We start from the raw sequence: 72,089 nt of genomic DNA on the forward strand, positions 1-72,089 counted from the left end.
TACCCAGCACCCTGAGCACTTAGCACCCAGCACCCTGAGCACTGAGCACACATCACCCTGAGCACTGAGCACCCAGCACCCTGAGCACTGAGCACTGAGCACCCTGATCACTGAGTACTGAGCACCGAGCACCCCGAGAACTGAGCACCCAGCACCCGGAGTACTGAGCACCCAGCACCCCAAGCACTGAGCACCCTGAGTATTGAGCACCCAGCACCCTGAGTACTGAGCACCCAGCACCCTGAGTACTGAGCACCCAGCACCCTGAGTACTGAGCACCCAGGACCCCGAGCACTGAGCACCCAGCACCCTGAGTACTGAGCACCCAGCACCCTGAGCCTTGAGCACCGAGAACCCTGAGCACTGAGCACCCAGCACCCTGAGGACTGAGCACCCAGCACCCTGAGCACTGAGCACCCTGAGTACTGAGCACTGAGCACCCTGAGTACTGAGCACTGAGCACCCTGAGTACTGAGCAACCAGCACCCTGAGTACTGAGCACCCAGCACCCTGAGCACTGAGCACCGAGCACCCTGAGCACTGAGCACCCAGCACCCTGAGCACTGAGCACCCAGCACCCTGAGTTGTGAGCACCCAACGTACTGAGCACCGAGCACCCCGAGCACTGAGCACCCAGCACCCTGAGTACTGAGCACCCAGCACCCCGAGCACTGAGCACCCAGCACCCTGAGCACTGAGCACCCAGCACCCTGAGCACTGATCACCCAGCACCCTGAGCACTGAGCACCCAGCACCCTGAGTACTGAGCACCCAGCACCCTGAGTACTGAGCACTCAGCACCCTGAGTACTGAGCACCGAGCACCCCGAGCACTGAGCACCCAGCACCCTGAGCACTGAGCACCCTGAGGACTGAGCACCCAGCACCCTGAGCACTGAGCACCCAGCACCCTGAGTACTGAGCACCGATCATCCTGAGCACTGAGCACCCAGAATCCAAAGCACTGAGCAACCAGCACCCTCAGTACTGAGCACCCAGCACCCCGAGCACTGAGCACCCAGCACCCTGAGTACTGAGCACCCTGAGTACTGAGCACCGATCACCCTGAGCACTGAGCTCCCAGCACCCTGAGTACTGAGCACCCAGCACCCTGAGCACTGAGCACCCAGCACCCTGAGTACTGAGCACCCAGCACTCTGAGCACTGAGCACCCAGCACCCTGAGTACTGAGCACCCAGCACCCCGAACACTGAGCACCCAGCACCCCGAGAATGAGCACCCAGCACCCCGAGTACTGAGCACCGAGCACCCTGAGCACTGAGTACCCAGCACCCTGAGTACTGAGCACCCAGCACCCTGAGCACTGAGCACCGAGCACCCCGAGTACTGAGCAACCAGGACCCTGAGCACTGAGCACCCAGCACCCTGAGTACTGAGCACCCAGCACCCTGAGTACTGAACACCCAGCACCCTGAGCACTGAGCACTGAGCACCCTGATCACTGAGTACTGAGCACCGAGCACCCCGAGAACTGAGAACCCAGCACCCGGAGTGCTGAGCACCCAGCACCCTGAGTACTGAGCACACAGCACCCCGAGCACTGAGCACCCAGCACCCTGAGCACTGAGCACCCAGCACCCTGAGTACTGAGCACTGAGCACCCAGCACACCGAGCACTGAGCACCCAGCACCCTGAGTACTGAGCACTGAGCACCCAGCACCCTGAGCACTGAGCACCCAGCACCCTGAGCTCTGAGCACCCAGCACCCTGAGTACTGAGCACTGAGCAACCAGCACCCCGGGCACTGAGCACCCAGCACCCTGAGTACTGAGCACTGAGCACCCAGCACCCCGAGCACTGAGCACCCAGCACCCTGAGCACTGAGCACACAGCACCCGAGTACTGAGCACCCAGCACCCTGAGTACTGAGCACCCAGCACCCTGAGTACTGAGCACCCAGCACACTGAGTACTGAGCACCCAGCACCCCGAGCACTGAGCACCCAGCACCCCGAGTACTGAGCACCCAGCACCCTGAGTACTGAGCACCCAGCACCCTGAGCACTGAGCACCCAGCACCCCGAGCACTGAGCAACCAGCACCCTGAGTACTGAGCACCCAGCAACCTGAGCAATGAGCACCCAGCACCCTGAGTAGTGAGCACCCAACGTACTGAGCACCGAGCACCCCGAGCACTGAACACCCAGCACCCTGAGTACTGAGCAACCTGAGTACTGAGCACCCAGCACCTTGAGCACTGAGCACCGAGCACCCCGAGCACTGAGCACCCAGCACCCGGAGTACTGAGCACCCAGCACCCTGAGTACTAAGCACCGAGCACCCTGAGTACTGAGCACCCAGCACCCTGAGCACTGAACACACAGCACCCTGAGTACTGAGCACCTCGAGCACTGAGCACCCAGCACCCTGAGCACTGAGTACCCAGCACCCCGAGCACTGAGCACCCAGCACCCTGAGTACTGAGCACCGAGCACCCTGAGCACTGAGCACCCAGGACCCTGAGTACTGAGCTCCGAGCACCCCGAGCACTGAGCACCCAGCGCCCCGAGCACCGAGCACCCTGAGCACTGAGCACCCAGCACCCTGAGTACTGAGCACCCTGCACCCTGAGCAATGAGCACCCTGAGTACTGAGCACCCAGCACCTTGAGCACTGAGCACCCAGCACCCGGAGTACTGAGCACCCAGCAACCTGAATACTAAGCACTGAGCACCCTGAGTACTGAGCACCCAGCACCCTGAGCACTGAACACACAGCACCCTGAGTACTGAGCACCTCGAGCACTGAGCACCCAGCACCCTGAGTACTGAGCACCGAGCACCCCGAGCACTGAGCACCCAGCACAGCGAGCACTGAGCACATAGCACCCCGAGCACTGAACACCCAGCACCCTGAGTACTGAGCACCCAGCACCCTGAGTACTGAGTACCCAGCACCCTGAGCACTGAGTACCCAGCACCCTGAGCACTTAGCACCCAGCACCCTGAGCACTGAGCACACATCACCCTGAGCACTGAGCACCCAGCACCCTGAGCACTGAGCACTGAGCACCCTGATCACTGTGTACTGAGCACCGAGCACCCCGAGAACTGAGCACCCAGCACCCGGAGTACTGAGCACCCAGCACCCCAAGCACTGAGCACCCTGAGTATTGAGCACCCAGCACCCTGAGTACTGAGCACCCAGCACCCTGAGTACTGAGCACCCAGCACCCTGAGTACTGAGCACCCAGGACCCCGAGCACTGAGCACCCAGCACCCTGAGTACTGAGCACCCAGCACCCTGAGCCTTGACCACCGAGCACCCTGAGCACTGAGCACCCAGCACCCTGAGGACTGAGAACCCAGCACCCTGAGCGCTGAGCACCCTGAGTACTGAGCACTGAGCACCCTGAGTACTGAGCACTGAGCACCCTGAGTACTGAGCAACCAGCACCCTGAGAACTGAGCACCCAGCACCCTGAGCACTGAGCACCGAGCACCCTGAGCACTGAGCACCCAGCACCCTGAGCACTGAGCACCCAGCACCCTGAGTTGTGAGCACCCAGCACCCCGAGCACTGAGCACCCAGCACCCTGAGCACTGAGCAACCAGCACCCTGAGCACTGATCACCCAGCACCCTGAGCACTGAGCACCCAGCACCCTGAGTACTGAGCACCCAGCACCCTGAGTACTGAGCACTCAGCACCCTGAGTACTGAGCACCGAGCACCCCGAGCACTGAGCACCCAGCACCCTGAACACTGAGCACCCTGAGGACTGAGCACCCAGCACCCTGAGCACTGAGCACCCAGCACCCTGAGTACTGAGCACCGATCATCCTGAGCACTGAGCACCCAGAATCCAAAGCACTGAGCAACCAGCACCCTCAGTACTGAGCACCCAGCAACCCGAGCACTGAGCACAAAGCACCCTGAGTACTGAGCACCCTGAGTACTGAGCACCGATCACCCTGAGCACTGAGCTCCCAGCACCCTGAGTACTGAGCACCCAGCACCCTGAGCACTGAGCACCCAGCACCCTGAGTACTGAGCACCCAGCACCCCGAACACTGAGCACCCAGCACCCCGAGAATGAGCACCCAGCACCCCGAGTACTGAGCACCGAGCACCCTGAGCACTGAGTACCCAGCACCCTGAGTACTGAGCACCCAGCACCCTGAGCACTGAGCACCGAGCACCCCGAGTACTGAGCACCCAGCACCCTGAGCACTGAGCACCCAGCACCCTGAGTACTGAGCACCCAGCACCCTGAGTACTGAACACCCAGCACCCTGAGCACTGAGCACTGAGCACCCTGATCACTGAGTACTGAGCACCGAGCACCCCGAGAACTGAGAACCCAGCACCCGGAGTGCTGAGCACCCAGCACCCTGAGTACTGAGCACACAGCACCCCGAGCACTGAGCACCCAGCACCCTGAGCACTGAGCACCCAGCACCCTGAGTACTGATCACTGAGCACCCAGCACCCCGAGCATTGAGCACCCAGCACCCTGAGCACTGAGCACCCAGCACCCGAGTACTGAGCACCCAGCACATTGAGTACTGAGCACCCAGCACCCTGAGTACTGAGCACCCAGCACCCCGAGTACTGATCACCCAGCACCCTGAGTACTGAGCACCCAGCACCCTGAGCACTGAGCACCCAGCACCCCGAGCACTGAGCACCCAGCTCCCTGAGTACTGAGCACCCAGCACCCTGAGCACTGAGCACCCAGCACCCTGAGCACTGAGCACCCAGCACCCTGAGTAGTGAGCACCCAACGTACTGAGCACCGAGCACCGCGAGCACTGAGCACCCAGCACCCTGAGTACTGAGCACCGAGCACCCTGAGCACTGAGCACCCAGCACCCTGTGTACTGAGCTCCGAGCACCCCGAGCACTGAGCACCCAGCGCCCCGAGCACCGAGCACCCTGAGCACTGAGCACCCAGCACCCTGAGTACTGAGCACCCTGCACCCTGAGCAATGAGCACCCTGAGTACTGAGCACCCAGCACCTTGAGCACTGAGCACCCAGCACCCGGAGTACTGAGCACCCAGCAACCTGAGTACTAAGCACCGAGCACCCTGAGTACTGAGCACCCGCACCCTGAGCACTGAACACACAGCACCCTGAGTACTGAGCACCTCGAGCACTGAGCACCCAGCACCCTGAGTACTGAGCACCGAGCACCCCGAGCACTGAGCACCCAGCACCGCGAGCACTGAGCACATAGCACCCCGAGCACTGAGCACCCAGCAACCTGAGTACTGAGCACCCAGCACCCTGAGTACTGAGCACCCAGCACCCTGAGCACTGAGTACCCAGCACCCTGAGCACTTAGCACCCAGCACCCTGAGCACTGAGCACACATCACCCTGAGCACTGAGCACCCAGCACCCTGAGCACTGAGCACTGAGCACCCTGATCACTGAGTACTGAGCACCGAGCACCCCGAGAACTGAGCACCCAGCACCCGGAGTACTGAGCACCCAGCACCCCAAGCACTGAGCACCCTGAGTATTGAGCACCCAGCACCCTGAGTACTGAGCACCCAGCACCCTGAGTACTGAGCACCCAGCACCCTGAGTACTGAGCACCCAGGACCCCGAGCACTGAGCACCCAGCACCCTGAGTACTGAGCACCCAGCACCCTGAGCCTTGAGCACCGAGAACCCTGAGCACTGAGCACCCAGCACCCTGAGGACTGAGCACCCAGCACCCTGAGCACTGAGCACCCAGCACCCTGAGTTGTGAGCACCCAACGTACTGAGCACCGAGCACCCCGAGCACTGAGCACCCAGCACCCTGAGTACTGAGCACCCAGCACCCCGAGCACTGAGCACCCAGCACCCTGAGCACTGAGCACCCAGCACCCTGAGCACTGATCACCCAGCACCCTGAGCACTGAGCACCCAGCACCCTGAGTACTGAGCACCCAGCACCCTGAGTACTGAGCACTCAGCACCCTGAGTACTGAGCACCGAGCACCCCGAGCACTGAGCACCCAGCACCCTGAGCACTGAGCACCCTGAGGACTGAGCACCCAGCACCCTGAGCACTGAGCACCCAGCACCCTGAGTACTGAGCACCGATCATCCTGAGCACTGAGCACCCAGAATCCAAAGCACTGAGCAACCAGCACCCTCAGTACTGAGCACCCAGCACCCCGAGCACTGAGCACCCAGCACCCTGAGTACTGAGCACCCTGAGTACTGAGCACCGATCACCCTGAGCACTGAGCTCCCAGCACCCTGAGTACTGAGCACCCAGCACCCTGAGCACTGAGCACCCAGCACCCTGAGTACTGAGCACCCAGCACTCTGAGCACTGAGCACCCAGCACCCTGAGTACTGAGCACCCAGCACCCCGAACACTGAGCACCCAGCACCCCGAGAATGAGCACCCAGCACCCCGAGTACTGAGCACCGAGCACCCTGAGCACTGAGTACCCAGCACCCTGAGTACTGAGCACCCAGCACCCTGAGCACTGAGCACCGAGCACCCCGAGTACTGAGCAACCAGGACCCTGAGCACTGAGCACCCAGCACCCTGAGTACTGAGCACCCAGCACCCTGAGTACTGAACACCCAGCACCCTGAGCACTGAGCACTGAGCACCCTGATCACTGAGTACTGAGCACCGAGCACCCCGAGAACTGAGAACCCAGCACCCGGAGTGCTGAGCACCCAGCACCCTGAGTACTGAGCACACAGCACCCCGAGCACTGAGCACCCAGCACCCTGAGCACTGAGCACCCAGCACCCTGAGTACTGAGCACTGAGCACCCAGCACACCGAGCACTGAGCACCCAGCACCCTGAGTACTGAGCACTGAGCACCCAGCACCCTGAGCACTGAGCACCCAGCACCCTGAGCTCTGAGCACCCAGCACCCTGAGTACTGAGCACTGAGCAACCAGCACCCCGGGCACTGAGCACCCAGCACCCTGAGTACTGAGCACTGAGCACCCAGCACCCCGAGCACTGAGCACCCAGCACCCTGAGCACTGAGCACACAGCACCCGAGTACTGAGCACCCAGCACCCTGAGTACTGAGCACCCAGCACCCTGAGTACTGAGCACCCAGCACACTGAGTACTGAGCACCCAGCACGCCGAGCACTGAGCACCCAGCACCCCGAGTACTGAGCACCCAGCACCCTGAGTACTGAGCACCCAGCACCCTGAGCACTGAGCACCCAGCACCCCGAGCACTGAGCAACCAGCACCCTGAGTACTGAGCACCCAGCAACCTGAGCAATGAGCACCCAGCACCCTGAGTAGTGAGCACCCAACGTACTGAGCACCGAGCACCCCGAGCACTGAACACCCAGCACCCTGAGTACTGAGCAACCTGAGTACTGAGCACCCAGCACCTTGAGCACTGAGCACCGAGCACCCCGAGCACTGAGCACCCAGCACCCGGAGTACTGAGCACCCAGCACCCTGAGTACTAAGCACCGAGCACCCTGAGTACTGAGCACCCAGCACCCTGAGCACTGAACACACAGCACCCTGAGTACTGAGCACCTCGAGCACTGAGCACCCAGCACCCTGAGCACTGAGTACCCAGCACCCCGAGCACTGAGCACCCAGCACCCTGAGTACTGAGCACCGAGCACCCTGAGCACTGAGCACCCAGGACCCTGAGTACTGAGCTCCGAGCACCCCGAGCACTGAGCACCCAGCGCCCCGAGCACCGAGCACCCTGAGCACTGAGCACCCAGCACCCTGAGTACTGAGCACCCTGCACCCTGAGCAATGAGCACCCTGAGTACTGAGCACCCAGCACCTTGAGCACTGAGCACCCAGCACCCGGAGTACTGAGCACCCAGCAACCTGAATACTAAGCACTGAGCACCCTGAGTACTGAGCACCCAGCACCCTGAGCACTGAACACACAGCACCCTGAGTACTGAGCACCTCGAGCACTGAGCACCCAGCACCCTGAGTACTGAGCACCGAGCACCCCGAGCACTGAGCACCCAGCACAGCGAGCACTGAGCACATAGCACCCCGAGCACTGAACACCCAGCACCCTGAGTACTGAGCACCCAGCACCCTGAGTACTGAGTACCCAGCACCCTGAGCACTGAGTACCCAGCACCCTGAGCACTTAGCACCCAGCACCCTGAGCACTGAGCACACATCACCCTGAGCACTGAGCACCCAGCACCCTGAGCACTGAGCACTGAGCACCCTGATCACTGTGTACTGAGCACCGAGCACCCCGAGAACTGAGCACCCAGCACCCGGAGTACTGAGCACCCAGCACCCCAAGCACTGAGCACCCTGAGTATTGAGCACCCAGCACCCTGAGTACTGAGCACCCAGCACCCTGAGTACTGAGCACCCAGCACCCTGAGTACTGAGCACCCAGGACCCCGAGCACTGAGCACCCAGCACCCTGAGTACTGAGCACCCAGCACCCTGAGCCTTGAGCACCGAGCACCCTGAGCACTGAGCACCCAGCACCCTGAGGACTGAGAACCCAGCACCCTGAGCGCTGAGCACCCTGAGTACTGAGCACTGAGCACCCTGAGTACTGAGCACTGAGCACCCTGAGTACTGAGCAACCAGCACCCTGAGAACTGAGCACCCAGCACCCTGAGCACTGAGCACCGAGCACCCTGAGCACTGAGCACCCAGCACCCTGAGCACTGAGCACCCAGCACCCTGAGTTGTGAGCACCCAGCACCCCGAGCACTGAGCACCCAGCACCCTGAGCACTGAGCAACCAGCACCCTGAGCACTGATCACCCAGCACCCTGAGCACTGAGCACCCAGCACCCTGAGTACTGAGCACCCAGCACCCTGAGTACTGAGCACTCAGCACCCTGAGTACTGAGCACCGAGCACCCCGAGCACTGAGCACCCAGCACCCTGAACACTGAGCACCCTGAGGACTGAGCACCCAGCACCCTGAGCACTGAGCACCCAGCACCCTGAGTACTGAGCACCGATCATCCTGAGCACTGAGCACCCAGAATCCAAAGCACTGAGCAACCAGCACCCTCAGTACTGAGCACCCAGCAACCCGAGCACTGAGCACAAAGCACCCTGAGTACTGAGCACCCTGAGTACTGAGCACCGATCACCCTGAGCACTGAGCTCCCAGCACCCTGAGTACTGAGCACCCAGCACCCTGAGCACTGAGCACCCAGCACCCTGAGTACTGAGCACCCAGCACCCCGAACACTGAGCACCCAGCACCCCGAGAATGAGCACCCAGCACCCCGAGTACTGAGCACCGAGCACCCTGAGCACTGAGTACCCAGCACCCTGAGTACTGAGCACCCAGCACCCTGAGCACTGAGCACCGAGCACCCCGAGTACTGAGCACCCAGCACCCTGAGCACTGAGCACCCAGCACCCTGAGTACTGAGCACCCAGCACCCTGAGTACTGAACACCCAGCACCCTGAGCACTGAGCACTGAGCACCCTGATCACTGAGTACTGAGCACCGAGCACCCCGAGAACTGAGAACCCAGCACCCGGAGTGCTGAGCACCCAGCACCCTGAGTACTGAGCACACAGCACCCCGAGCACTGAGCACCCAGCACCCTGAGCACTGAGCACCCAGCCCCCTGAGCTCTGAGCACCCAGCACCCTGAGTACTGAGCACTGAGCACCCAGCACCCCGGGCACTGAGCACCCAGCACCCTGAGTACTGAGCACTGAGCACCCAGCACCCCGAGCACTGAGCACCCAGCACCCTGAGCACTGAGCACACAGCACCCGAGTACTGAGCACCCAGCACCCTGAGTACTGAGCACCCAGCACCCTGAGTACTGAGCACCCAGCACCCTGAGTACAGAGCACCCAGCACCCCGAGCACTGAGCACCCAGCACCCCGAGTACTGAGCACCCAGCACCCTGAGTACTGAGCACCCAGCACCCTGAGTACTGAGCACCCAGCACCCCGAGCACTGAGCAACCAGCACCCTGAGTACTGAGCACCCAGCAACATGAGCAATGAGCACCCAGCACCCTGAGTAGTGAGCACCCAACGTACTGTGGACCGAGCACCCTGAGCACTGAGCACCCAGCACCCTGAGTACTGAGCACCGAGCACCCCGAGCACTGAACACCTAGCACCCTGAGTACTGAGCTCCGAGCACCCCGAGCACTGAGCACCCAGCGCCCCGAGCACTGAGCAACCTGAGCACTGAGCACCCAGCACCCTGACTACTGAGCAACCAGCACCCTGAGCAATGAGCAACCTGAGTACTGAGCACCCAGCACCTTGAGGACTGAGCACCGAGCACCCCGAGCACTGAGCACCCAGCACCCGGAGTACTGAGCACCCAGCACCCTGAGTACTAAGCACCGAGCACCCTGAGTACTGAGCACCCAGCACCCTGAGCACTGAACACACAGCACCCTGAGTACTGAGCACCTCGAGCACTGAGCACCCAGCACCCTGAGTACTGAGCACTGAGCACCCAGCACCCCGAGTACTGAGCACCCAGCACCCTGAGAACTGAGCACTGAGCACCCAGCACCCCGAGCACTGAGCACACAGCACCCTGAGCACTGAGCACCCAGCACCCGAGTACTGAGCACCCAGCACCCTGAGTACTGAGCACCCAGCACCCTGAGTACTGAGCACACAGCACCCCGAGTACTGAGCACCCAGCACCCTGAGTACTGAGCACCCAGCACCCTGAGCACTGAGCATCCAGCACCCCGAGCACTGAGCACCCAGCACCCTGAGTACTGAGCACCCAGCGCCCCGAGCACTGAGCACCCAGCACCCTGAGCACTGAGCACCCAGCACCCTGAGTACTGAGCACCCAGCACCCTGAGTACTGAACACCCAGCACCCTGAGCACTGAGCACTGAGCACCCTGAGCACTGAGTACTGAGCACTGAGCACCCTGAGCACTGAGCACCCAGCACCCCGAGTACTGAGCACCCAGCACCCCGAGCACTGAGCACCCAGCGCCCCGAGCACTGAGCACCCAGCACCCCGAGCACTGAGCACTGAGCACCCAGCACCCTGATTACTGAGCACTGAGCACCCAGCACCCTGAGCACTGAGCACTGAGCACCCTGATCACTGTGTACTGAGCACCGAGCACCCCGAGAACTGAGCACCCAGCACCCGGAGTACTGAGCACCCAGCACCCTGAGTACTGATCACCCAGCACCCTGAGTACTGAGCACCCAGCACCCTGAGCACTGAGCACCCAGCACCCCGAGCACTGAGCACCCAGCTCCCTGAGTACTGAGCACCCAGCACCCTGAGCACTGAGCACCCAGCACCCTGAGCACTGAGCACCCAGCACCCTGAGTAGTGAGCACCCAACGTACTGAGCACCGAGCACCGCGAGCACTGAGCACCCAGCACCCTGAGTACTGAGCACCGAGCACCCTGAGCACTGAGCACCCAGCACCCTGTGTACTGAGCTCCGAGCACCCCGAGCACTGAGCACCCAGCGCCCCGAGCACCGAGCACCCTGAGCACTGAGCACCCAGCACCCTGAGTACTGAGCACCCTGCACCCTGAGCAATGAGCACCCTGAGTACTGAGCACCCAGCACCTTGAGCACTGAGCACCCAGCACCCGGAGTACTGAGCACCCAGCAACCTGAGTACTAAGCACCGAGCACCCTGAGTACTGAGCACCCGCACCCTGAGCACTGAACACACAGCACCCTGAGTACTGAGCACCTCGAGCACTGAGCACCCAGCACCCTGAGTACTGAGCACCGAGCACCCCGAGCACTGAGCACCCAGCACCGCGAGCACTGAGCACATAGCACCCCGAGCACTGAGCACCCAGCAACCTGAGTACTGAGCACCCAGCACCCTGAGTACTGAGCACCCAGCACCCTGAGCACTGAGTACCCAGCACCCTGAGCACTTAGCACCCAGCACCCTGAGCACTGAGCACACATCACCCTGAGCACTGAGCACCCAGCACCCTGAGCACTGAGCACTGAGCACCCTGATCACTGAGTACTGAGCACCGAGCACCCCGAGAACTGAGCACCCAGCACCCGGAGTACTGAGCACCCAGCACCCCAAGCACTGAGCACCCTGAGTATTGAGCACCCAGCACCCTGAGTACTGAGCACCCAGCACCCTGAGTACTGAGCACCCAGCACCCTGAGTACTGAGCACCCAGGACCCCGAGCACTGAGCACCCAGCACCCTGAGTACTGAGCACCCAGCACCCTGAGCCTTGAGCACCGAGAACCCTGAGCACTGAGCACCCAGCACCCTGAGGACTGAGCACCCAGCACCCTGAGCACTGAGCACCCAGCACCCTGAGTTGTGAGCACCCAACGTACTGAGCACCGAGCACCCCGAGCACTGAGCACCCAGCACCCTGAGTACTGAGCACCCAGCACCCCGAGCACTGAGCACCCAGCACCCTGAGCACTGAGCACCCAGCACCCTGAGCACTGATCACCCAGCACCCTGAGCACTGAGCACCCAGCACCCTGAGTACTGAGCACCCAGCACCCTGAGTACTGAGCACTCAGCACCCTGAGTACTGAGCACCGAGCACCCCGAGCACTGAGCACCCAGCACCCTGAGCACTGAGCACCCTGAGGACTGAGCACCCAGCACCCTGAGCACTGAGCACCCAGCACCCTGAGTACTGAGCACCGATCATCCTGAGCACTGAGCACCCAGAATCCAAAGCACTGAGCAACCAGCACCCTCAGTACTGAGCACCCAGCACCCCGAGCACTGAGCACCCAGCACCCTGAGTACTGAGCACCCTGAGTACTGAGCACCGATCACCCTGAGCACTGAGCTCCCAGCACCCTGAGTACTGAGCACCCAGCACCCTGAGCACTGAGCACCCAGCACCCTGAGTACTGAGCACCCAGCACTCTGAGCACTGAGCACCCAGCACCCTGAGTACTGAGCACCCAGCACCCCGAACACTGAGCACCCAGCACCCCGAGAATGAGCACCCAGCACCCCGAGTACTGAGCACCGAGCACCCTGAGCACTGAGTACCCAGCACCCTGAGTACTGAGCACCCAGCACCCTGAGCACTGAGCACTGAGCACCCCGAGTACTGAGCAACCAGGACCCTGAGCACTGAGCACCCAGCACCCTGAGTACTGAGCACCCAGCACCCTGAGTACTGAACACCCAGCACCCTGAGCACTGAGCACTGAGCACCCTGATCACTGAGTACTGAGCACCGAGCACCCCGAGAACTGAGAACCCAGCACCCGGAGTGCTGAGCACCCAGCACCCTGAGTACTGAGCACACAGCACTCTGAGCACTGAGCACCCAGCACCCTGAGTACTGAGCACCCAGCACCCCGAACACTGAGCACCCAGCACCCCGAGAATGAGCACCCAGCACCCCGAGTACTGAGCACCGAGCACCCTGAGCACTGAGTACCCAGCACCCTGAGTACTGAGCACCCAGCACCCTGAGCACTGAGCACTGAGCACCCCGAGTACTGAGCAACCAGGACCCTGAGCACTGAGCACCCAGCACCCTGAGTACTGAGCACCCAGCACCCTGAGTACTGAACACCCAGCACCCTGAGCACTGAGCACTGAGCACCCTGATCACTGAGTACTGAGCACCGAGCACCCCGAGAACTGAGAACCCAGCACCCGGAGTGCTGAGCACCCAGCACCCTGAGTACTGAGCACACAGCACCCCGAGCACTGAGCACCCAGCACCCTGAGCACTGAGCACCCAGCACCCTGAGTACTGAGCACTGAGCACCCAGCACACCGAGCACTGAGCACCCAGCACCCTGAGTACTGAGCACTGAGCACCCAGCACCCTGAGCACTGAGCACCCAGCACCCTGAGCTCTGAGCACCCAGCACCCTGAGTACTGAGCACTGAGCAACCAGCACCCCGGGCACTGAGCACCCAGCACCCTGAGTACTGAGCACTGAGCACCCAGCACCCCGAGCACTGAGCACCCAGCACCCTGAGCACTGAGCACACAGCACCCGAGTACTGAGCACCCAGCACCCTGAGTACTGAGCACCCAGCACCCTGAGTACTGAGCACCCAGCACACTGAGTACTGAGCACCCAGCACCCCGAGCACTGAGCACCCAGCACCCCGAGTACTGAGCACCCAGCACCCTGAGTACTGAGCACCCAGCACCCTGAGCACTGAGCACCCAGCACCCCGAGCACTGAGCAACCAGCACCCTGAGTACTGAGCACCCAGCAACCTGAGCAATGAGCACCCAGCACCCTGAGTAGTGAGCACCCAACGTACTGAGCACCGAGCACCCCGAGCACTGAACACCCAGCACCCTGAGTACTGAGCAACCTGAGTACTGAGCACCCAGCACCTTGAGCACTGAGCACCGAGCACCCCGAGCACTGAGCACCCAGCACCCGGAGTACTGAGCACCCAGCACCCTGAGTACTAAGCACCGAGCACCCTGAGTACTGAGCACCCAGCACCCTGAGCACTGAACACACAGCACCCTGAGTACTGAGCACCTCGAGCACTGAGCACCCAGCACCCTGAGCACTGAGTACCCAGCACCCCGAGCACTGAGCACCCAGCACCCTGAGTACTGAGCACCGAGCACCCTGAGCACTGAGCACCCAGGACCCTGAGTACTGAGCTCCGAGCACCCCGAGCACTGAGCACCCAGCGCCCCGAGCACCGAGCACCCTGAGCACTGAGCACCCAGCACCCTGAGTACTGAGCACCCTGCACCCTGAGCAATGAGCACCCTGAGTACTGAGCACCCAGCACCTTGAGCACTGAGCACCCAGCACCCGGAGTACTGAGCACCCAGCAACCTGAATACTAAGCACTGAGCACCCTGAGTACTGAGCACCCAGCACCCTGAGCACTGAACACACAGCACCCTGAGTACTGAGCACCTCGAGCACTGAGCACCCAGCACCCTGAGTACTGAGCACCGAGCACCCCGAGCACTGAGCACCCAGCACAGCGAGCACTGAGCACATAGCACCCCGAGCACTGAACACCCAGCACCCTGAGTACTGAGCACCCAGCACCCTGAGTACTGAGTACCCAGCACCCTGAGCACTGAGTACCCAGCACCCTGAGCACTTAGCACCCAGCACCCTGAGCACTGAGCACACATCACCCTGAGCACTGAGCACCCAGCACCCTGAGCACTGAGCACTGAGCACCCTGATCACTGTGTACTGAGCACCGAGCACCCCGAGAACTGAGCACCCAGCACCCGGAGTACTGAGCACCCAGCACCCCAAGCACTGAGCACCCTGAGTATTGAGCACCCAGCACCCTGAGTACTGAGCACCCAGCACCCTGAGTACTGAGCACCCAGCACCCTGAGTACTGAGCACCCAGGACCCCGAGCACTGAGCACCCAGCACCCTGAGTACTGAGCACCCAGCACCCTGAGCCTTGAGCACCGAGCACCCTGAGCACTGAGCACCCAGCACCCTGAGGACTGAGAACCCAGCACCCTGAGCGCTGAGCACCCTGAGTACTGAGCACTGAGCACCCTGAGTACTGAGCACTGAGCACCCTGAGTACTGAGCAACCAGCACCCTGAGAACTGAGCACCCAGCACCCTGAGCACTGAGCACCGAGCACCCTGAGCACTGAGCACCCAGCACCCTGAGCACTGAGCACCCAGCACCCTGAGTTGTGAGCACCCAGCACCCCGAGCACTGAGCACCCAGCACCCTGAGCACTGAGCAACCAGCACCCTGAGCACTGATCACCCAGCACCCTGAGCACTGAGCACCCAGCACCCTGAGTACTGAGCACCCAGCACCCTGAGTACTGAGCACTCAGCACCCTGAGTACTGAGCACCGAGCACCCCGAGCACTGAGCACCCAGCACCCTGAACACTGAGCACCCTGAGGACTGAGCACCCAGCACCCTGAGCACTGAGCACCCAGCACCCTGAGTACTGAGCACCGATCATCCTGAGCACTGAGCACCCAGAATCCAAAGCACTGAGCAACCAGCACCCTCAGTACTGAGCACCCAGCAACCCGAGCACTGAGCACAAAGCACCCTGAGTACTGAGCACCCTGAGTACTGAGCACCGATCACCCTGAGCACTGAGCTCCCAGCACCCTGAGTACTGAGCACCCAGCACCCTGAGCACTGAGCACCCAGCACCCTGAGTACTGAGCACCCAGCACCCCGAACACTGAGCACCCAGCACCCCGAGAATGAGCACCCAGCACCCCGAGTACTGAGCACCGAGCACCCTGAGCACTGAGTACCCAGCACCCTGAGTACTGAGCACCCAGCACCCTGAGCACTGAGCACCGAGCACCCCGAGTACTGAGCACCCAGCACCCTGAGCACTGAGCACCCAGCACCCTGAGTACTGAGCACCCAGCACCCTGAGTACTGAACACCCAGCACCCTGAGCACTGAGCACTGAGCACCCTGATCACTGAGTACTGAGCACCGAGCACCCCGAGAACTGAGAACCCAGCACCCGGAGTGCTGAGCACCCAGCACCCTGAGTACTGAGCACACAGCACCCCGAGCACTGAGCACCCAGCACCCTGAGCACTGAGCACCCAGCCCCCTGAGCTCTGAGCACCCAGCACCCTGAGTACTGAGCACTGAGCACCCAGCACCCCGGGCACTGAGCACCCAGCACCCTGAGTACTGAGCACTGAGCACCCAGCACCCCGAGCACTGAGCACCCAGCACCCTGAGCACTGAGCACACAGCACCCGAGTACTGAGCACCCAGCACCCTGAGTACTGAGCACCCAGCACCCTGAGTACTGAGCACCCAGCACCCTGAGTACAGAGCACCCAGCACCCCGAGCACTGAGCACCCAGCACCCCGAGTACTGAGCACCCAGCACCCTGAGTACTGAGCACCCAGCACCCTGAGTACTGAGCACCCAGCACCCCGAGCACTGAGCAACCAGCACCCTGAGTACTGAGCACCCAGCAACATGAGCAATGAGCACCCAGCACCCTGAGTAGTGAGCACCCAACGTACTGTGGACCGAGCACCCTGAGCACTGAGCACCCAGCACCCTGAGTACTGAGCACCGAGCACCCCGAGCACTGAACACCTAGCACCCTGAGTACTGAGCTCCGAGCACCCCGAGCACTGAGCACCCAGCGCCCCGAGTACTGAGCAACCTGAGCACTGAGCACCCAGCACCCTGACTACTGAGCAACCAGCACCCTGAGCAATGAGCAACCTGAGTACTGAGCACCCAGCACCTTGAGGACTGAGCACCGAGCACCCCGAGCACTGAGCACCCAGCACCCGGAGTACTGAGCACCCAGCACCCTGAGTACTAAGCACCGAGCACCCTGAGTACTGAGCACCCAGCACCCTGAGCACTGAACACACAGCACCCTGAGTACTGAGCACCTCGAGCACTGAGCACCCAGCACCCTGAGTACTGAGCACTGAGCACCCAGCACCCCGAGTACTGAGCACCCAGCACCCTGAGAACTGAGCACTGAGCACCCAGCACCCCGAGCACTGAGCACACAGCACCCTGAGCACTGAGCACCCAGCACCCGAGTACTGAGCACCCAGCACCCTGAGTACTGAGCACCCAGCACCCTGAGTACTGAGCACACAGCACCCCGAGTACTGAGCACCCAGCACCCTGAGTACTGAGCACCCAGCACCCTGAGCACTGAGCATCCAGCACCCCGAGCACTGAGCACCCAGCACCCTGAGTACTGAGCACCCAGCGCCCCGAGCACTGAGCACCCAGCACCCTGAGCACTGAGCACCCAGCACCCTGAGTACTGAGCACCCAGCACCCTGAGTACTGAACACCCAGCACCCTGAGCACTGAGCACTGAGCACCCTGAGCACTGAGTACTGAGCACTGAGCACCCTGAGCACTGAGCACCCAGCACCCCGAGTACTGAGCACCCAGCACCCCGAGCACTGAGCACCCAGCGCCCCGAGCACTGAGCACCCAGCACCCCGAGCACTGAGCACTGAGCACCCAGCACCCCGAGTACTGAGCAGTGAGCACCCTGAGCACTGAGCACCCAGCACCCCGAGTACTGAGCACTGAGCACCCTGAGTACTGAGCACCCAGCACCCTGAGCACTGAGTACCCAGCACCCTGAGCACTGAGCACCCAGCACCCTGAGCACTGAGCACCCAGCACCCTGAGCACTGAGCACCCAGCACCCTGAGTACTGATCACTGAGCACCCAGCACCCCGAGCACTGTGCACCCAGCACCCTGAGTACTGAGCACTGAGCACCCAGCACCCCGAGCACTGAGCACCCAGCACCCTGAGCACTGAGCACCCAGCACCCGAGTACTGAGCACCCAGCACATTGAGTCCTGAGCACCTCGAGCACTGAGCACCCAGCACCCTGAGTACTGAGCACCGAGCACCCCGAGCACTGAGCACCCAGCACCGCGAGCACTGAGCACATAGCACCCCGAGCACTGAGCACCCAGCACCCTGAGTACTGAGCACCCAGCACCCTGAGTACTGAGCACCCAGCACCCTGAGCACTGAGTACCCAGCACCCTGAGCACTTAGCACCCAGCACCCTGAGCACTGAGCACACATCACCCTGAGCACTGAGTACCCAGCACCCTGAGCACTTAGCACCCAGCACCCTGAGCACTGAGCACACATCACCCTGAGTACTGAGCACCCAGGACCCCGAGCACTGAGCACCCAGCACCCTGAGTACTGAGCACCCAGCACCCTGAGCCTTGAGCACCGAGCACCCTGAGCACTGAGCACCCAGCACCCTGAGGACTGAGCACCCAGCACCCTGAGCGCTGAGCACCCTGAGTACTGAGCACTGAGCACCCTGAGTACTGAGCACTGAGCACCCTGAGTACTGAGCAACCAGCACCCTGAGTACTGAGCACCCAGCACCCTGAGCACTGAGCACCGAGCACCCTGAGCACTGAGCACCCAGCACCCTGAGCACTGAGCACCCAGCACCCTGAGTTGTGAGCACCCAGCACCCCGAGCACTGAGCCCCCAGCACCCTGAGCACTGAGCAACCAGCACCCTGAGCACTGATCACCCAGCACCCTGAGCACTGAGCACCCAGCACCCTGAGTACTGAGCACCCAGCACCCTGAGTACTGAGCACTCAGCACCCTGAGTACTGAGCACCGAGCACCCCGAGCACTGAGCACCCAGCACCCTGAGCACTGAGCACCCTGAGGACTGAGCACCCAGCACCCTGAGCACTGAGCACCCAGCACCCTGAGTACTGAGCACCGATCATCCTGAGCACTGAGCACCCAGAATCCAAAGCACTGAGCAACTAGCACCCTCAGTACTGAGCACCCAGCAACCCGAGCACTGAGCACAAAGCACCCTGAGTACTGAGCACCCTGAGTACTGAGCACCGATCACCCTGAGCACTGAGCTCCCAGCACCCTGAGTACTGAGCACCCAGCACCCTGAGAACTGAGCACCCAGCACCCTGAGTACTGAGCACCCAGCACCCCGAACACTGAGCACCCAGCACCCCGAGAATGAGCACCCAGCACCCCGAGTACTGAGCACCGAGCACCCTGAGCACTGAGTACCCAGCACCCTGAGTACTGAGCACCCAGCACCCTGAGCACTGAGCACCCAGCACCCTGAGTTGTGAGCACCCAGCACCCCGAGCACTGAGCACCCAGCACCCTGAGCACTGAGCAACCAGCACCCTGAGCACTGATCACCCAGCACCCTGAGCACTGAGCACCCAGCACCCTGAGTACTGAGCACCCAGCACCCTGAGTACTGAGCACTCAGCACCCTGAGTACTGAGCACCGAGCACCCCGAGCACTGAGCACCCAGCACCCTGAACACTGAGCACCCTGAGGACTGAGCACCCAGCACCCTGAGCACTGAGCACCCAGCACCCTGAGTACTGAGCACCGATCATCCTGAGCACTGAGCACCCAGAATCCAAAGCACTGAGCAACCAGCACCCTCAGTACTGAGCACCCAGCAACCCGAGCACTGAGCACAAAGCACCCTGAGTACTGAGCACCCTGAGTACTGAGCACCGATCACCCTGAGCACTGAGCTCCCAGCACCCTGAGTACTGAGCACCCAGCACCCTGAGCACTGAGCACCCAGCACCCTGAGTACTGAGCACCCAGCACCCCGAACACTGAGCACCCAGCACCCCGAGAATGAGCACCCAGCACCCCGAGTACTGAGCACCGAGCACCCTGAGCACTGAGTACCCAGCACCCTGAGTACTGAGCACCCAGCACCCTGAGCACTGAGCACCGAGCACCCTGAGTACTGAGCACCCAGCACCCTGAGCACTGAGCACCCAGCACCCTGAGTACTGAGCACCCAGCACCCTGAGTACTGAACACCCAGCACCCTGAGCACTGAGCACTGAGCACCCTGATCACTGAGTACTGAGCACCGAGCACCCCGAGAACTGAGAACCCAGCACCCGGAGTGCTGAGCACCCAGCACCCTGAGTACTGAGCACACAGCACCCCGAGCACTGAGCACCCAGCACCCTGAGCACTGAGCACCCAGCACCCTGAGTACTGAGCACTGAGCACCCAGCACACCGAGCACTGAGCACCCAGCACCCTGAGTACTGAGCACTGAGCACCCAGCACCCTGAGCACTGAGCACCCAGCCCCCTGAGCTCTGAGCACCCAGCACCCTGAGTACTGAGCACTGAGCACCCAGCACCCCGGGCACTGAGCACCCAGCACCCTGAGTACTGAGCACTGAGCACCCAGCACCCCGAGCACTGAGCACCCAGCACCCTGAGCACTGAGCACACAGCACCCGAGTACTGAGCACCCAGCACCCTGAGTACTGAGCACCCAGCACCCTGAGTACTGAGCACCCAGCACCCTGAGTACAGAGCACCCAGCACCCCGAGCACTGAGCACCCAGCACCCCGAGTACTGAGCACCCAGCACCCTGAGTACTGAGCACCCAGCACCCTGAGTACTGAGCACCCAGCACCCCGAGCACTGAGCAACCAGCACCCTGAGTACTGAGCACCCAGCAACATGAGCAATGAGCACCCAGCACCCTGAGTAGTGAGCACCCAACGTACTGTGGACCGAGCACCCTGAGCACTGAGCACCCAGCACCCTGAGTACTGAGCACCGAGCACCCCGAGCACTGAACACCTAGCACCCTGAGTACTGAGCTCCGAGCACCCCGAGCACTGAGCACCCAGCGCCCCGAGCACTGAGCACCCTGAGCACTGAGCACCCAGCACCCTGACTACTGAGCAACCAGCACCCTGAGCAATGAGCAACCTGAGTACTGAGCACCCAGCACCTTGAGGACTGAGCACCAAGCACCCCGAGCACTGAGCACCCAGCACCCGGAGTACTGAGCACCCAGCACCCTGAGTACTAAGCACCGAGCACCCTGAGTACTGAGCACCCAGCACCCTGAGCACTGAACACACAGCACCCTGAGTACTGAGCACCTCGAGCACTGAGCACCCAGCACCCTGAGTACTGAGCACTGAGCACCCAGCACCCCGAGTACTGAGCACCCAGCACCCTGAGAACTGAGCACTGAGCACCCAGCACCCCGAGCACTGAGCACACAGCACCCTGAGCACTGAGCACCCAGCACCCGAGTACTGAGCACCCAGCACCCTGAGTACTGAGCACCCAGCACCCTGAGTACTGAGCACACAGCACCCCGAGTACTGAGCACCCAGCACCCTGAGTACTGAGCACCCAGCACCCTGAGCACTGAGCATCCAGCACCCCGAGCACTGAGCACCCAGCACCCTGAGTACTGAGCACCCAGCGCCCCGAGCACTGAGCACCCAGCACCCTGAGCACTGAGCACCCAGCACCCTGAGTACTGAGCACCAAGCACCCTGAGTACTGAACACCCAGCACCCTGAGCACTGAGCACTGAGCACCCTGAGCACTGAGTACTGAGCACTGAGCACCCTGAGCACTGAGCACCCAGCACCCCGAGTACTGAGCACCCAGCACCCCGAGCACTGAGCACCCAGCGCCCCGAGCACTGAGCACCCAGCACCCCGAGCACTGAGCACTGAGCACCCAGCACCCCGAGTACTGAGCAGTGAGCACCCTGAGCACTGAGCACCCAGCACCCCGAGTACTGAGCACTGAGCACCCTGAGTACTGAGCACCCAGCACCCTGAGCACTGAGTACCCAGCACCCTGAGCACTGAGCACCCAGCACCCTGAGCACTGAGCACCCAGCACCCTGAGCACTGAGCACCCAGCACCCTGAGTACTGATCACTGAGCACCCAGCACCCCGAGCACTGAGCACCCAGCACCCTGAGTACTGAGCACTGAGCACCCAGCACCCCGAGCACTGAGCACCCAGCACCCTGAGCACTGAGCACCCAGCACCCGAGTACTGAGCACCCAGCACATTGAGTCCTGAGCACCTCGAGCACTGAGCACCCAGCACCCTGAGTACTGAGCACCGAGCACCCCGAGCACTGAGCAACCAGCACCCTGAGTACTGAGCACCCAGCACCCTGAGCACTGAGCACCGAGCACCCTGAGCACTGAGCACCCAGCACCCTGAGCACTGAGCACCCAGCACCCTGAGTTGTGAGCACCCAGCACCCCGAGCACTGAGCACCCAGCACCCTGAGCACTGAGCAACCAGCACCCTGAGCACTGATCACCCAGCACCCTGAGCACTGAGCACCCAGCACCCTGAGTACTGAGCACCCAGCACCCTGAGTACTGAGCACTCAGCACCCTGAGTACTGAGCACCGAGCACCCCGAGCACTGAGCACCCAGCACCCTGAGCACTGAGCACCCTGAGGACTGAGCACCCAGCACCCTGAGCACTGAGCACCCAGCACCCTGAGTACTGAGCACCGATCATCCTGAGCACTGAGCACCCAGAATCCAAAGCACTGAGCAACCAGCACCCTCAGTACTGAGCACCCAGCAACCCGAGCACTGAGCACAAAGCACCCTGAGTACTGAGCACCCTGAGTACTGAGCACCGATCACCCTGAGCACTGAGCTCCCAGCACCCTGAGTACTGAGCACCCAGCACCCTGAGAACTGAGCACCCAGCACCCTGAGTACTGAGCACCCAGCACCCCGAACACTGAGCACCCAGCACCCCGAGAATGAGCACCCAGCACCCCGAGTACTGAGCACCGAGCACCCTGAGCACTGAGTACCCAGCACCCTGAGTACTGAGCACCCAGCACCCTGAGCACTGAGCACCGAGCACCCCGAGTACTGAGCACCCAGCACCCTGAGCACTGAGCACCCAGCACCCTGAGTACTGAGCACCCAGCACCCTGAGTACTGAACACCCAGCACCCTGAGCACTGAGCACTGAGCACCCTGATCACTGAGTACTGAGCACCGAGCACCCCGAGAACTGAGAACCCAGCACCCGGAGTGCTGAGCACCCAGCACCCTGAGTACTGAGCACACAGCACCCCGAGCACTGAGCACCCAGCACCCTGAGCACTGAGCACCCAGCACCCTGAGTACTGAGCACTGAGCACCCAGCACACCGAGCACTGAGCACCCAGCACCCTGAGTACTGAGCACTGAGCACCCAGCACCCTGAGCACTGAGCACCCAGCACCCTGAGCTCTGAGCACCCAGCACCCTGAGTACTGAGCACTGAGCACCCAGAACCCCGGGCACTGAGCACCCAGCACCCTGAGTACTGAGCACTGAGCACCCAGCACCCCGAGCACTGAGCACCCAGCACCCTGAGCACTGAGCACACAGCACCCGAGTACTGAGCACCCAGCACCCCGAGTACTGAGCACCCAGCACCCTGAGTACTGAGCACCCAGCACCCTGAGTACAGAGCACCCAGCACCCCGAGCACTGAGCACCCAGCACCCCGAGTACTGAGCACCCAGCACCCTGAGTACTGAGCACCCAGCACCCTGAGCACTGAGCACCCAGCACCCCGAGCACTGAGCAACCAGCACCCTGAGTACTGAGCACCCAGCAACATGAGCAATGAGCACCCAGCACCCTGAGTAGTGAGCACCCAACGTACTGTGGACCGAGCACCCTGAGCACTGAGCACCCAGCACCCTGAGTACTGAGCACCGAGCACCCCGAGCACTGAACACCTAGCACCCTGAGTACTGAGCTCCGAGCACCCCGAGCACTGAGCACCCAGCGCCCCGAGCACTGAGCACCCTGAGAACTGAGCACCCAGCACCCTGACTACTGAGCAACCAGCACCCTGAGCAATGAGCAACCTGAGTACTGAGCACCCAGCACCTTGAGCACTGAGCACCGAGCACCCCGAGCACTGAGCACCCAGCACCCGGAGTACTGAGCACCCAGCACCCTGAGTACTAAGCACCGAGCACCCTGAGTACTGAGCACCCAGCACCCTGAGCACTGAACACACAGCACCCTGAGTACTGAGCACCTCGAGCACTGAGCACCCAGCACCCTGAGTACTGAGCACTGAGCACCCAGCACCCTGAGAACTGAGCACTGAGCACCCAGCACCCCGAGCACTGAGCACACAGCACCCTGAGCACTGAGCACCCAGCACCCGAGTACTGAGCACCCAGCACCCTGAGTACTGAGCACCCAGCACCCTGAGTACTGAGCACACAGCACCCCGAGTACTGAGCACCCAGCACCCTGAGTACTGAGCACCCAGCACCCTGAGCACTGAGCATCCAGCACCCCGAGCACTGAGCACCCAGCACCCTGAGTACTGAGCACCCAGCGCCCCGAGCACTGAGCACCCAGCACCCTGAGCACTGAGCACCCAGCACCCTGAGTACTGAGCACCCAGCACCCTGAGTACTGAACACCCAGCACCCTGAGCACTGAGCACTGAGCACCCTGAGCACTGAGTACTGAGCACTGAGCACCCTGAGCACTGAGCACCCAGCACCCCGAGTACTGAGCACCCAGCACCCTGAGCACTGAGCACCCAGCACCCCGAGCACTGAGCACCCAGCACCCCGAGCACTGAGCACTGAGCACCCAGCACCCTGAGTACTGAGCAGTGAGCACCCTGAGCACTGAGCACCCAGCACCCCGAGTACTGAGCACTGAGCACCCTGAGTACTGAGCACCCAGCACCCTGAGCACTGAGTACCCAGCACCCTGAGCACTGAGCACCTAGCACCCTGAGCACTGAGCACCCAGCACCCTGAGCACTGAGCACCCAGCACCCTGAGTACTGATCACTGAGCACCCAGCACCCCGAGCACTGAGCACCCAGCACCCTGAGTACTGAGCACTGAGCACCCAGCACCCCGAGCACTGAGCACCCAGCACCCTGAGCACTGAGCACCCAGCACCCGAGTACTGAGCACCCAGCACATTGAGTCCTGAGCACCTCGAGCACTGAGCACCCAGCACCCTGAGTACTGAGCACCGAGCACCCCGAGCACTGAGCACCCAGCACCGCGAGCACTGAGCACATAGCACCCCGAGCACTGAGCACCCAGCACCCTGAGTACTGAGCACCCAGCACCCTGAGTACTGAGCACCCAGCACCCTGAGCACTGTGTACCCAGCACCCTGAGCACTTAGCACCCAGCACCCTGAGCACTGAGCACACATCACCCTGAGCACTGAGCACCCAGCACCCTGAGCACTGAGCACTGAGCACCCTGATCACTGAGTACTGAGCACCGAGCACCCCGAGAACTGAGCACCCAGCACCCGGAGTACTGCGCACCCAGCACCCCAAGCACTGAGCACCCTGAGTATTGAGCACCCAGCAACCTGAGTACTGAGCACCCAGCACCCTGAGTACTGAGCACCCAGCACCCTGAGTACAGAGCACCCAGCACCCCGAGCACTGAGCACCCAGCACCCTGAGTACTGAGCACCCAGCACCCTGAGCCTTGAGCACCGAGCACCCTGAGCACTGAGCACCCAGCACCCTGAGGACTGAGCACCCAGCACCCTGAGCACTGAGCACCCTGAGTACTGAGCACTGAGCACCCTGAGTACTGAGCACTGAGCACCCTGAGTACTGAGCAACCAGCACCCTGAGTACTGAGCACCCTGCACCCTGAGCACTGAGCACCGAGCACCCTGAGCACTGAGCACCCAGCACCCTGAGCACTGAGCACCCAGCACCCTGAGTTGTGAGCACCCAAAGTACTGAGCACCGAGCACCCCGAGCACTGAGCACCCAGCACCCTGAGTACTGAGCACCCAGCACCCCGAGCACTGAGCACCCAGCACCCTGAGCACTGAGCACCCAGCACCCTGAGCACTGATCACCCAGCACCCTGAGCACTGAGCACCCAGCACCCTGAGTACTGAGCACCCAGCACCCTGAGTACTGAGCACTCAGCACCCTGAGTACTGAGCATCGAGCACCCCGAGCACTGAGCACCCAGCACCCAGAGCACTGAGCACCCTGAGGACTGAGCCCCCAGCACCCTGGGCACAGAGCACCCAGCACCCTGAGTACTGAGCACCGATCACCCTGAGCACTGAGCACCCAGCACCCCGAGCACTGAGCACCCAGCACCCTGAGCACTGAGCACCCAGCACCCTGAGCACTGAGCACCCAGCACCCTGAGTAGTGAGCACCCAACGTACTGAGCACCGAGCACCCCGAGCACTGAGCACCCAGCATCCTGAGCACTGAGTACCCAGCACCCTGAGCACTGAGCACCCAGCACCCTGAGCACTGAGCACCCAGCACCCTGAGCACTGAGCACCCAGCACCCTGAGTACTGATCACTGAGCACCCAGCACCCCGAGCACTGAGCACCCAGCACCCTGAGTACTGAGCACTGTGCACCCAGCACCCCGAGCACTGAGCACCCAGCACCCTGAGCACTGAGCACCCAGCACCCGAGTACTGAGCACCCAGCACATTGAGTCCTGAGCACCCAGCACCCTGAGTACTGAGCACCCAGCACCCCGAGTACTGAGCACCCAGCACCCTGAGTACTGAGCACCCAGCACCCTGAGCACTGAGCACCCAGCACCCCGAGCACTGAGCACCCAGCTCCCTGAGTACTGAGCACCCAGCACCCTGAGCACTGAGCACCCAGCACCCTGAGCACTGAGCACCCAGCACCCTGAGCACTGAGCACCCAGCACCCTGAGTAGTGAGCACCCAACGTACTGAGCAGCGAGCACCCCGAGCACTGAGCACCCAGCACCCTGAGTACTGAGCACCGAGCACCCTGAGCACTGACCACACAGCACCCTGAGTACTGAGCTCCGAGCACCCTGAGCACTGAGCACCCAGCACCCCGAGCACTGAGCACCCAGCACCCTGAGCACTGAGCACCCAGCACCCTGAGCACTGAGCACCCAGCACCCTGAGTAGTGAGCACCCAACGTACTGAGCACCGAGCACCCCGAGCACTGAGTACCCAGCACCCTGAGTACTGAGCACCGAGCACCCCGAGCACTGAGCACCCAGCACCCTAAGTACTGAGCTCCGAGCACCCCGAGCACTGAGCACCCAGTGCCCCGAGCACCGAGCACCCTGAGCACTGAGCACCCAGCACCCTGACTACTGAGCACCCAGCACCCTGAGCAATGAGCACCCTGAGTACTGAGCACCCAGCACCCGGAGTACTGAGCACCCAGCACCCTGAGTACTAAGCACCAAGCACCCTGAGTACTGAGCACCTAGCACCCTGAGCACTGAACACACAGCACCCTGAGTACTGAGCACCCAGCACACCGAGCACTGAGCACCCAGCACCGTGAGCACTGAGCACCCAGCACGCCGAGCACTGAGCACCCAGCACCCTCAGTACTGAGCACCCAGCACCCTGAGTACTGTGCACCCAGCACCCTGAGCACTGTGTACCCAGCACCCTGAGCACTGAGCACCCAGCACCCTGAGCACTGAGCACAGAGCACCCTGAGCACTGAGCACCCAGCACCCTGAGTACTGAGCACCGATCACCCTGAGCACTGAGAACCCAGCACCCCGAGCACTGAGCACCCAGCACCCTGAGTACTGAGCACCCTGAGTACTGAGCACCGATCACCCTGAGCACTGAGCTCCCAGCACCATGAGTACTGAGCACCCAGCACCCTGAGTACTGAGCACCCAGCACCCTGAGCACTGAGCACCCAGCACCCTGAGTACTGAGCACCCAGCACCCCGAGCACTGAGCACCCAGCACCCCGAGAATGAGCACCCAGCACCCCGAGTACTGAGCACCGAGCACCCTGAGCACTGAGTACCCAGCACCCTGAGTACTGAGCACCCAGCACCCCGAGCACTGAGAACCGAGCACCCCGAGTACTGAGCACCCAGCACCCTGAGCACTGAGCACCCAGCACCCTGAGTACTGAGCACCCAGCACCCTGAGCACTGAGCACCCAGCACGCCGAGCACTGAGCACCCAGCACCCTGAGTACTGAGCACCCAGCACCCTGAACACTGTGCACCCAGCACCCTGAGCACTGAGTACCCAGCACCCTGAGCACTGAGCACCCAGCACCCTGAGCACTGAGCACACAGCACCCTGAGCACTGAGCACCCAGCACCCTGAGTACTGAGCACTGAGCACCCAGCACCCCGAGCACTGAGCACCCAGCACCCTGAGTACTGAGCACTGAGCACCCAGCACACCGAGCACTGAGCACCCAGCACCCTGAGTACTGAGCACCCAGCACCCTGAGCACTGAGCACCCAGCACCCTGAGCACTGAGCACCCAACACCCTGAGTACTGAGCACCCAGCACCCTGAGTACTGAACACCCAGCACCCTGAGCACTGAGCACTGAGCACCCTGAGCACTGAGTACTGAGCACTGAGCACCCTGAGCACTGAGCACCCAGCACCCCGAGTACTGAGCACCCAGCACCCCGAGCACTGTGCACACAGCGCCCCGAGCACTGAGCACCCAGCAAACCGAGCACTGAGCACTGAGCACCCAGCACCCCGAGTACTGAGCAGTGAGCACCCTGAGCACTGAGCACCCAGCACCCCGAGTACTGAGCACTGAGCACCCTGAGTACTGAGCACCCAGCACCCTGAGCACTGAGTACCCAGCACCCTGAGCACTGAGCACCCAGCACCCTGAGCACTGAGCACCCAGCACCCTGAGCACTGAGCACCCAGCACCCTGAGTACTGATCACTGAGCACCCAGCACCCCGAGCACTGAGCACCCAGCACCCTGAGTACTGAGCACTGAGCACCCAGCACCCCGAGCACTGAGCACCCAGCACCCTGAGTACTGAGCTCCGAGCACCGCGAGCACTGAGCACCCAGCGCCCCGAGCACCGAGCACCCTGAGCACTGAGCACCCAGCACCCTGAGTACTGAGCACCCTGCACCCTGAGCAATGAGCACCCTGAGTATTGAGCACCCAGCACCTTGAGCACTGAGCACCCAGCACCCGGAGTACTGAGCACCCAGCACCCTGAGTACTAAGCACCGAGCACCCTGAGTACTGAGCACACAGCACCCTGAGCACTGAACACCTCGAGCACTGAGCACCCAGCACCCTGAGTACTGAGCACCGAGCACCCCGAGCACTGAGCCCCCAGCACCGCGAGCACTGAGCACATAGCTCCCCGAGCACTGAGCACCCAGCACCCTGAGTACTGAGCACCCAGCACCCTGAGTACTGAGCACCCAGCACCCTGAGCACTGAGTACCCAGCACCCTGAGCACTGAGCACCCAGCACCCTGAGCACTGAGCACACAGCACCCTGAGCACTGAGCACACAGCACCCTGAATACTGAGCACTGAGCACCCAGCACCCCGAGCACTGAGCACCCAGCACCCTGAGTACTGAGCACCGAGCACCCCGAGCACTGGGCACCCAGCACCCTGAGTACTGAGCTCCGAGCACCCCGAGTACTGAGCACCCTGAGCACTGAGCACCGTGCACCCTGAGCACTGAGTACCCAGCACCCTTAGCACTGAGCACCCAGCACCCTGATCACTGAGCACCCAGCACCCTGAGCACTGAGCACCCAGCACCCTGAGTACTGAGCACTGAGCACCCAGCACCCCGAGCACTGAGCACCCAGCACCCCGAGTACTGAGCACTGAGCACCCTGAGTACTGAGCACCCAGCACACTGAGCACTGAGTACACAGCACCCTGAGCACTGAGCACCCAGCACCCTGAGCACTGAGCACCCAGCACCCTGAGCACTGAGCACCCAGCACCATGAATACTGAGCACTGAGCACCCAGCACCCCGATCACTGAGCACCCAGCACCCTGAGTACTGAGCACTGAGCAACCAGCACCCCGAGCACTGAGCACCCAGCACCCTGAGCACTGAGCACCCAGCACCTGAGTACTGAGCACACAGCACCCTGAGTACTGAGCACCCAGCACCCTGAGTACTGAGCACCGAGCACCCCGAGAAGTGAGCACCCAGCACCCTGAGTACTGAGCACCCAGCACCCTGAGCACTGAGCACCCAGCACCCCGAGCACTGAGCACCCAGCACCCTGAGAACTGAGCACCCAGCACCCTGAGCACTGAGCACCCAGCACCCTGAGCACTGAGCACCCAGCACCCAGCACCCGGAGTACTGAGCACCCAGCACCCTGAGGACTGAGCACCCAGCACCCTGAGCACTGAGCACCCTGAGTACTGAGCACTGAGCACCCAACGTACTGAGCACCGAGCACCCCGAGCACTGAGCACCCAGCTCCCTGAGTACTGAGCACCCAGCACCCCGAGCACTTAGCACCCAGCACCCTGAGCACTGAGCACCCAGCACCCTGAGCACTGATCACCCAGCACCCTGAGCACTGAGCACCCAGCACCCTGAGTACTGAGCACCCAGCACCCTGAGTACTGAGCACTCAGCACCCTGAGTACTGAGCAGCGAGCACCACGAGCACTGAGCACCCAGCACCCTGAGCACTGAGCACCCTGAGGACTGAGCACCCAGCACCCTGAGCACTGAGCACCCAGCACCCTGAGTACTGAGCACCGATCACCCTGAGCACTGAGCACCCAGCACCCCAAGCACTGAGCACCCAGCACCCTGAGTACTGAGCACCCTGAGTACTGCGCACCGATCACCCTGAGCACTGAGCTCCCAGCACCCTGAGTACTGAGCACCCAGCACCCTGAGCACTGAGCACCCAGCACCCTGAGTACAGAGCACCCAGCACCCTGAGCACTGAGCACCCAGCACACTGAGTACTGAGCACCCAGCACCCCGAGCACTGAGCACCCAGCACCCCGAGAATGAGCACCCAGCACCCCGAGTACTGAGCACCGAGCACCCTGAGCACTGAGTACCCAGCACCCTGAGTACTGAGCACCCAGCACCCTGAGCACTGAGCACCGAGCAACCCGAGTACTGAGCACCCAGCACCCTGAGCACTGAGCACCCAGCACCCTGAGTACTGAGCACCCAGCACCCTGAGTACTGAACACACAGCACCCTGAGCACTGAGCACTGAGCACCCTGATCACTGAGTACTGAGCACCGAGCACCCCGAGAACTGAGCACCCAGCACCCGGAGTACTGAGCACCCAGCACCCTGAGTACTGAGCACCCAGCACCCCGAGCACTGAGCACCCAGCACCCTGAGCACTGAGCACCCAGCACCCTGAGTACTGAGCACTGAGCACCCAGCACCCTGAGCACTGAGGACCCAGCACCCTGAGTACTGAGCACTGAGCACCCAGCACCCCGAGCACTGAGCACCCAGCACCCTGAGCACTGAGCCCCCAGCACCCTGAGCACTGAGCACCCAGCACCCCGAGCACTGAGCACCCAGCACCCTGAGTACTGAGCACCCAGCACCCTGAGCACTGAACACCCAGCACCCTGAGCACTGAACACCCAGCACCCCGAGCACTGAGCACCCAGCACCCTGAGTACTGAGCACCCAGCACCATGAGCACTGAGCACCCAGCACCCTGAGCACTGAGTACCCAGCACCCTGAGCACTGAGCACCCAGCACCCTGAGTAGTGAGCACCCAACGTACTGAGCACCGAGCACCCCGAGCACTGAGCACCCAGCACCCTGAGTACTGAGCACCGAGCACCCTGAGCACTGAGCACCCAGCACCCTGAGTACTGAGCTCTGAGCACCGCGAGCACTGAGCACCCAGCGCCCCGAGCACCGAGCACCCTGAGCACTGAGCACCCAGCACCCTGAGTACTGAGCACCCTGCACCCTGAGCAATGAGCACCCTGAGTACTGAGCACCCAGCACCTTGAGCACTGAGCACCCAGCACCCGGAGTACTGAGCACCCAGCACACTGAGTACTAAGCACCGAGCACCCTGAGTACTGAGCACCCAGCACCCTGAGCACTGAACACCTCGAGCACTGAGCACCCAGCACCCTGAGTACTGAGCACCGAGCACCCCGAGCACTGAGCACCCAGCACCGCGAGCACTGGGCACCAAGCACCCCGAGCACTGAGCACCCAGCACCCTGAGTACTGAGCACCCAGCACCCTGAGTACTGAGCACCCAGCACCCTGAGCACTGAGTACCCAGCACCCTGAGCACTGAGCACCCAGCACCCTGAGCACTGAGCACACAGCACCCTGAGCACTGAGCACACAGCACCCTGAATACTGAGCACTGAGCACCCAGCACCCCGAGCACTGAGCACCCAGCACCCTGAGTACTGAGCACCGAGCACCCCGAGCACTGAGCACCCAGCACCCTGAGTACTGTGCTCCGAGCACCCCGAGTACTGAGCACCCTGAGCACTGAGCACCGTGCACCCTGAGCACTGAGTACCCAGCACCCTGAGCACTGAGCACCCAGCACCCTGAGCACTGAGCACCCAGCACCCTGAGCACTGAGCACCCAGCACCCTGAGCACTGAGCACCCAGCACCCTGAGTACTGAGCACTGAGCACCCAGCACCCCGAGCAATGAGCACCCAGCACCCCGAGTACTGAGCACTGAGCACCCTGAGTACTGAGCACCCAGCACCCTGAGCAGTGAGTACACAGCACCCTGAGCACTGAGCACCCAGCACCCTGAGCACTGAGCACCCAGCACCCTGAGCACTGAGCACCCAGCACCATGAATACTGAGCACTGAGCACCCAGCACCCCGAGCACTGAGCAACCAGCACCCTGAGTACTGAGCACTGAGCACCCAGCACCCCGAGCACTGAGCAACCAGCACCCTGAGCACTGAGCACCCAGCACCTGAGTACTGAGCACACAGCACCCTGAGTACTGAGCACCCAGGACCCTGAGTACTGAGCACCGAGCACCCCGAGAACTGAGCACCCAGCACCCTGAGTACTGAGCACCCAGCACCCTGAGCACTGAGCACCCAGCACCCTGAGCACTGAGCACCCAGCACCCAGCACCCGGAGTACTGAGCACCCAGCACCCTGAGGATTGAGCACCCAGCACCCTGAGCACTGTGCATCCTGAGTACTGAGCACCCAGCACCCTGAGCATTGAGCACACAGCACCCCGAGCACTGAGCACCCAGCACCCTGAGTACTGAGCACCCAGCACCCTGAGCACTGAGCACCCAGCACCCTGAGCACTGAGCACCCAGCACCCAGCACCCGGAGTACTGAGCACCCAGCACCCTGAGGATTGAGCACCCAGCACCCTGAGCACTGTGCACCCTGAGTACTGAGCACTGAGCACCCTGAGTACTGAGCACTGAGCACCCTGAGTACTGAGCAACCAGCACCCTGAGTACTGAGCACCCAGCACCCTGAGCACTGAGCTCTGAGCACCCTGAGCACTGAGCACCCAGCACCCTGAGCACTGATCACCCAGCACCCTGAGTTGTGAGCACCCAACGTACTGAGCACCGAGCACCCCGAGCACTGAGCACCCAGCACCCTGAGTACTGAGCACCCAGCACCCCGAGCACTGAGCACCCAGCACCCTGAACACTGAGCACCCAGCACCCTGAGCACTCATGCCCCAGCACCCTGAGCACTGAGCACCCAGCACCCTGAGTACTGAGCACCCAGCACCCTGAGTACTGAGCACTCAGCACCCTGAGTACTGAGCACCGAGCACCCCGAGCACTGAGCACCCAGCACCCTGAGCACTGAGCACCCTGAGGACTGAGCACCCAGCACCCTGAGCACTGAGCACCCAGCACCCTGAGTACTGAGCACCGATCACCCTGAGCACTGAGCACCCAGCACCCCGAGCACTGAGCACCCAGCACCCTGAGTACTGAGCACCCTGAGTACTGAGCACCCAGCACCCTGAGTACAGAGCACCCAGCACCCTGAGCACTGAGCACCCAGCACACTGAGTAGTGAGCACCCACCACCCTGAGCACTGAGCTCCCAGCACCCTGAGTACTGAGCACCCAGCACCCTGAGCACTGAGCACCCAGCACCCTGAGTACAGAGCACCCAGCACCCTGAGCACTGAGCACCCAGCACACTGAGTAGTGAGCACCCACCACCCTGAGCACTGAGCACCCAGCACCCCGAGAATGAGCACACAGCACCCCGAGTACTGAGCACCGAGCACCCTGAGCACTGAGTACCCAGCACCCTGAGTACTGAGCACCCAGCACCCTGAGCACTGAGCACCGAGCACCCCGAGAACTGAGCACCCAGCACCCCGAGCAATGAGCACCCAGCACCCCGAGTACTGAGCACTGAGCACCCTGAGTACTGAGCACCCAGCACCCTGAGCACTGAGTACACAGCACCCTGAGCACTGAGCACCCAGCACCCTGAGCACTGAGCACCCAGCACCCTGAGCACTGAGCACCCAGCACCATGAATACTGAGCACTGAGCACCCAGCACCCCGAGCACTGAGCAACCAGCACCCTGAGTACTGAGCACTGAGTACCCAGCACCCCGAGCACTGAGCAACCAGCACCCTGAGCACTGAGCACCCAGCACCTGAGTACTGAGCACACAGCACCCTGAGTACTGAGCACCCAGGACCCTGAGTACTGAGCACCGAGCACCCCGAGAACTGAGCACCCAGCACCCTGAGTACTGAGCACCCAGCACCCTGAGCACTGAGCACCCAGCACCCTGAGCACTGAGCACCCAGCACCCAGCACCCGGAGTACTGAGCACCCAGCACCCTGAGGATTGAGCACCCAGCACCCTGAGCACTGTGCACCCTGAGTACTGAGCACCCAGCACCCTGAGCATTGAGCACACAGCACCCCGAGCACTGAGCACCCAGCACCCTGAGTACTGAGCACCCAGCACCCTGAGCACTGAGCACCCAGCACCCTGAGCACTGAGCACCCAGCACCCAGCACCCGGAGTACTGAGCACCCAGCACCCTGAGGATTGAGCACCCAGCACCCTGAGCACTGTGCACCCTGAGTACTGAGCACTGAGCACCCTGAGTACTGAGCACTGAGCACCCTGAGTACTGAGCAACCAGCACCCTGAGTACTGAGCACCCAGCACCCTGAGCACTGAGCTCTGAGCACCCTGAGCACTGAGCACCCAGCACCCTGAGCACTGATCACCCAGCACCCTGAGTTGTGAGCACCCAACGTACTGAGCACCGAGCAACCCGAGCACTGAGCACCCAGCACCCTGAGTACTGAGCACCCAGCACCCCGAGCACTGAGCACCCAGCACCCTGAACACTGAGCACCCAGCACCCTGAGCACTGATGCCCCAGCACCCTGAGCACTGAGCACCCAGCACCCTGAGTACTGAGCACCCAGCACCCTGAGTACTGAGCACTCAGCACCCTGAGTACTGAGCACCGAGCACCCCGAGCACTGAGCACCCAGCACCCTGAGCACTGAGCACCCTGAGGACTGAGCACCCAGCACCCTGAGCACTGAGCACCCAGCACCCTGAGTACTGAGCACCGATCACCCTGAGCACTGAGCACCCAGCACCCCGAGCACTGAGCACCCAGCACCCTGAGTACTGAGCACCCTGAGTACTGAGCACCGATCACCCTGAGCACTGAGCTCCCAGCACCCTGAGTACTGAGCACCCAGCACCCTGAGCACTGAGCACCCAGCACCCTGAGTACAGAGCACCCAGCACCCTGAGCACTGAGCACCCAGCACACTGAGTAGTGAGCACCCACCACCCTGAGCACTGAGCACCCAGCACCCCGAGAATGAGCACCCAGCACCCCGAGTACTGAGCACCGAGCACCCTGAGCACTGAGTACCCAGCACCCTGAGTACTGAGCACCCAGCACCCTGAGCACTGAGCACCGAGCACCCCGAGAAATGAGCACCCAGCACCCGGAGTACTGAGCACCCAGCACCCTGAGTACTGAGCACCCAGCACCCGGAGCACTGAGCACCCAGCACCCTGAGCACTGAGCACCCAGCACCCTGAGTACTGAGCACTGAGCACCCAGCACCCTGAGCACTGAGCACCCAGCACCCTGAGTACTGAGCACTGAGCACCCAGCACCCCGAGCACTGAGCACCCAGCACCCTGAGCACTGAGCACCCAGCACCCTGAGCACTGAGCACCCAGCACCCTGAGTACTGAGCACTGAGCACCCAGCACCCCGGGCACTGAGCACCCAGCACCCTGAGTACTGAGCACTGAGCAACCAGCACCCCGAGAACTGAGCACCCAGCACCCTGAGCACTGAGCACCCAGCACCCGAGTACTGAGCGCCCAGCAACCTGAGTACTGAGCACCCAGCACCCTGAGTACTGAGCACCCAGCACCCTGAGTACTGAGCACCCAGCACCCCGAGCATTGAGCACCCAGCACCCCAAGTACTGAGCACCCAGCACCCTGAGTACTGAGCACCCAGCACCCTGAGCACTGAGCACCCAGCACCCCGAGCACTGAGCACCCAGCACCCTGAGTACTGAGCACCCAGCACCCTGAGCACTGAGCACACAGCACCCTGAGCACTGAGCACCCAGCACCCTGAGCACTGAGCACCCAGCACCCTGAGTAGTGAGCACCTAACGTACTGAGCACCGAGCACCCCGAGCACTGAGTACCCAGCACCCAGAGTACTGAGCACCCAGCACCCCGAGCACTGAGCACCCAGCACCCTGAGTACTGAGCTCCGAGCACCCCGAGCACTGAGCACCCAGCGCCATGAGCACCGAGCACCCTGAGCACTGAGCAACCTGAGTACTGAGCACCCAGCACCTTGAGCACTGAGCACCGAGCACCCCGAGCACTGAGCACCCAGCACCCGGAGTACTGAGCACCCAGCACCCTGAGTACTAAGCACCGAGCACCCTGAGTACGAGCACCCAGCACCCTGAGCACTGAACACACAGCACCCTGAGTACTGAGCACCTCGATCACTGAGCACCCAGCACCCTGAGTACTGAGCACCGAGCACACCGAGCACTGAGCACCCAGCACCGTGAGCACTGAGCCCCCAGCACCCCGAGCACTGAGCACCCAGCACCCTGAGTACTGAGCACCCAGCACCCTGAGTACTGAGCACCCAGCACTCTGAGCGCTGAGTACCCAGCACCCTGAGCAATGAGCACCCAGCACCCTGAGCACTGAGCACACAGCACCCTGAGCACTGAGCACCCAGCACCCTGAGTACTGAGCACTGAGCACCCAGCACCCCGAGCACTGAGCACCCAGCACCCTGAGTACTGAGCACTTAGCTCCCAGCACCCTGAGCACTGAGCACCCAGCACCCGAGTACTGAGCACCCAGCACCCTGAGTACTGAGCACCCAGCACCCTGAGTACTGAGCACACAGCACCCCGAGTACTGAGCACCCAGCACCCCGAGTACTGAGCACCCAGCACACTGAGCACTGAGCACCCAGCATCCCGAGCACTGAGCACCCAGCACCCTGAGTACTGAGCACCCAGCGCCCCGAGCACTGAGCACCCAGCACCCTGAGCACTGAGCACCCAGCACCCTGAGTACTGAGCACCCAGCACCCTGAGTACTGAACACCCAGCACCCTGAGCACTGAGCACCCTGAGCACTGAGTACTGAGCACTGAGCACCCTGAGCACTGAGCACCCAGCACCCCGAGTACTGAGCACCCAGCACCCCGAGCACTGAGCACCCAGCGCCCCGAGCACTGAGCACCCAGCACCCCGAGCACTGAGCACTGAGCACCCAGCACCCCGAGTACTGAGCAGTGAGCAACCTGAGCACTGAGCACCCAGCACCCCGAGTACTGAGCACTGAGTACCCTGAATACTGAGCACCCAGCACCCTGAGCACTGAGCCCCCAGCACCCTGAGCACTGAGCACCCAACACCCCGAGCACTGAGCACCCAGCACCCTGAGTACTGAGCACTGAGCACCCAGCACCCCGAGCACTGAGCACCCAGCACCCTGAGCACTGAGCACCCTGCACCCGAGTACTGAGCACCCAGCACCCTGAGTACTGAGCACCCAGCACCCTGAGTACTGAGCACCCAGCACCCCGAGTACTGAGCACGAAGCACCCTGAGTACTGAGCACCCAGCACCCTGAGCACTGAGCACCCAGCACCCTGAGCACTGAGCACCCAGCACCCCGAGCACTGAGAACCGAGCACCCCGAGTACTGAGCACCCAGCACCCTGAGCACTGAGCACCCAGCACCCTGAGTACTGAGCACCCAGCACCCTGAGCACTGAGCACCCAGCACGCCGAGCACTGAGCACCCAGCACCCTGAGTACTGAGCACCCAGCACCCTGAACACTGTGCACCCAGCACCCTGAGCACTGAGTACCCAGCACCCTGAGCACTGAGCACCCAGCACCCTGAGCACTGAGCACACAGCACCCTGAGCACTGAGCACCCAGCACCCTGAGTACTGAGCACTGAGCACCCAGCACCCCGAGCACTGAGCACCCAGCACCCTGAGTACTGAGCACTGAGCACCCAGCACACCGAGCACTGAGCACCCAGCACCCTGAGTACTGAGCACCCAGCACCCTGAGCACTGAGCACCCAGCACCCTGAGCACTGAGCACCCAACACCCTGAGTACTGAGCACCCAGCACCCTGAGTACTGAACACCCAGCACCCTGAGCACTGAGCACTGAGCACCCTGAGCACTGAGTACTGAGCACTGAGCACCCTGAGCACTGAGCACCCAGCACCCCGAGTACTGAGCACCCAGCACCCCGAGCACTGTGCACCCAGCGCCCCGAGCACTGAGCACCCAGCAAACCGAGCACTGAGCACTGAGCACCCAGCACCCCGAGTACTGAGCAGTGAGCACCCTGAGCACTGAGCACCCAGCACCCCGAGTACTGAGCACTGAGCACCCTGAGTACTGAGCACCCAGCACCCTGAGCACTGAGTACCCAGCACCCTGAGCACTGAGCACCCAGCACCCTGAGCACTGAGCACCCAGCACCCTGAGCACTGAGCACCCAGCACCCTGAGTACTGATCACTGAGCACCCAGCACCCCGAGCACTGAGCACCCAGCACCCTGAGTACTGAGCACTGAGCACCCAGCACCCCGAGCACTGAGCACCCAGCACCCTGAGTACTGAGCTCCGAGCACCGCGAGCACTGAGCACCCAGCGCCCCGAGCACCGAGCACCCTGAGCACTGAGCACCCAGCACCCTGAGTACTGAGCACCCTGCACCCTGAGCAATGAGCACCCTGAGTATTGAGCACCCAGCACCTTGAGCACTGAGCACCCAGCACCCGGAGTACTGAGCACCCAGCACCCTGAGTACTAAGCACCGAGCACCCTGAGTACTGAGCACACAGCACCCTGAGCACTGAACACCTCGAGCACTGAGCACCCAGCACCCTGAGTACTGAGCACCGAGCACCCCGAGCACTGAGCCCCCAGCACCGCGAGCACTGAGCACATAGCTCCCCGAGCACTGAGCACCCAGCACCCTGAGTACTGAGCACCCAGCACCCTGAGTACTGAGCACCCAGCACCCTGAGCACTGAGTACCCAGCACCCTGAGCACTGAGCACCCAGCACCCTGAGCACTGAGCACACAGCACCCTGAGCACTGAGCACACAGCACCCTGAATACTGAGCACTGAGCACCCAGCACCCCGAGCACTGAGCACCCAGCACCCTGAGTACTGAGCACCGAGCACCCCGAGCACTGGGCACCCAGCACCCTGAGTACTGAGCTCCGAGCACCCCGAGTACTGAGCACCCTGAGCACTGAGCACCGTGCACCCTGAGCACTGAGTACCCAGCACCCTTAGCACTGAGCACCCAGCACCCTGAGCACTGAGCACCCAGCACCCTGAGCACTGAGCACCCAGCACCCTGAGTACTGAGCACTGAGCACCCAGCACCCCGAGCACTGAGCACCCAGCACCCCGAGTACTGAGCACTGAGCACCCTGAGTACTGAGCACCCAGCACACTGAGCACTGAGTACACAGCACCCTGAGCACTGAGCACCCAGCACCCTGAGCACTGAGCACCCAGCACCCTGAGCACTGAGCACCCAGCACCATGAATACTGAGCACTGAGCACCCAGCACCCCGATCACTGAGCACCCAGCACCCTGAGTACTGAGCACTGAGCAACCAGCACCCCGAGCACTGAGCACCCAGCACCCTGAGCACTGAGCACCCAGCACCTGAGTACTGAGCACACAGCACCCTGAGTACTGAGCACCCAGCACCCTGAGTACTGAGCACCGAGCACCCCGAGAAGTGAGCACCCAGCACCCTGAGTACTGAGCACCCAGCACCCTGAGCACTGAGCACCCAGCACCCCGAGCACTGAGCACCCAGCACCCTGAGAACTGAGCACCCAGCACCCTGAGCACTGAGCACCCAGCACCCTGAGCACTGAGCACCCAGCACCCAGCACCCGGAGTACTGAGCACCCAGCACCCTGAGGACTGAGCACCCAGCACCCTGAGCACTGAGCACCCTGAGTACTGAGCACTGAGCACCCAACGTACTGAGCACCGAGCACCCCGAGCACTGAGCACCCAGCTCCCTGAGTACTGAGCACCCAGCACCCCGAGCACTTAGCACCCAGCACCCTGAGCACTGAGCACCCAGCACCCTGAGCACTGATCACCCAGCACCCTGAGCACTGAGCACCCAGCACCCTGAGTACTGAGCACCCAGCACCCTGAGTACTGAGCACTCAGCACCCTGAGTACTGAGCAGCGAGCACCACGAGCACTGAGCACCCAGCACCCTGAGCACTGAGCACCCTGAGGACTGAGCACCCAGCACCCTGAGCACTGAGCACCCAGCACCCTGAGTACTGAGCACCGATCACCCTGAGCACTGAGCACCCAGCACCCCAAGCACTGAGCACCCAGCACCCTGAGTACTGAGCACCCTGAGTACTGCGCACCGATCACCCTGAGCACTGAGCTCCCAGCACCCTGAGTACTGAGCACCCAGCACCCTGAGCACTGAGCACCCAGCACCCTGAGTACAGAGCACCCAGCACCCTGAGCACTGAGCACCCAGCACACTGAGTACTGAGCACCCAGCACCCCGAGCACTGAGCACCCAGCACCCCGAGAATGAGCACCCAGCACCCCGAGTACTGAGCACCGAGCACCCTGAGCACTGAGTACCCAGCACCCTGAGTACTGAGCACCCAGCACCCTGAGCACTGAGCACCGAGCAACCCGAGTACTGAGCACCCAGCACCCTGAGCACTGAGCACCCAGCACCCTGAGTACTGAGCATCCAGCACCCTGAGTACTGAACACACAGCACCCTGAGCACTGAGCACTGAGCACCCTGATCACTGAGTACTGAGCACCGAGCACCCCGAGAACTGAGCACCCAGCACCCGGAGTACTGAGCACCCAGCACCCTGAGTACTGAGCACCCAGCACCCCGAGCACTGAGCACCCAGCACCCTGAGCACTGAGCACCCAGCACCCTGAGTACTGAGCACTGAGCACCCAGCACCCTGAGCACTGAGGACCCAGCACCCTGAGTACTGAGCACTGAGCACCCAGCACCCCGAGCACTGAGCACCCAGCACCCTGAGCACTGAGCCCCCAGCACCCTGAGCACTGAGCACCCAGCACCCCGAGCACTGAGCACCCAGCACCCTGAGTACTGAGCACCCAGCACCCTGAGCACTGAGCACCCAGCACCCTGAGCACTGAACACCCAGCACCCCGAGCACTGAGCACCCAGCACCCTGAGTACTGAGCTCCCAGCACCATGAGCACTGAGCACCCAGCACCCTGAGCACTGAGTACCCAGCACCCTGAGCACTGAGCACCCAGCACCCTGAGTAGTGAGCACCCAACGTACTGAGCACCGAGCACCCCGAGCACTGAGCACCCAGCACCCTGAGTACTGAGCACCGAGCACCCTGAGCACTGAGCACCCAGCACCCTGAGTACTGAGCTCCGAGCACCGCGAGCACTGAGCACCCAGCGCCCCGAGCACCGAGCACCCTGAGCACTGAGCACCCAGCACCCTGAGTACTGAGCACCCTGCACCCTGAGCAATGAGTACCCTGAGTACTGAGCACCCAGCACCTTGAGCACTGAGCACCCAGCACCCGGAGTACTGAGCACCCAGCACACTGAGTACTAAGCACCGAGCACCCTGAGTACTGAGCACCCAGCACCCTGAGCACTGAACACCTCGAGCACTGAGCACCCAGCACCCTGAGTACTGAGCACCGAGCACCCCGAGCACTGAGCACCCAGCACCGCGAGCACTGAGCACATAGCACCCCGAGCACTGAGCACCCAGCACCCTGAGTACTGAGCACCCAGCACCCTGAGTACTGAGCACCCAGCACCCTGAGCACTGAGTACCCAGCACCCTGAGCACTGAGCACCCAGCACCCTGAGCACTGAGCACACAGCACCCTGAGCACTGAGCACACAGCACCCTGAATACTGAGCACTGAGCACCCAGCACCCCGAGCACTGAGCACCCAGCACCCTGAGTACTGAGCACCGAGCACCCCGAGCACTGAGCACCCAGCACCCTGAGTACTGTGCTCCGAGCACCCCGAGTACTGAGCACCCTGAGCACTGAGCACCGTGCACCCTGAGCACTGAGTACCCAGCACCCTGAGCACTGAGCACCCAGCACCCTGAGCACTGAGCACCCAGCACCCTGAGCACTGAGCACCCAGCACCCTGAGCACTGAGCACCCAGCACCCTGAGTACTGAGCACTGAGCACCCAGCACCCCGAGCAATGAGCACCCAGCACCCCGAGTACTGAGCACTGAGCACCCTGAGTACTGAGCACCCAGCACCCTGAGCACTGAGTACACAGCACCCTGAGCACTGAGCACCCAGCACCCTGAGCACTGAGCACCCAGCACCCTGAGCACTGAGCACCCAGCACCATGAATACTGAGCACTGAGCACCCAGCACCCCGAGCACTGAGCAACCAGCACCCTGAGTATTGAGCACTGAGCACCCAGCACCCCGAGCACTGAGCAACCAGCACCCTGAGCACTGAGCACCCAGCACCTGAGTACTGAGCACACAGCACCCTGAGTACTGAGCACCCAGGACCCTGAGTACTGAGCACCGAGCACCCCGAGAACTGAGCACCCAGCACCCTGAGTACTGAGCACCCAGCACCCTGAGCACTGAGCACCCAGCACCCTGAGCACTGAGCACCCAGCACCCAGCACCCGGAGTACTGAGCACCCAGCACCCTGAGGATTGAGCACCCAGCACCCTGAGCACTGTGCACCCTGAGTACTGAGCACCCAGCACCCTGAGCATTGAGCACACAGCACCCCGAGCACTGAGCACCCAGCACCCTGAGTACTGAGCACCCAGCACCCTGAGCACTGAGCACCCAGCACCCTGAGCACTGAGCACCCAGCACCCAGCACCCGGAGTACTGAGCACCCAGCACCCTGAGGATTGAGCACCCAGCACCCTGAGCACTGTGCACCCTGAGTACTGAGCACTGAGCACCCTGAGTACTGAGCACTGAGCACCCTGAGTACTGAGCAACCAGCACCCTGAGTACTGAGCACCCAGCACCCTGAGCACTGAGCTCTGAGCACCCTGAGCACTGAGCACCCAGCACCCTGAGCACTGATCACCCAGCACCCTGAGTTGTGAGCACCCAACGTACTGAGCACCGAGCACCCCGAGCACTGAGCACCCAGCACCCTGAGTACTGAGCACCCAGCACCCCGAGCACTGAGCACCCAGCACCCTGAACACTGAGCACCCAGCACCCTGAGCACTCATGCCCCAGCACCCTGAGCACTGAGCACCCAGCACCCTGAGTACTGAGCACCCAGCACCCTGAGTACTGAGCACTCAGCACCCTGAGTACTGAGCACCGAGCACCCCGAGCACTGAGCACCCAGCACCCTGAGCACTGAGCACCCTGAGGACTGAGCACCCAGCACCCTGAGCACTGAGCACCCAGCACCCTGAGTACTGAGCACCGATCACCCTGAGCACTGAGCACCCAGCACCCCGAGCACTGAGCACCCAGCACCCTGAGTACTGAGCACCCTGAGTACTGAGCACCGATCACCCTGAGCACTGAGCTCCCAGCACCCTGAGTACTGAGCACCCAGCACCCTGAGCACTGAGCACCCAGCACCCTGAGTACAGAGCACCCAGCACCCTGAGCACTGAGCACCCAGCACACTGAGTAGTGAGCACCCACCACCCTGAGCACTGAGCACCCAGCACCCCGAGAATGAGCACACAGCACCCCGAGTACTGAGCACCGAGCACCCTGAGCACTGAGTACCCAGCACCCTGAGTACTGAGCACCCAGCACCCTGAGCACTGAGCACCGAGCACCCCGAGAACTGAGCACCCAGCACCCCGAGCAATGAGCACCCAGCACCCCGAGTACTGAGCACTGAGCACCCTGAGTACTGAGCACCCAGCACCCTGAGCACTGAGTACACAGCACCCTGAGCACTGAGCACCCAGCACCCTGAGCACTGAGCACCCAGCACCCTGAGCACTGAGCACCCAGCACCATGAATACTGAGCACTGAGCACCCAGCACCCCGAGCACTGAGCAACCAGCACCCTGAGTACTGAGCACTGAGCACCCAGCACCCCGAGCACTGAGCAACCAGCACCCTAAGCACTGAGCACCCAGCACCTGAGTACTGAGCACACAGCACCCTGAGTACTGAGCACCCAGGACCCTGAGTACTGAGCACCGAGCACCCCGAGAACTGAGCACCCAGCACCCTGAGTACTGAGCACCCAGCACCCTGAGCACTGAGCACCCAGCACCCTGAGCACTGAGCACCCAGCACCCAGCACCCGGAGTACTGAGCACCCAGCACCCTGAGGATTGAGCACCCAGCACCCTGAGCACTGTGCACCCTGAGTACTGAGCACCCAGCACCCTGAGCATTGAGCACACAGCACCCCGAGCACTGAGCACCCAGCACCCTGAGTACTGAGCACCCAGCACCCTGAGCACTGAGCACCCAGCACCCTGAGCACTGAGCACCCAGCACCCAGCACCCGGAGTACTGAGCACCCAGCACCCTGAGGATTGAGCACCCAGCACCCTGAGCACTGTGCACCCTGAGTACTGAGCACTGAGCACCCTGAGTACTGAGCACTGAGCACCCTGAGTACTGAGCAACCAGCACCCTGAGTACTGAGCACCCAGCACCCTGAGCACTGAGCTCTGAGCACCCTGAGCACTGAGCACCCAGCACCCTGAGCACTGATCACCCAGCACCCTGAGTTGTGAGCACCCAACGTACTGAGCACCGAGCACCCCGAGCACTGAGCACCCAGCACCCTGAGTACTGAGCACCCAGCACCCCGAGCACTGAGCACCCAGCACCCTGAACACTGAGCACCCAGCACCCTGAGCACTGATGCCCCAGCACCCTGAGCACTGAGCACCCAGCACCCTGAGTACTGAGCACCCAGCACCCTGAGTATTGAGCACTCAGCACCCTGAGTACTGAGCACCGAGCACCCCGAGCACTGAGCACCCAGCACCCTGAGCACTGAGCACCCTGAGGACTGAGCACCCAGCACCCTGAGCACTGAGCACCCAGCACCCTGAGTACTGAGCACCGATCACCCTGAGCACTGAGCACCCAGCACCCCGAGCACTGAGCACCCAGCACCCTGAGTACTGAGCACCCTGAGTACTGAGCACCGATCACCCTGAGCACTGAGCTCCCAGCACCCTGAGTACTGAGCACCCAGCACCCTGAGCACTGAGCACCCAGCACCCTGAGTACAGAGCACCCAGCACCCTGAGCACTGAGCACCCAGCACACTGAGTAGTGAGCACCCACCACCCTGAGCACTGAGCACCCAGCACCCCGAGAATGAGCACCCAGCACCCCGAGTACTGAGCACCGAGCACCCTGAGCACTGAGTACCCAGCACCCTGAGTACTGAGCACCCAGCACCCTGAGCACTGAGCACCGAGCACCCCGAGAAATGAGCACCCAGCACCCGGAGTACTGAGCACCCAGCACCCTGAGTACTGAGCACCCAGCACCCGGAGCACTGAGCACCCAGCACCCTGAGCACTGAGCACCCAGCACCCTGAGTACTGAGCACTGAGCACCCAGCACCCTGAGCACTGAGCACCCAGCACCCTGAGTACTGAGCACTGAGCACCCAGCACCCCGAGCACTGAGCACCCAGCACCCTGAGCACTGAGCACCCAGCACCCTGAGCACTGAGCACCCAGCACCCTGAGTACTGAGCACTGAGCACCCAGCACCCCGGGCACTGAGCACCCAGCACCCTGAGTACTGAGCACTGAGCAACCAGCACCCCGAGAACTGAGCACCCAGCACCCTGAGCACTGAGCACCCAGCACCCGAGTACTGAGCGCCCAGCAACCTGAGTACTGAGCACCCAGCACCCTGAGTACTGAGCACCCAGCACCCTGAGTACTGAGCACCCAGCACCCCGAGCATTGAGCACCCAGCACCCCAAGTACTGAGCACCCAGCACCCTGAGTACTGAGCACCCAGCACCCTGAGCACTGAGCACCCAGCACCCCGAGCACTGAGCACCCAGCACCCTGAGTACTGAGCACCCAGCACCCTGAGCACTGAGCACACAGCACCCTGAGCACTGAGCACCCAGCACCCTGAGCACTGAGCACCCAGCACCCTGAGTAGTGAGCACCTAACGTACTGAGCACCGAGCACCCCGAGCACTGAGTACCCAGCACCCAGAGTACTGAGCACCCAGCACCCCGAGCACTGAGCACCCAGCACCCTGAGTACTGAGCTCCGAGCACCCCGAGCACTGAGCACCCAGCGCCACGAGCACCGAGCACCCTGAGCACTGAGCAACCTGAGTACTGAGCACCCAGCACCTTGAGCACTGAGCACCGAGCACCCCGAGCACTGAGCACCCAGCACCCGGAGTACTGAGCACCCAGCACCCTGAGTACTAAGCACCGAGCACCCTGAGTACGAGCACCCAGCACCCTGAGCACTGAACACACAGCACCCTGAGTACTGAGCACCTCGATCACTGAGCACCCAGCACCCTGAGTACTGAGCACCGAGCACACCGAGCACTGAGCACCCAGCACCGTGAGCACTGAGCCCCCAGCACCCCGAGCACTGAGCACCCAGCACCCTGAGTACTGAGCACCCAGCACCCTGAGTACTGAGCACCCAGCACTCTGAGCGCTGAGTACCCAGCACCCTGAGCAATGAGCACCCAGCACCCTGAGCACTGAGCACACAGCACCCTGAGCACTGAGCACCCAGCACCCTGAGTACTGAGCACTGAGCACCCAGCACCCCGAGCACTGAGCACCCAGCACCCTGAGTACTGAGCACTGAGCTCCCAGCACCCTGAGCACTGAGCACCCAGCACCCGAGTACTGAGCACCCAGCACCCTGAGTACTGAGCACCCAGCACCCTTAGTACTGAGCACACAGCACCCCGAGTACTGAGCACCCAGCACCCCGAGTACTGAGCACCCAGCACACTGAGCACTGAGCACCCAGCATCCCGAGCACTGAGCACCCAGCACCCTGAGTACTGAGCACCCAGCGCCCCGAGCACTGAGCACCCAGCACCCTGAGCACTGAGCACCCAGCACCCTGAGTACTGAGCACCCAGCACCCTGAGTACTGAACACCCAGCACCCTGAGCACTGAGCACCCTGAGCACTGAGTACTGAGCACTGAGCACCCTGAGCACTGAGCACCCAGCACCCCGAGTACTGAGCACCCAGCACCCCGAGCACTGAGCACCCAGCGCCCCGAGCACTGAGCACCCAGCACCCCGAGCACTGAGCACTGAGCACCCAGCACCCCGAGTACTGAGCAGTGAGCAACCTGAGCACTGAGCACCCAGCACCCCGAGTACTGAGCACTGAGTACCCTGAATACTGAGCACCCAGCACCCTGAGCACTGAGCCCCCAGCACCCTGAGCACTGAGCACCCAACACCCCGAGCACTGAGCACCCAGCACCCTGAGTACTGAGCACTGAGCACCCAGCACCCCGAGCACTGAGCACCCTGCACCCGAGTACTGAGCACCCAGCACCCTGAGTACTGAGCACCCAGCACCCTGAGTACTGAGCACCCAGCACCCCGAGTACTGAGCACGAAGCACCCTGAGTACTGAGCACCCAGCACCCTGAGCACTGAGCACCCAGCACCCCGAGCACTGAGCACCCAGCACGCTGAGTACTGAGCACCCAGCACCCTGAGCACTGAGCACCCAGCACCCTGAGCACTGAGCACCCAGCATCCTGAGTAGTGAGCACCCAACGTACTGAGCATCGAGCACCCCGAGCACTGAGCACCCAGCACCCTGAGTACTGAGCACCGAGCACCCTGAGCACTGAGCACCTAGGACCTTGAGTACGGAGCACCGAGCACCCCGAGCACTGAGCACCCAGCGCCCCGAGCACCGAGCACCCTGAGCACTGAGCACCCAGCACCCTGAGTACTGAGCACCCTGCACCCTGAGCAATGAGCACCCTGAGTACTGAGCACCCAGCACCTTGAGCACTGAGCACCCAGCACCCAGAGTACTGAGCACCCAGCACCCTGAGTACTAAGCACCAAGCACCCTGAGTACTGAGCACACAGCACCCTGAGCACTGAACACACAGCACCCTGAGTACTGAGCACCTCGAGCACTGAGCACCCAGCACCCTGAGTACTGAGCACCGAGCACCCTGAGCACTGAGCACCCAGCACCCTGAGCACTGAGCACACAGCACCCTGAGCACTGAGCACCCAGCACCCTGAGTACTGAGCACTGAGCACCCAGCACCCCGAGCACTGAGCACTCAGCACCCTGAGTACTGAGCACCGAGCACCCCGAGCACTGAGCACCCAGCACCCTGAGTACTGAGATCCGAGCACCCCGAACACTGAGCACCCTGAGCACTGAGCACCGAGCACCCTGAGCACTGAGTACCCAGCACCCTGAGCACTGAGCACACAGCACCCTGAGCACTGAGCACCCAGCACCCTGAGCACTGAGCACCCAGCACCCTGATTACTGAGCACCCAGCACCCCGAGCACTGAGCACCCAGCACCCCGAGTACTGAGCACTGAGCACCCTGAGTACTGAGCACCCAGCACCCTGAGCACTGAGTACCCCGCACACTGAGCACTGAGCACCCAGCACCCTGAGCACTGAGCACCCAGCACCCTGAGCACTGAGCACCCAGCACCCTGAGTACTGAGCACTGACCACCCAGCACCCCGAGCACTGAGCTCCCAGCACCCTGAGTACTGAGCACTGAGCACCCAGCAACCCGAGCACTGAGCACCCAGCACCCTGAGCACTGAGCACCCACCACCCGAGTACTGAGCACCCAGCACCCTGGGTACTGAGCACCCAGCACCCTGAGTACTGAGCACCCAGCACCCTGAGCACTGAGCACTGAGCACCCTGATCACTGAGTACTGAGCACCGAGCACACCGAGAACTGAGCACCCAGCACCCGGAGTACTGAGCACCCAGCACCCTGAGTACTGAGCACCCAGCACCCCTAGCACTGAGCCCCCAGCACGCCGAGTACTGAGTACCCAGCACCCTGAGTACTGAGCACCCAGCACCCTGAGCACTGAGCACCCAGCACCCCGAGCACTGAGCACCCAGCACCCTGAGTACTGAGCACCCAGCACCCGGAGCACTGAGCACCCAGCACCCTGAGCACTGAGCACCCAGCACACTGAGAACTGAGCACCCAGCACCCTGAGTACTGAGCACTGAGCACCCAGCACCCCGAGCACTGAGCACCCAGCACCCTGAGTACTGAGCACCGAGCACCCCGAGCACTGAGCACCCAGCACCCTGAGTACTGAGATCCGAGCACCCCGAACACTGAGCACCCTGAGCACTGAGCACCGAGCACCCTGAGCACTAAGTACCCAGCACCCTGAGCACTGAGCACCCAGCACCCTGAGCACTGAGCACCCAGCACCCTGAGCACTGAGCACCCAGCACCCTGAGTACTGAGCACTGAGCACCCAGCACCCCGAGCACTGAGCACCCAGCACCCCGAGTACTGAGCACTGAGCACCCTGAGTACTGAGCACCCAGCACCCTGAGCACTGAGTACCCAGCACCCTGAGCACTGAGCACCCAGCACCCTGAGCACTGAGCACCCAGCACCCAGAGTACTGAGCACTGAGCACCCAGCATCCCGAGCACTGAGCACCCAGCACCCTGAGTACTGAGCACTGAGCACCCAGCACCCCGAGCACTGAGCACCCAGCACCCTGAGCACTGAGCACCCACCACCCTGAGTACTGAGCACCCAGCACCCTGAGTACTGAGCACCCAGCACCCCGAGTACTGAGCACCCAGCACCCTGAGAACTGAGCACCCAGCACCCTGAGCACTGAACACCCAGCACCCCGAGCACTGAGCACCCAGCACACTGAGTACTGAGCACCCAGCACCCTGAGCACTGAGTACCCAGCACCCTGAGCACTGAGCACCCAGCACCCTGAGCACTGAGCACTGAGCACCCTGATCACTGAGTACTGAGCACCGAGCACCCCGAGAACTGAGCACCCAGCACCCTGAGCACTGAGCACCCAGCACCCTGAGCACTGAGCACCCACCACCCTGAGTACTGAGCACTGAGCACCCAGCACCCCGGGCACTGAGCACCCAGCACCCTGAGTACTGAGCACTGAGCACCCAGCACCAAGAGCACTGAGCACCCAGCTCCCTGAGCACTGAGCACCCAGCACCCGAGTACTGAGCGCCCAGCACCCTGAGTACTGAGCACCCAGCACCCTGAGTACTGAGCACCCAGCACCCTGAGTAATGAGCACCCAGCTCCCCGAGCATTGAGCACCCAGCACCCGAAGTACTGAGCACCCAGCACACTGAGTACTGAGCACCCAGCACCCTGAGCACTGAGCACCCAGCACCCCGAGCACTGAGCACCCAGCACCTTGAGTACTGAGCACCCAGCACCCTGAGCACTGAGCACCCAGCACCCTGAGCACTGAGCACCCAGCACCCTGAGCACTGAGCACCCAGCACCCTGAGTAGTGAGCACCCAACGTACTGAGCACCGAGCACCCCGAGCACTGAGTACCCAGCACATAGAGTACTGAGCACCGAGCACCCGGAGCACTGAGCACCCAGCACCCTGAGTACTGAGCTCCGAGCACCCCGAGCACTGAGCACCCAGCGCCCCGAGCACCGAGCACCCTGAGCACTGAGCACCCAGCACCCTGACTACTGAGCACCCAGCACCCTGAGCAATGAGCAACCTGAGTACTGAGCACCCAGCACCTTGAGCACTGAGCACCGAGCACCCCGAGCACTGAGCACCCAGCACCCTGAGCACTGAGCACACAGCACCCTGAGCACTGAGCACCCAGCACCCTGAGCACTGAGCACCCAGCACCCTGAGTAGTGAGCACCTAACGTACTGAGCACCGAGCACCCCGAGCACTGAGTACCCAGCACCCAGAGTACTGAGCACCGAACACCCCGAGCACTGAGCACCCAGCACCCTGAGTACTGAGCTCTGAGCACCCCGAGCACTGAGCACCCAGCGCCACGAGCACCGAGCACCCTGAGCACAGAGCAACCTGAGTAGTGAGCACCCAGCACCTTGAGCACTGAGCACCCCGAGCACTGAGCACCCAGCACCCGGAGTACTGAGCACCCAGCACCCTGAGTACTAAGCACCGAGCACCCTGAGTACTGAGCACCCAGCACCCTGAGCACTGAACACACAGCACCCTGAGTACTGAGCACCTCGAGCACTGAGCACCCAGCACCCTGAGTACTGAGCACCGAGCACACCGAGCACTGAGCACCCAGCACCGTGAGCACTGAGCCCCCAGCACCCCGAGCACTGAGCACCCAGCACCCTGAGTACTGAGCACCCAGCACCCTGAGTACTGAGCACCCACCACTCTGAGCGCTGAGTACCCAGCACCCTGAGCACTGAGCACCCAGCACCCTGAGCACTGAGCACACAGCACCCTGAGCACTGAGCACCCAGCACCCTGAGTACTGAGCACTGAGCACCCAGCACCCCGAGCACTGAGCACCCAGCACCCTGAGTACTGAGCACTGAGCACCCAGCACCCTGAGCACTGAGCACCCAGCACCCGAGTACTGAGCACCCAGCACCCTGAGTACTGAGCACCCAGCACCCTGAGTACTGAGCACACAGCACCCCGAGTACTGAGCACCCAGCACCCGGAGTACTGAGCACCCAGCACCCTGAGCACTGAGCACCCAGCACCCGGAGTACTGAGCACCCAGCACCCTGAGTAGTGAGCACCCAGCACCTTGAGCACTGAGCACCCCGAGCACTGAGCACCCAGCACCCGGAGTACTGAGCACCCAGCACCGTGAGCACTGAGCACCCAGCACCCTGAGTACTGAGCACCCAGCACCCTGAGCACTGAGCACCCAGCACCCTGATTACTGAGCACCCAGCACCCCGAGCACTGAGCACCCAGCACCCCGAGTACTGAGCACTGAGCACCCTGAGTACTGAGCACCCAGCACCCTGAGCACTGAGTACCCCGCACCCTGAGCACTGAGCACCCAGCACCCTGAGCACTGAGCACCCAGCACCCTGAGCACTGAGCACCCAGCACCCTGAGTACTGAGCACTGACCACCCAGCACCCCGAGCACTGAGCTCCCAGCACCCTGAGTACTGAGCACTGAGCACCCAGCAACCCGAGCACTGAGCACCCAGCACCCTGAGCACTGAGCACCCACGACCCGAGTACTGAGCACCCAGCACCCTGGGTACTGAGCACCCAGCACCCTGAGTACTGAGCACCCAGCACCCTGAGCACTGAGCACTGAGCACCCTGATCACTGAGTACTGAGCACCGAGCACACGGAGAACTGAGCACCCAGCACCCGGAGTACTGAGCACCCAGCACCCTGAGTACTGAGCACCCAGCACCCCGAGCACTGAGCCCCCAGCACGCCGAGTACTGAGTACCCAGCACCCTGAGTACTGAGCACCCAGCACCCTGAGCACTGAGCACCCAGCACCCCGAGCACTGAGCACCCAGCACCCTGAGTACTGAGCACCCAGCACCCGGAGCACTGAGCACCCAGCACCCTGAGCACTGAGCACCCAGCACACTGAGAACTGAGCACCCAGCACCCTGAGTACTGAGCACTGAGCACCCAGCACCCCGAGCACTGAGCACCCAGCACCCTGAGTACTGAGCACCGAGCACCCCGAGCACTGAGCACCCAGCACCCTGAGTACTGAGATCCGAGCACCCCGAACACTGAGCACCCTGAGCACTGAGCACCGAGCACCCTGAGCACTAAGTACCCAGCACCCTGAGCACTGAGCACCCAGCACCCTGAGCACTGAGCACCCAGCACCCTGAGCACTGAGCACCCAGCACCCTGAGTACTGAGCACTGAGCACCCAGCACCCCGAGCACTGAGCACCCAGCACCCCGAGTACTGAGCACTGAGCACCCTGAGTACTGAGCACCCAGCACCCTGAGCACTGAGTACCCAGCACCCTGAGCACTGAGCACCCAGCACCCTGAGCACTGAGCACCCAGCACCCAGAGTACTGAGCACTGAGTACCCAGCATCCCGAGCACTGAGCACCCAGCATCCCGAGCACTGAGCACCCAGCACCCTGAGTACTGAGCACTGAGCACCCAGCACCCCGAGCACTGAGCACCCAGCACCCTGAGCACTGAGCACCCACCACCCTGAGTACTGAGCACCCAGCACCCTGAGTACTGAGCACCCAGCACCCCGAGTACTGAGCACCCAGCACCCTGAGAACTGAGCACCCAGCACCCCGAGCACTGAGCACCCAGCACCCTGAGTACTGAGCACCCACCACCCTGAGTACTGAGCACCCAGCACCCTGAGTACTGAGCACCCAGCACCCCGAGTACTGAGCACCCAGCACCCTGAGAACTGAGCACCCAGCACCCTGAGCACTGAACACCCAGCACCCCGAGCACTGAGCACCCAGCACACTGAGTACTGAGCACCCAGCACCCTGAGCACTGAGTACCCAGCACCCTGAGCACTGAGCACCCAGCACCCTGAGCACTGAGCACTGAGCACCCTGATCACTGAGTACTGAGCACCGAGCACCCCGAGAACTGAGCACCCAGCACCCTGAGCACTGAGCACCCAGCACCCTGAGCACTGAGCACCCACCACCCTGAGTACTGAGCACTGAGCACCCAGCACCCCGGGCACTGAGCACCCAGCACCCTGAGTACTGAGCACTGAGCACCCAGCACCAAGAGCACTGAGCACCCAGCTCCCTGAGCACTGAGCACCCAGCACCCGAGTACTGAGCGCCCAGCACCCTGAGTACTGAGCACCCAGCACCCTGAGTACTGAGCACCCAGCACCCTGAGTAATGAGCACCCAGCTCCCCGAGCATTGAGCACCCAGCACCCGAAGTACTGAGCACCCAGCACACTGAGTACTGAGCACCCAGCACCCTGAGCACTGAGCACCCAGCACCCCGAGCACTGAGCACCCAGCACCTTGAGTACTGAGCACCCAGCACCCTGAGCACTGAGCACCCAGCACCCTGAGCACTGAGCACCCAGCACCCTGAGCACTGAGCACCCAGCACCCTGAGTAGTGAGCACCCAACGTACTGAGCACCGAGCACCCCGAGCACTGAGTACCCAGCACATAGAGTACTGAGCACCGAGCACCCGGAGCACTGAGCACCCAGCACCCTGAGTACTGAGCTCCGAGCACCCCGAGCACTGAGCACCCAGCGCCCCGAGCACCGAGCACCCTGAGCACTGAGCACCCAGCACCCTGACTACTGAGCACCCAGCACCCTGAGCAATGAGCAACCTGAGTACTGAGCACCCAGCACCTTGAGCACTGAGCACCGAGCACCCCGAGCACTGAGCACCCAGCACCCTGAGCACTGAGCACACAGCACCCTGAGCACTGAGCACCCAGCACCCTGAGCACTGAGCACCCAGCACCCTGAGTAGTGAGCACCTAACGTACTGAGCACCGAGCACCCCGAGCACTGAGTACCCAGCACCCAGAGTACTGAGCACCGAACACCCCGAGCACTGAGCACCCAGCACCCTGAGTACTGAGCTCTGAGCACCCCGAGCACTGAGCACCCAGCGCCACGAGCACCGAGCACCCTGAGCACAGAGCAACCTGAGTAGTGAGCACCCAGCACCTTGAGCACTGAGCACCCCTAGCACTGAGCACCCAGCACCCGGAGTACTGAGCACCCAGCACCCTGAGTACTAAGCACCGAGCACCCTGAGTACTGAGCACCCAGCACCCTGAGCACTGAACACACAGCACCCTGAGTACTGAGCACCTCGAGCACTGAGCACCCAGCACCCTGAGTACTGAGCACCGAGCACACCGAGCACTGAGCACCCAGCACCGTGAGCACTGAGCCCCCAGCACCCCGAGCACTGAGCACCCAGCACCCTGAGTACTGAGCACCCAGCACCCTGAGTACTGAGCACCCACCACTCTGAGCGCTGAGTACCCAGCACCCTGAGCACTGAGCACCCAGCACCCTGAGCACTGAGCACACAGCACCCTGAGCACTGAGCACCCAGCACCCTGAGTACTGAGCACTGAGCACCCAGCACCCCGAGCACTGAGCACCCAGCACCCTGAGTACTGAGCACTGAGCACCCAGCACCCTGAGCACTGAGCACCCAGCACCCGAGTACTGAGCACCCAGCACCCTGAGTACTGAGCACCCAGCACCCTGAGTACTGAGCACACAGCACCCCGAGTACTGAGCACCCAGCACCCGGAGTACTGAGCACCCAGCACCCTGAGCACTGAGCACCCAGCACCCGGAGTACTGAGCACCCAGCACCCTGAGCACTGAGCACCCAGCACCCGAGTACTGAGCACCCAGCACCCTGAGTAGTGAGCACCCAGCACCTTGAGCACTGAGCACCCCGAGCACTGAGCACCCAGCACCCGGAGTACTGAGCACCCAGCACCGTGAGCAATGAGCACCCAGCACCCTGAGTACTGAGCACCCAGCACCCTGAGCACTGAGCACCCAGCACCCTGATTACTGAGCACCCAGCACCCCGAGCACTGAGCACCCAGCACCCCGAGTACTGAGCACTGAGCACCCTGAGTACTGAGCACCCAGCACCCTGAGCACTGAGTACCCCGCACCCTGAGCACTGAGCACCCAGCACCCTGAGCACTGAGCACCCAGCACCCTGAGCACTGAGCACCCAGCACCCTGAGTACTGAGCACTCACCACCCAGCACCCCGAGCACTGAGCTCCCAGCACCCTGAGTACTGAGCACTGAGCACCCAGCAACCCGAGCACTGAGCACCCAGCACCCTGAGCACTGAGCACCCACGACCCGAGTACTGAGCACCCAGCACCCTGGGTACTGAGCACCCAGCACCCTGAGTACTGAGCACCCAGCACCCTGAGCACTGAGCACTGAGCACCCTGATCACTGAGTACTGAGCACCGAGCACACCGAGAACTGAGCACCCAGCACCCGGAGTACTGAGCACCCAGCACCCTGAGTACTGAGCACCCAGCACCCCGAGCACTGAGCCCCCAGCACGCCGAGTACTGAGTACCCAGCACCCTGAGTACTGAGCACCCAGCACCCTGAGCACTGAGCACCCAGCACCCCGAGCACTGAGCACCCAGCACCCTGAGTACTGAGCACCCAGCACCCGGAGCACTGAGCACCCAGCACCCTGAGCACTGAGCACCCAGCACACTGAGAACTGAGCACCCAGCACCCTGAGTACTGAGCACTGAGCACCCAGCACCCCGAGCACTGAGCACCCAGCACCCTGAGTACTGAGCACCGAGCACCCCGAGCACTGAGCACCCAGCACCCTGAGTACTGAGATCCGAGCACCCCGAACACTGAGCACCCTGAGCACTGAGCACCGAGCACCCTGAGCACTAAGTACCCAGCACCCTGAGCACTGAGCACCCAGCACCCTGAGCACTGAGCACCCAGCACCCTGAGCACTGAGCACCCAGCACCCTGAGTACTGAGCACTGAGCACCCAGCACCCCGAGCACTGAGCACCCAGCACCCCGAGTACTGAGCACTGAGCACCCTGAGTACTGAGCACCCAGCACCCTGAGCACTGAGTACCCAGCACCCTGAGCACTGAGCACCCAGCACCCTGAGCACTGAGCACCCAGCACCCAGAGTACTGAGCACTGAGTACCCAGCATCCCGAGCACTGAGCACCCAGCATCCCGAGCACTGAGCACCCAGCACCCTGAGTACTGAGCACTGAGCACCCAGCACCCCGAGCACTGAGCACCCAGCACCCTGAGCACTGAGCACCCACCACCCTGAGTACTGAGCACCCAGCACCCTGAGTACTGAGCACCCAGCACCCCGAGTACTGAGCACCCAGCACCCTGAGAACTGAGCACCCAGCACAATGAGCACTGAACACCCAGCACCCCGAGCACTGAGCACCCAGCACACTGAGTACTGAGCACCCAGCACCCTGAGCACTGAGTACCCAGCACCCTGAGCACTGAGCACCCAGCACCCTGAGCACTGAGCACTGAGCACCCTGATCACTGAGTACTGAGCACCGAGCACCCCGAGAACTGAGCACCCAGCACCCTGAGCACTGAGCACCCAGCACCCTGAGCACTGAGAACCCACCACCCTGAGTACTGAGCACTGAGCACCCAGCACCCCGGGCACTGAGCACCCAGCACCCTGAGTACTGAGCACTGAGCACCCAGCACCAAGAGCACTGAGCACCCAGCTCCCTGAGCACTGAGCACCCAGCACCCTGAGTAGTGAGCACCTAACGTACTGAGCACCGAGCACCCCGAGCACTGAGTACCCAGCACCCAGAGTACTGAGCACCGAACACCCCGAGCACTGAGCACCCAGCACCCTGAGTACTGAGCTCTGAGCACCCCGAGCACTGAGCACCCAGCGCCACGAGCACCGAGCACCCTGAGCACAGAGCAACCTGAGTAGTGAGCACCCAGCACCTTGAGCACTGAGCACCCCGAGCACTGAGCACCCAGCACCCGGAGTACTGAGCACCCAGCACCCTGAGTACTAAGCACCGAGCACCCTGAGTACTGAGCACCCAGCACCCTGAGCACTGAACACACAGCACCCTGAGTACTGAGCACCTCGAGCACTGAGCACCCAGCACCCTGAGTACTGAGCACCGAGCACACCGAGCACTGAGCACCCAGCACCGTGAGCACTGAGCCCCCAGCACCCCGAGCACTGAGCACCCAGCACCCTGAGTACTGAGCACCCAGCACCCTGAGTACTGAGCACCCACCACTCTGAGCGCTGAGTACCCAGCACCCTGAGCACTGAGCACCCAGCACCCTGAGCACTGAGCACACAGCACCCTGAGCACTGAGCACCCAGCACCCTGAGTACTGAGCACTGAGCACCCAGCACCCCGAGCACTGAGCACCCAGCACCCTGAGTACTGAGCACTGAGCACCCAGCACCCTGAGCACTGAGCACCCAGCACCCGAGTACTGAGCACCCAGCACCCTGAGTACTGAGCACCCAGCACCCTGAGTACTGAGCACACAGCACCCCGAGTACTGAGCACCCAGCACCCAGAGTACTGAGCACCCAGCACCCTGAGCACTGAGCACCCAGCACCCGGAGTACTGAGCACCCAGCACCCTGAGCACTGAGCACCCAGCACCCGAGTACTGAGCACCCAGCACCCTGAGTAGTGAGCACCCAGCACCTTGAGCACTGAGCACCCCGAGCACTGAGCACCCAGCACCCGGAGTACTGAGCACCCAGCACCGTGAGCACTGAGCACCCAGCACCCTGAGTACTGAGCACCCAGCACCCTGAGCACTGAGCACCCAGCACCCTGATTACTGAGCACCCAGCACCCCGAGCACTGAGCACCCAGCACCCCGAGTACTGAGCACTGAGCACCCTGAGTACTGAGCACCCAGCACCCTGAGCACTGAGTACCCCGCACCCTGAGCACTGAGCACCCAGCACCCTGAGCACTGAGCACCCAGCACCCTGAGCACTGAGCACCCAGCACCCTGAGTACTGAGCACTGACCACCCAGCACCCCGAGCACTGAGCTCCCAGCACCCTGAGTACTGAGCACTGAGCACCCAGCAACCCGAGCACTGAGCACCCAGCACCCTGAGCACTGAGCACCCACGACCCGAGTACTGAGCACCCAGCACCCTGGGTACTGAGAACCCAGCACCCTGAGTACTGAGCACCCAGCACCCTGAGCACTGAGCACTGAGCACCCTGATCACTGAGAACTGAGCACCGAGCACACCGAGAACTGAGCACCCAGCACCCGGAGTACTGAGCACCCAGCACCCTGAGTACTGAGCACCCAGCACCCCGAGCACTGAGCCCCCAGCACGCCGAGTACTGAGTACCCAGCACCCTGAGTACTGAGCACCCAGCACCCTGAGCACTGAGCACCCAGCACCCCGAGCACTGAGCACCCAGCACCCTGAGTACTGAGCACCCAGCACCCGGAGCACTGAGCACCCAGCACCCTGAGCACTGAGCACCCAGCACACTGAGAACTGAGCACCCAGCACCCTGAGTACTGAGCACTGAGCACCCAGCACCCCGAGCACTGAGCACCCAGCACCCTGAGTACTGAGCACCGAGCACCCCGAGCACTGAGCACCCAGCACCCTGAGTACTGAGATCCGAGCACCCCGAACACTGAGCACCCTGAGCACTGAGCACCGAGCACCCTGAGCACTAAGTACCCAGCACCCTGAGCACTGAACACCCAGCACCCTGAGCACTGAGCACCCAGCACCCTGAGCACTGAGCACCCAGCACCCTGAGTACTGAGCACTGAGCACCCAGCACCCCGAGCACTGAGCACCCAGCACCCCGAGTACTGAGCACTGAGCACCCTGAGTACTGAGCACCCAGCACCCTGAGCACTGAGTACCCAGCACCCTGAGCACTGAGCACCCAGCACCCTGAGCACTGAGCACCCAGCACCCAGAGTACTGAGCACTGAGCACCCAGCATCCCGAGCACTGAGCACCCAGCATCCCGAGCACTGAGCACCCAGCACCCTGAGTACTGAGCACTGAGCACCCAGCACCCCGAGCACTGAGCACCCAGCACCCTGAGCACTGAGCACCCACCACCCTGAGTACTGAGCACCCAGCACCCTGAGTACTGAGCACCCAGCACCCCGAGTACTGAGCACCCAGCACCCTGAGAACTGAGCACCCAGCACCCTGAGCACTGAACACCCAGCACCCCGAGCACTGAGCACCCAGCACACTGAGTACTGAGCACCCAGCACCCTGAGCACTGAGTACCCAGCACCCTGAGCACTGAGCACCCAGCACCCTGAGCACTGAGCACTGAGCACCCTGATCACTGAGTACTGAGCACCGAGCACCCCGAGAACTGAGCACCCAGCACCCTGAGCACTGAGCACCCAGCACCCTGAGCACTGAGCACCCACCACCCTGAGTACTGAGCACTGAGCACCCAGCACCCCGGGCACTGAGCACCCAGCACCCTGAGTACTGAGCACTGAGCACCCAGCACCAAGAGCACTGAGCACCCAGCTCCCTGAGCACTGAGCACCCAGCACCCGAGTACTGAGCGCCCAGCACCCTGAGTACTGAGCACCCAGCACCCTGAGTACTGAGCACCCAGCACCCTGAGTACTGAGCACCCAGCTCCCCGAGCATTGAGCACCCAGCACCCGAAGTACTGAGCACCCAGCACACTGAGTACTGAGCACCCAGCACCCTGAGCACTGAGCACCCAGCACCCCGAGCACTGAGCACCCAGCACCTTGAGTACTGAGCACCCAGCACCCTGAGCACTGAGCACCCAGCACCCTGAGCACTGAGCACCCAGCACCCTGAGCACTGAGCACCCAGCACCCTGAGTAGTGAGCACCCAACGTACTGAGCACCCAGCACCCCGAGCACTGAGCACCCAGCACCTTGAGTACTGAGCACCCAGCACCCTGAGCACTGAGCACCCAGCACCCTGAGCACTGAGCACCCAGCACCCTGAGTACTGAGCACCCAGCACCCGGAGCACTGAGCACCCAGCACCCTGAGCACTGAGCACCCAGCACACTGAGAACTGAGCACCCAGCACCCTGAGTACTGAGCACTGAGCACCCAGCACCCCGAGCACTGAGCACCCAGCACCCTGAGTACTGAGCACCGAGCACCCCGAGCACTGAGCACCCAGCACCCTGAGTACTGAGATCCGAGCACCCCGAACACTGAGCACCCTGAGCACTGAGCACCGAGCACCCTGAGCACTAAGTACCCAGCAATCTGAGCACTGAACACCCAGCACCCTGAGCACTGAGCACCCAGCACCCTGAGCACTGAGCACCCAGCACCCTGAGTACTGAGCACTGAGCACCCAGCACCCCGAGCACTGCGCACCCAGCACCCCGAGTACTGAGCACTGAGCACCCTGAGTACTGAGCACCCAGCACCCTGAGCACTGAGTACCCAGCACCCTGAGCACTGAGCACCCAGCACCCTGAGCACTGAGCACCCAGCACCCAGAGTACTGAGCACTGAGCACCCAGCATCCCGAGCACTGAGCACCCAGCATCCCGAGCACTGAGCACCCAGCACCCTGAGTACTGAGCACTGAGCACCCAGCACCCCGAGCACTGAGCACCCAGCACCCTGAGCACTGAGCACCCACCACCCTGAGTACTGAGCACCCAGCACCCTGAGTACTGAGCACCCAGCACCCCGAGTACTGAGCACCCAGCACCCTGAGAACTGAGCACCCAGCACCCTGAGCACTGAACACCCAGCACCCCGAGCACTGAGCACCCAGCACACTGAGTACTGAGCACCCAGCACCCTGAGCACTGAGTACCCAGCACCCTGAGCACTGAGCACCCAGCACCCTGAGCACTGAGCACTGAGCACCCTGATCACTGAGTACTGAGCACCGAGCACCCCGAGAACTGAGCACCCAGCACCCTGAGCACTGAGCACCCAGCACCCTGAGCACTGAGCACCCACCACCCTGAGTACTGAGCACTGAGCACCCAGCACCCCGGGCACTGAGCACCCAGCACCCTGAGTACTGAGCACTGAGCACCCAGCACCAAGAGCACTGAGCACCCAGCTCCCTGAGCACTGAGCACCCAGCACCCGAGTACTGAGCGCCCAGCACCCTGAGTACTGAGCACCCAGCACCCTGAGTACTGAGCACCCAGCACCCTGAGTACTGAGCACCCAGCTCCCCGAGCATTGAGCACCCAGCACCCGAAGTACTGAGCACCCAGCACACTGAGTACTGAGCACCCAGCACCCTGAGCACTGAGCACCCAGCACCCCGAGCACTGAGCACCCAGCACCTTGAGTACTGAGCACCCAGCACCCTGAGCACTGAGCACCCAGCACCCTGAGCACTGAGCACCCAGCACCCTGAGCACTGAGCACCCAGCACCCTGAGTAGTGAGCACCCAACGTACTGAGCACCGAGCACCCCGAGCACTGAGTACCCAGCACATAGAGTACTGAGCACCGAGCACCCGGAGCACTGAGCACCCAGCACCCTGAGTACTGAGCTCCGAGCACCCCGAGCACTGAGCACCCAGCGCCCCGAGCACCGAGCACCCTGAGCACTGAGCACCCAGCACCCTGACTACTGAGCACCCAGCACCCTGAGCAATGAGCAACCTGAGTACTGAGCACCCAGCACCTTGAGCACTGAGCACCGAGCACCCCGAGCACTGAGCACCCAGCACCCTGAGCACTGAGCACACAGCACCCTGATCACTGAGCACCGAGCACCCTGAGCACTGAGCACCCAGCACCCTGACTACTGAGCACCCAGCACCCTGAGCAATGAGCAACCTGAGTACTGAGCACCCAGCACCTTGAGCACTGAGCACCGAGCACCCCGAGCACTGAGCACCCAGCACCCTGAACACTGAGCACACAGCACCCTGAGCACTGAGCACCCAGCACCCTGACTACTGAGCACCCAGCACCCTGAGCAATGAGCAACCTGAGTACTGAGCACCCAGCACCTTGAGCACTGAGCACCGAACACCCCGAGCACTGAGCACCCAGCACCCTGAGTACTGAGCTCTGAGCACCCCGAGCACTGAGCACCCAGCGCCACGAGCACCGAGCACCCTGAGCACAGAGCAACCTGAGTAGTGAGCACCCAGCACCTTGAGCACTGAGCACCCCGAGCACTGAGCACCCAGCACCCGGAGTACTGAGCACCCAGCACCCTGAGTACTAAGCACCGAGCACCCTGAGTACTGAGCACCCAGCACCCTGAGCACTGAACACACAGCACCCTGAGTACTGAGCACCTCGAGCACTGAGCACCCAGCACCCTGAGTACTGAGCACCGAGCACACCGAGCACTGAGCACCCAGCACCGTGAGCACTGAGCCCCCAGCACCCCGAGCACTGAGCACCCAGCACCCTGAGTACTGAGCACCCAGCACCCTGAGTACTGAGCACCCACCACTCTGAGCGCTGAGTACCCAGCACCCTGAGCACTGAGCACCCAGCACCCTGAGCACTGAGCACACAGCACCCTGAGCACTGAGCACCCAGCACCCTGAGTACTGAGCACTGAGCACCCAGCACCCCGAGCACTGAGCACCCAGCACCCTGAGTACTGAGCACTGAGCACCCAGCACCCTGAGCACTGAGCACCCAGCACCCGAGTACTGAGCACCCAGCACCCTGAGTACTGAGCACCCAGCACCCTGAGTACTGAGCACACAGCACCCCGAGTACTGAGCACCCAGCACCCCGAGTACTGAGCACCCAGCACCCTGAGCACTGAGCACCCAGCACCCTGAGTACTGAGCACCCAGCACCCTGAGTACTGAACACCCAGCACCCTGAGCACTGAGCACTGAGCACCCTGATCACTGAGTACTGAGCACCGAGCACCCCGAGAACTGAGCACCCAGCACCTGGAGTACTGAGCACCCAGCACCCTGAGTACTGAGCACCCAGCACCCCGAGCACTGAGCACCCAGCACCCTGAGCACTGAGCACCCAGCACCCTGAGTACTGAGCACTGAGCACCCAGCACCCTGATCACTGAGCACCCAGCACCCTGAGTACTGAGCACTGAGCACCCAGCACCCCGAGCACTGAGCACCCAGCACCCTGAGCACTGAGCCCCCAGCACCCTGAGCACTGAGCACCCAGCACCCCGAGCACTGAGCACCCAGCACCCTGAGTACTGAGCACCGAGCACCCTGAGCACTGAGCACCCAGCACCCTGAGTACTGAGCACCCTGCACCCTGAGCAATGAGCACCCTGAGTACTGAGCACCGAGCACCCCGAGCACTGAGCACCCAGCACCCTGAGCACTGAGCACCCTGAGGACTGAGCACCCAGCACCCTGAGCACTGAGCACCCAGCACCCTGAGTACTGAGCACCCAGCACCCTGAGCACTGAGCACCCAGCACCCTGACTACTGAGCACCCAGCACCCTGAGCAATGAGCAACCTGAGTACTGAGCACCCAGCACCTTGAGCACTGAGCACCGAGCACCCCGAGCACTGAGCACCCAGCACCCTGAGCACTGAGCACACAGCACCCTGAGCACTGAGCACCCAGCACCCTGACTACTGAGCACCCAGCACCCTGAGCAATGAGCAACCTGAGTACTGAGCACCCAGCACCTTGAGCACTGAGCACCGAACACCCCGAGCACTGAGCACCCAGCACCCTGAGTACTGAGCTCTGAGCACCCCGAGCACTGAGCACCCAGCGCCACGAGCACCGAGCACCCTGAGCACAGAGCAACCTGAGTAGTGAGCACCCAGCACCTTGAGCACTGAGCACCCCGAGCACTCAGCACCCAGCACCCGGAGTACTGAGCACCCAGCACCCTGAGTACTAAGCACCGAGCACCCTGAGTACTGAGCACCCAGCACCCTGAGCACTGAACACACAGCACCCTGAGTACTGAGCACCTCGAGCACTGAGCACCCAGCACCCTGAGTACTGAGCACCGAGCACACCGAGCACTGAGCACCCAGCACCGTGAGCACTGAGCCCCCAGCACCCCGAGCACTGAGCACCCAGCACCCTGAGTACTGAGCACCCAGCACCCTGAGTACTGAGCACCCACCACTCTGAGCGCTGAGTACCCAGCACCCTGAGCACTGAGCACCCAGCACCCTGAGCACTGAGCACACAGCACCCTGAGCACTGAGCACCCAGCACCCTGAGTACTGAGCACTGAGCACCCAGCACCCCGAGCACTGAGCACCCAGCACCCTGAGTACTGAGCACTGAGCACCCAGCACCCTGAGCACTGAGCACCCAGCACCCGAGTACTGAGCACCCAGCACCCTGAGTACTGAGCACCCAGCACCCTGAGTACTGAGCACACAGCACCCCGAGTACTGAGCACCCAGCACCCCGAGTACTGAGCACCCAGCACCCTGAGCACTGAGCACCCAGCACCCTGAGTACTGAGCACCCAGCACCCTGAGTACTGAACACCCAGCACCCTGAGCACTGAGCACTGAGCACCCTGATCACTGAGTACTGAGCACCGAGCACCCCGAGAACTGAGCACCCAGCACCCGGAGTACTGAGCACCCAGCACCCTGAGTACTGAGCACCCAGCACCCCGAGCACTGAGCACCCAGCACCCTGAGCACTGAGCACCCAGCACCCTGAGTACTGAGCACTGAGCACCCAGCACCCTGAGCACTGAGCACCCAGCACCCTGAGTACTGAGCACTGAGCACCCAGCACCCCGAGCACTGAGCACCCAGCACCCTGAGCACTGAGCCCCCAGCACCCTGAGCACTGAGCACCCAGCACCCCGAGCACTGAGCACCCAGCACCCTGAGTACTGAGCACCGAGCACCCTGAGCACTGAGCACCCAGCACCCTGAGTACTGAGCACCCTGCACCCTGAGCAATGAGCACCCTGAGTACTGAGCACCGAGCACCCCGAGCACTGAGCACCCAGTACCCTGAGCACTGAGCACCCTGAGGACTGAGCACCCAGCACCCTGAGCACTGAGCACCCAGCACCCTGAGTACTGAGCACCGATCACCCTGAGCACTGAGAACCCAGCACCCCGAGCACTGAGCACCCAGCACCCTGAGTACTGAGCACCCTGAGTACTGAGCACCGATCACCCTGAGCACTGAGCTCCCAGCACCCTGAGTACTGAGCACCCAGCACCCTGAGCACTGAGCACCCAGCACCCTGAATACAGAGCACCCAGCACCCTGAGCAGTGAGCACCCAGCACACTGAGTAGTGAGCACCCACCACCCCGAGCACTGAGCACCCAGCACCCAGAGAATGAGCACCCAGCACCCCGAGTACTGAGCACAGAGCACCCTGAGCACTGAGTACCCAGCACCCTGAGTACTGAGCACCCAGCACCCTGAGCACTGAGCACCGAGCACCCCGAGAACTGAGCACCCAGCACCCGGAGTACTGAGCACCCAGCACCCTGAGTACTGAGCACCCAGCACCCAGAGCACTGAGCACCCAGCACCCTGAGCACTGAGCACCCAGCACCCTGAGTACTGAGCACTGAGCACCCAGCACCCTGAGCACTGAGCACCCAGCACCCTGAGCACTGAGCACCCAGCACCCTGAGTACTGAGCACTGAGCACCCAGCACCCCGAGCACTGAGCACCCAGCACCCTGAGCACTGAGCCCCCAGCACCCTGAGCACTGAGCACCCAGCACCCCGAGCACTGAGCACACAGCACCCTGAGTACTGAGCACCGAGCACCCTGAGCACTGAGCACCCAGCACCCTGAGTACTGAGCACCCTGCACCCTGAGCAATGAGCACCCTGAGTACTGAGCACCGAGCACCCCGAGCACTGAGCACCCAGCACCCTGAGCACTGAGCACCCTGAGGACTGAGCACCTAGCACCCTGAGCACTGAGCACCCAGCCCCCTGAGTACTGAGCACCGATCACCCTGAGCACTGAGCACCCAGCACCCCGAGCACTGAGCACCCAGCACCCTGAGTACTGAGCACCCTGAGTACTGAGCACCGATCACCCTGAGCACTGAGCTCCCAGCACCCTGAGTACTGAGCACCCAGCACCCTGAGCACTGAGCACCCAGCACCCTGAGTACAGAGCACCCAGCACCCTGAGCAGTGAGCACCCAGCACACTGAGTAGTGAGCACCCACCACCCCGAGCACTGAGCACCCAGCACCCAGAGAATGAGCACCCAGCACCCCGAGTACTGAGCACCGAGCACCCTGAGCACTGAGTACCCAGCACCCTGAGTACTGAGCACCCAGCACCCTGAGCACTGAGCACCGAGCACCCCGAGAACTGAGCACCCAGCACCCGGAGTACTGAGCACCCAGCACCCTGAGTACTGAGCACCCAGCACCCCGAGCACTGAGCACCCAGCACCCTGAGCACTGAGCACCCAGCACCCTGAGTACTGAGCACTGAGCACCCAGCACCCTGAGCACTGAGCACCCAGCACCCTGAGTACTGAGCACTGAGCACCCAGCACCCCGAGCACTGAGCACCCAGCACCCTGAGCACTGAGCACCCAGCACCCTGAGCACTGAGCAACCAGCACCCTGAGTACTGAGCACTGAGCACCCAGCACCCCGGGCACTGAGCACCCAGCACCCTGAGTACTGAGCACTGAGCAACCAGCACCCCGAGAACTGAGCACCCAGCACCCTGAGCACTGAGCACCCAGCACCCGAGTACTGAGCGCCCAGCACCCTGAGTACTGAGCACCCAGCACCCTGAGTACTGAGCACCCAGCACCCTGAGTAATGAGCACCCAGAACCCCGAGCATTGAGCACCCAGCACCCCAAGTACTGAGCACCCAGCACCCTGAGTACTGAGCACCCAGCACCCTGAGCACTGAGCACCCAGCACCCCGAGCACTGAGCACCCAGCACCCTGAGTACTGAGCACCCAGCACCCTGAGCACTGAGCACACAGCACCCTGAGCACTGAGCACCCAGCACCCTGAGCACTGAGCACCCAGCACCCTGAGTAGTGAGCACCTAACGTACTGAGCACCGAGCACCCCGAGCACTGAGTACCCAGCACCCAGAGTACTGAGCACCCAGCACCCCGAGCACTGAGCACCCAGCACCTGAGTACTGAGCTCCGAGCACCCCGAGCACTGAGCACCCAGCGCCACGAGCACCGAGCAACCTGAGCACTGAGCAACCTGAGTACTGAGCAACCAGCACCTTGAGCACTGAGCACCGAGCACCCCGAGCACTGAGCACCCAGCACCCGGAGTACTGAGCACCCAGCACCCTGAGTACTAAGCACCGAGCACCCTGAGTACGAGCACCCAGCACCCTGAGCACTGAACACACAGCACCCTGAGTACTGAGCACCTCGATCACTGAGCACCCAGCACCCTGAGTACTGAGCACCGAGCACACCGAGCACTGAGCACCCAGCACCGTGAGCACTGAGCCCCCAGCACCCCGAGCACTGAGCACCCAGCACCCTGAGTACTGAGCACCCAGCACCCTGAGTACTGAGCACCCAGCACTCTGAGCGCTGAGTACACAGCACCCTGAGCACTGAGCACCCAGCACCCTGAGCACTGAGCACACAGCACCCTGAGCACTGAGCACCCAGCACCCTGAGTACTGAGCACTGAGCACCCAGCACCCCGAGCACTGAGCACCCAGCACCCTGAGAACTGAGCACTGAGCACCCAGCACCCTGAGCACTGAGCACCCAGCACCCGAGTACTGAGCACCCAGCACCCTGAGTACTGAGCACCCAGCACCCTGAGTACTGAGCACACAGCACCCCGAGTACTGAGCACCCAGCACCCCGAGTACTGAGCACCCAGCACCCTGAGCACTGAGCACCCAGCATCCCGAGCACTGAGCACCCAGCACCCTGAGTACTGAGCACCCAGCGCCCCGAGCACTGAGCACCCAGCACCCTGAGCACTGATCACCCAGCACCCTGAGTACTGAGCACCCAGCACCCTGAGTACTGAACACCCAGCACCCTGAGCACTGAGCACTGAGCACCCTGAGCACTGAGTACTGAGCACTGAGCAACCTGAGCACTGAGCACCCAGCACCCCGAGTACTGAGCACCCAGCACCCAGCACCCCGAGCACTGAGCACCCAGCGCCCCGAGCACTGAGCACCCAGCACCCCGAGCACTGAGCACTGAGCACCCAGCACCCCGAGTACTGAGCAGTGAGCACCCTGAGCACTGAGCACCCAGCACCCCGAGTACTGAGCACTGAGTACCCTGAATACTGAGCACCCAGCACCCTGAGCACTGAGCCCCCAGCACCCTGAGCACTGAGCACCCAACACCCCGAGCACTGAGCACCCAGCACCCTGAGTACTGAGCACTGAGCACCCAGCACCCCGAGCACTGAGCACCCAGCACCCTGAGCACTGAGCACCCAGCACCCTGAGTACTGAGCACCCAGCACCCTGAGTACTGAGCACCCAGCACCCCGAGTACTGAGCACGAAGCACCCTGAGTACTGAGCACCCAGCACCCTGAGTACTGAGCACCCAGCACCCTGAGTACTGAGCACCCAGCACCCCGAGTACTGAGCACGAAGCACCCTGAGTACTGAGCACCCAGCACCCTGAGCACTGAGCACCCAGCACCCCGAGCACTGAGCACCCAGCACCCTGAGTATTGAGCACCCAGCACCCTGAGCACTGAGCACCCAGCACCCTGAGCACTGAGCACCCAGCACCCTGAGCACTGAGCACCCAGCACCCTGAGTACTGAGCACCGAACAACCCGAGCACTGAGCACCCAGCACCCTGAGTACTGAGCTCTGAGCACCCCGAGCACTGAGCACCCAGCGCCACGAGCACCGAGCACCCTGAGCACAGAGCAACCTGAGTACTGAGCACCCAGCACCTTGAGCACTGAGCACCCCGAGCACTGAGCACCCAGCACCCGGAGTACTGAGCACCCAGCACCCTGAGTACTAAGCACCGAGCACCCTGAGTACTGAGCACCCAGCACCCTGAGCACTGAACACACAGCACCCTGAGTACTGAGCACCTCGAGCACTGAGCACCCAGCACCCTGAGTACTGAGCACCGAGCACACCGAGCACTGAGCACCCAGCACCGTGAGCACTGAGCCCCCAGCACCCCGAGCACTGAGCACCCAGCACCCTGAGTACTGAGCACCCAGCACCCTGAGTACTGAGCACCCACCACTCTGAGCGCTGAGTACCCAGCACCCTGAGCACTGAGCACCCAGCACCCTGAGCACTGAGCACACAGCACCCTGAGCACTGAGCACCCAGCACCCTGAGTACTGAGCACTGAGCACCCAGCACCCTGAGCACTGAGCACCCAGCACCCGAGTACTGAGCACCCAGCACCCTGAGTACTGAGCACCCAGCACCCTGAGTACTGAGCACACAGCACCCCGAGTACTGAGCACCCAGCACCCCGAGTACTGAGCACCCAGCACCCTGAGCACTGAGCACCCAGCATCCCGAGCACTGAGCACCCAGCACCCTGAGTACTGAGCACCCAGCGCCCCGAGCACTGAGCACCCAGCACCCTGAGCACTGAGCACCCAGCACCCTGAGTACTGAGCACCCAGCACCCTGAGCACTGAGCACCCAGCACCCTGAGCACTGAGCACTGAGCACCCTGAGCACTGAGTACTGAGCACTGAGCACCCTGAGCACTGAGCACCCAGCACCCCGAGCACTGAGCACCCAGCACCCTGAGCACTGAGCACCCAGCACCCGAGTACTGAGCACCCAGCACCCTGAGTACTGAGCACCCAGCACCCTGAGTACTGAGCACCCAGCACCCCGAGTACTGAGCACGAAGCACCCTGAGTACTGAGCACCCAGCACCCTGAGCACTGAGCACCCAGCATCCCGAGCACTGAGCACCCAGCACCCTGAGTACTGAGCACCCAGCACCCTGAGCACTGAGCACCCAGCACCCTGAGCACTGAGCACCCAGCACCCCGAGTACTGAGCACCCAGCACCCTGAGTACTGAGCACCGAGCACCCTGAGCACTGAGCACCCAGCACCTTGAGTACTGAGCTCCGAGCACCCTGAGCACTGAGCACACAGCGCCCCGAGCACCGAGCACCCTGAGCACTGAGCACCCAGCACCCTGAGTACTGAGCACCCTGCACCCTGAGCAATGAGCACCCTGAGTACTGAGCACACAGCACCTTGAGCACTGAGCACCCAGCACCCAGAGTACTGAGCACCCAGCACCCTGAGTACTAAGCACCAAGCACCCTGAGTACTGAGCACCCAGCACCCTGAGCACTGAACACACAGCACCCTGAGTACTGAGCACCTCGAGCACTGAGCACCCAGCACCCTGAGTACTGAGCACCGAGCACCCCGAGCACTGAGCACCCAGCACCCTGAGCACTGAGCACACAGCACCCTGAGCACTGAGCACCCAGCACACTGAGTACTGAGCACTGAGCGCCCAGCACCCCGAGCACTGAGCACTCAGCACCCTGAGTACTGAGCACCGAGCACCCCGAGCACTGAGCACCCAGCACCCTGAGTACTGAGATCCGAGCACCCCGAACACTGAGCACCCTGAGAACTGAGCACCGAGCACCCTGAGCACTGAGTACCCAGCACCCTGAGCACTGAGCACACAGCACCCTGAGCACTGAGCACCCAGCACCCTGAGCACTGAGCACCCAGCACCCTGATTACTGAGCACTGAGTACCCAGCACCCCAAGCACTGAGCACCCAGCAAACCGAGTACTGAGCACTGAGCACCCTGAGTACTGAGCACCCAGCACCCTGAGCACTGAGTACCCCGCACCCTGAGCACTGAGCACCCAGCACCCTGAGCACTGAGCACCCAGCACCCTGAGCACTGAGCACCCAGCACCCTGAGTACTGAGCACTGACCACCCAGCACCCCGAGCACTGAGCTCCCAGCACCCTGAGTACTGAGCACTGAGCACCCAGCAACCCGAGCACTGAGCACCC

The sequence above is a fragment of the Microtus oregoni genome, unplaced genomic scaffold (genome assembly GCF_018167655.1).
Source record: "Microtus oregoni isolate MIOR12 unplaced genomic scaffold, Mior012 000084F_ref0000050, whole genome shotgun sequence".
Lineage (NCBI taxonomy): Eukaryota > Metazoa > Chordata > Mammalia > Rodentia > Cricetidae > Microtus > Microtus oregoni.